This window comes from Candoia aspera, chromosome 3, assembly GCF_035149785.1.
Source record: "Candoia aspera isolate rCanAsp1 chromosome 3, rCanAsp1.hap2, whole genome shotgun sequence".
NCBI lineage: Eukaryota > Metazoa > Chordata > Lepidosauria > Squamata > Boidae > Candoia > Candoia aspera.
In genome coordinates, this window is record NC_086155.1 from 143,381,549 (window position 1) to 143,453,637 (window position 72,089).

General features: G+C 39.6%; 1 protein-coding gene across 1 annotated transcript; it reads right to left on the minus strand.

The window, feature by feature from the left end:
* Positions 1–21,566: 21,566 nt before the first annotated feature.
* On the minus strand, positions 21,567–31,195 carry CD83 (CD83 molecule). The gene is made up of 5 exons (XM_063299951.1): positions 31,150–31,195; positions 30,860–30,990; positions 22,883–23,096; positions 22,682–22,788; positions 21,567–21,638 (listed from the first exon to the last, which is right to left on the minus strand). The coding sequence occupies exons 1-5, from the start codon at positions 31,190–31,192 to the stop codon at positions 21,567–21,569; spliced, it is 567 nt and encodes a 188-aa protein (XP_063156021.1). The 5' UTR covers positions 31,193–31,195.
* Between the last annotated feature and the right edge of the window lie 40,894 nt (positions 31,196–72,089).

Genomic DNA, 72,089 nt, shown 5'->3' on the forward strand with positions numbered 1-72,089 from the left:
TCCTCAAGGTGGCTTCTAAAACAGATCTGTATAAAAGCATAATAAATAAACATTCCAATAGAAACTATAAAAAATTAAACAGCAGCTGAGCATCTCTATAAAAAGAAATAGAAAAATCAATACAAAGAGCTTCTCAAAACCGATGAGAATAAAATTGATTTTGCTTGCATATGAAAGGTAACAATAAAGTGCCAGATAAATATGGCTAACCTGAATGCCACCACAGAAAAGGCCTTCTCTTTGGTAAACATCCCTAGAATATAAAATGTTGTAGTATACAGAAAAGGGACAAGGAAAAACAAACTGGGTGAAGACAGTCTTTTGGCCTAGCCTTTATGGTCAGCAGTAGTATAAATGGGGCTGAGAAAGAAGCCAGTGAAAATTCTGTAACACTGTACTTGGATATGTGCAATGTATATGGAGAAATAGGGGTACCGTCTATTATTTCCCCATTTGCTCCTCCTAGCTTACTGGGCCTTATCATTAAGGGAGATGATCATGCATATGTTCCCCCCTGCCAGGAGGAGATGGTATCCATACAAAATGTATACTGGAGAAGCCCTCTGTTGGCCTGGGAGATCCATGCAATTATAGATCAATCTCCAACATTCACTTTAGGGAATGTGACCTAGAACATCTAGATGATACGGATTACCTGAATTCATTTTGGACTGGGATATATTACTGAGAATGTTTTGGTCAATCTGGCATATACATGTGCCTTTTGGTGGCTTTCAGTACCCTCAGCCATGGTATCCTCTTCAACTTTCTGCCAGAATTGGGCCTTGGAGCTATTGCTTGCATTGGTACTAGTCCTTCCTGTTAGGCTTTTTCTGAAAGATAGTGCTGGAACACTTGTTTAACACCTAGGCTACCACTGACAGAGTTCCATTGTGGACCTTCCCCTGTCAACATCTGCACCACTGGGGGAAGTGAGTTATGAAGCCATTTAGTGGCCAGCTAGGACCACATAATGGAGCAGAGTTTAACACAGCGGAGGAAGCTGCACACCGAAAAAGAGTATTATCTTAAATAGCATCAGGGAGCATGTCAGAGAAACACAGGTTTTTGATCTTACACATTCAGCCCTCCCAAGCATAAAGAATCACACACTTAGACAGAGTAGGTTTAAAGTAAAGTAAAAAAAAAGGTTTACTGACTTTATTCTTTAGTGCAGTTACATTCATCTTTGGTGGAAAATGATGTTCCTTGTTTCTTCTGTTCGTTACCTATGCTTAGTGATCTCTTAGCCTTACAGCTGCACATTTTTTCCATTTTGATTCTTTCTTCAGTTTAGTCTGCCTGAATATCATCGTTAGGCAGTAAAGAGGAGGCAGTACTTTCCATTAATGTTTGGGATATACTTTGTTTCTAGGAAACCATGTTAATTTACATAAACTGTGTTCTTGATGTTGCACTCCTTTCCAATAACACCCATATTATATATTTTAATAGACTTTGGAGTCTATTTTAGCTTTTATAACTATTTAACTCTGAATAGATTTACAACTAATAATAAAACCCAGAGATAAGGGGACATCTGAAATAAAAGTGACTTCTGTAAAATCTTTTATTGAGTGGTAGCAAAAGGACAACATTCTAGATCTATAACAATGCCTTGTGCATTTATCATTTTAATACAGGTACATGAAGTAAGGCAGTACTATCTGGATTCAGATTTGGGGAACTAATCCCACCAGATACACTACTAAACGTATTACAGCTAGTATAGTGAGTATCATCTGGTCATACAGTGTCTGCTGTTGTGTGTATTTTACATGGCAAGACATGCAACATACTCAAGTGGATTATGCTTTAATTCAACAACAAACGTTATTCCTCCAATTGTTTTGCACTTCAGCCTTATCAGTCTCAGCTAGCATGGCCAATAGCAGAGGAAAGTAATACTGACATTCAGAACATTTGGAAGGCAGTAGTTGCCTGTCCCTGCTGTAGTTAGACTTCAAATAATGGAAAGGAAGAAAAAGTGACTCATCTTTTTATGACAATTTCCTGCTTTTCCTGAATTTCTTCGGCTGTATTTCACTGAATCAGTTTATTCATCACGTAATGTTTAGTTTGGGCCTATTCAACAAACCATAGATAAGCAAACTGTGACTCAGTTTGATGTGTGAACCAGATTGCTGTTTTCTTCATTTTATTAACCATGTATTATAACTAAGAACAAGATTACTGCTTTTTAAGACCTAGTACACTTGCTTGAATGAGTACAGTCTTATTTAAATATTTGTTACTATGAGTACTACTAACATAGTACTAGATATGGTTCTATTCCCTCCTGTTTTAGGGAACCATAAATGTTTTGTGTGGCATCAGTCACTATCACACTAATACTCCTAACTATATTCTCTAACCTATTTGCATGTCTAGCAATCAATACACACAGTGTAAGGAAGGGGGCAGAGGCTGTCGTGTTTGTTTAGCTTGGAAGCAAGAGGAGGAGGAATTTGGAAGAGAAATTGGAGCTGACACTAGCTTAAATATACAGACAGTACCCATCTTTAGAGTTTATTTCCATGCACTTCCCACCATCTGGTGGTTTATGTCAGTAGTAATATGGAACAGTCTTAACATGGATGTTGCTGGAGGAGAGTCAGAGGTAAATTCTGTTTCCATTAAGATGGTGTAAAGGCTGCCTTTATCTTCAGGCAAATGGTGGCTGTCCCAAGCAGATCCTGACAGAGCAGCAATGAGATGTTGGAAGACAAAGCTACTGTATTGATCCTACATAGTCTGCTGTGGACCACCTAAGCTGCCTTGCTGACTGTCCTCAGATATTGTAATGGTATGTGGGAATGATCTTGGGAGACAAGGCGAAGAGATGTAGCCAAGGCAATGATCAGATAAAAGGCAACTTAGCCTGCAGCAGGAATGTGAGTGGGGCAAGCAGCTCAGGAGGGACCCTCCCTAGCATCTTGGGCTATAAATGGGACGGGGAAAGAAATGTACGTTTGAATTTTCAAGACTCCGTTAATGTAACCTTACAATAAAGTAGAATTAGCTCATCTGGTCATGCTTCCTGTCTGGTCTACCTTGCAAGGTTAACAGATATGGTGAAGGATGTTGTTCCATCACCACTGTTGAAATAACTAATTGATTACTCAGTGTAGAAGGAGGAAGGATACATTCCATCCCTCCACGCAGGCAAGAAAATGCCTTGAGTTGGTCTTTGTTGTGTTTGGATGAAACCACAGATAATACATATCATACCAGTGGTATGCTTTCATCATACAATGGCTGAAGACGTTATCTCATGTGCCATATGATCTTTGCCCACCTAATTTCTTAAGAAGAAAATCAACAACACATGATACGAAATTAAATGCTATCGCCACATATATTCCATAAAAAACTATGTAATTGAATTATGACCAATATAATGAAGTCCCAAAAGATAACATGTTTCTGCCCATCCTATAAGATCAGACAGAGGTTGTCATGTCGTCGGTGCCATCAATACAGCAATGTCATCTTATGAGACCTAGAAGGATGTACTTTGTGGCTGCCCTTTGGAACAGCATCCTCCCCCCGCCCCAGGTCCATATAGCTCCAACCCTGCTGGCTTTTAGGAGGGCATTAAGGATCTGGCTGTTCTCAAAGGCACTGAATTAGGGATGAAATGTAATCTGCCACATCAGTTGTGATATAGTACAGGCTGTTTTGCCTCCTTTTGTGTAGTTGCTTTGTGTTGTTATTCTTTTTCACTTATATTTACCTGTTTTTAATCCTCTGTAAGCCACCTAGAGCCCTTGGTGTCCTTAGAAATTGATTAAACAAATGAATTGCCACAGAAATCTACCTAGTATTTAACTTAGAACTGTAGTCATTCACAAACTTCAGCATATTGGTGGTGGAAATTGTCATATCTATGAACAGATCCTAAAGCATGTACTAATGCCACATCTCCAGGGTCAAATTTCTGATAATTCAACTCATCTACTTGAGGGGATATTGTGTGTGCAAATGTATAATATCCAAAGGCACATCTGCTGTCATTCTGTTATAATTCTCTTAACTCCATTTCTTCCATTAAGGAACTAATTTTACTCCCAAGTGGATCATTAGCTTTTTACCATTTTTGATTAATTTAATTTGTACAATGAAGAGCTACCTATGAACTGAATATGAACTTTAGATATTCTTTGGAAATCTTGTCAAAGCTAATTGCATTTAAAAGAATTAAAATTCATTCCCAGGGAAATATTTCAAAAGCTATAAGAAGATAGGGACAGGGACAGAGATAGAGATATATACTCTGCACTTGTCATTTATGAAATCTAAGCAGAAGATGTCTCTAGAGTGTCTGAAGAGCTCACAAATTTCTGATATTAAGGGATGCCAACCCTAATCAACATCCAGGTGGGGGGAAAAATGTGAAGTTCTTTTTTGTAACCACATTTTGTGGCAAAAACTTGAAAATTGTTTCCAGTGATTTCATCTGGTATCATTATGGAACTTCTGAAATATTTATCGTAGAATAATACAGCAGCTGGCACTCCAGTTCTTGAATAATACCCTAAAATGCATTTAATTCTTCTAAGATGGGACTAGTGAAAAAAGTTAAGAAATGGCTGCACAATTCTGACCATTTCTGTTGGATATGGCACAATTTCTTTGCACCTATCAGCTGTTTTAACCATTAAAGCAAATGGTGAGAGGTAGATAATGAAAAAGATCTTCATATACTGCACCTGCATCTGTTTCTCATTAGATATATTGTTCATTTAATGAGTCTTTTAGAAAACATGTTTTAAGAAACAAAGGGACTTCCCCTGCCCCCCCTTCAAGGTGTACTTTAGGTAGAAGTGAAAATTTTCTATCTTCATGTATTTCGTAATAAATCTATATTCTAATATAAATATACATTTATGTATGTCTGTGTGTGTATACACACACACACACACACATTCATACATTCATACGTACACAGTATATATATGTTGGTTTTCATTGAGAGCTGGACTATGCCCATACCCTGTATCCAAGACAACTATATTAGAGAAATTTCTAATTTCTTTCTATATTTAAAGAAAAATGGGATGCTCAACTACTTAATTATTCAGTATTTTTTCAGCAAAATGCTTATGTTCTGGAACACATCCTCTAAGAAGGAGTCCCACTGAATTCAAATCTCCAACAATTCCTCCATGATCAACAAGAACAGAACGATGGCATACATGATGTATGGTAGAATTTTTTAATCCTATGTCAAAGGCAGCCTCTCATCTCTCCCTTGATGAAGAGGCTGAGTGAGGCTGGCAGCTTGGTGTGACACTGGCAGTCAATCCTGTCTCAGTACATTCTGCGCTTGGTCTCAGCCAGATTCTGGAAGAGAAAGCAAGAGATGGAGGGAGGGAGGGAGGGAGGGATGGGGTTACAACATGGAACTAGCAAATGGAAGCGAGGGCAGATCAGGAGGCAGACAAATTGAGCCACATAGGAAGATTCAAGCAGACATTCAACAGAGGAGAGAGTGGCCAAGGGAGCTGGGCAAGAAAGACACTTTCTTTGACAAAGAAGCCTATTACAGATTTTCTCCAAGGAGACTTGGTTAAATCCTTATACGGAATCACTTTTGGTAAACTCTTATTTGGGCTAGCTCAGCCTGAAAAGTTTACTAATAGCAAAGTTTGCTGATAGCCAACAATTTGCAAACAATAGAGAGGCCTAGTTAGAGACTGATCTCTGGCACTTCTGAATAAGTGTACAACTTTACAGAGATGATAATGTGCCCTAACATAGAATTATAGCTGTTGTTTATGTCCAACATAGATTTAATGCAAGAAACAAACTTACACAAGAAGAGAGGCTGTTCTCTGTGCTAGAGTGAGCAGGATGACAGGACTTTTTAGGTTCCTTTACCCATGGAGGAGTGTCACTCAGCATATGAACCATCAGGTAAATATTTGTAAATGTTTTCAAGGCAGTGCAACACAAAGTAAGAATTGGAGAATGTGCTGATCCTTGTCTCTGGGGTTTGTCAGAACTCTGCACCAGCTCTGGTTTCTCTTAAGGTCATGTAAATCTTTTTCCTTATACACCATTTGTTTCTAACCTGGGGTCCAAAGAGCCTATTAGACAATTAGGTGCTAAAATAAAATGGAAAAAGATGGTTTTAATGGCCAAAGTAGCTGATGATACTCAGATAAACATCTCTAGGTTAACCAAGTGATATCATCAAGGTTCTTTCTCGGTGTCTGGAGGCTGTGGGGGCCTGGATAGGGAGAAACAAGTTCAGGTTGAACCCCAGCAAGACTGAGTAGCTGTGGGCTTTACAGTCCCCAGACAGAACTGATGCATAACTTGGGGGTCCTTGACTCATGGTTCCTGCTTAAAGATCAGGTGGTAGGAAGGCCTTTGCATAAATATATCTGTACACCAACTGCATCAGTCCTGGACTGGGAGGTACTGCTTACAATCACTCATGCCTTAGTTTGGACTCCAGTTTGGACTATTGCAGTACATTCTAGATAAGGCTGCCATTGAAGATCACTCCGAAGTTACAGCTGATCCAGAATGCAGCCATGCAGGTAGTTATGGGCATATCTTGATTCACCCATGTAATACCACTACTACACACATTTCACTAGCTCCAGTGTGTTTCTTGGGGCAGTTCAAAATGCATGCTACTACCTATAAATCCCTTCATGACCCATGGCCCGCTTACCTTCTCCAGTTATTTCTGCCCACCCCACAAGATCTGACAGTGAAAGTCCCTTCACTGAAACAATGCTATCTGACGGAACCTAGGGCATGTGCCTTCTCTGTCACTGCACCTGCCCTCTGGAACAGCAAATTTCCCCAGATTTGGATGGCCCTGATGTTGATGGCCTTTTGTAAGGCATTAAAAGCTTAGCTTTTCCCCAGGCACTGGGCCAGGAAGCTAAGTGAGTCTGTGTTTAGGGAGTTACTGATGTGGATGTGTGTGCTGCCAGAACTGGTAAGTTTCAGTTTTGTTGATAGTTTTATTGATTTTAACTTGTTCACTGCCCAGAGTTGTATTGTTGAGTGGATGGCCATACAAATCAAAAAAATATTTCAGAGTAAGTTTGTTACTGTTTGCACACCTGTTCTACAAAGAGCAATTATTAAATTAATATGTTTTCTCATTTTCCAGATGCATTCCAAATACTGCCATTTTTTAAAGTTCAATATTAGTACAAAAATTATGGTAGAAAAACAACAAAACGGTGTAGAAAGGTCTTATCTTCCAATATTTTGAGCATTTTTTCATATCTTTTCACAGCCTTTTTCCCCAATGGGCTTCTTTTTGACTCGTAAAAACATTTACTTCAAAATACTTCTTCATTGTCTGATCGCAGACAACTAGGAATCCCATAGATGGGGCAGCATCTGAATTCAGAGTCTTCACATTCTGGTCTAACTAGTCAAGAGTATGCTACTAGATTAAGCCATCAAATTGTTTTATTTACTTTAAAAAGATGTGAAAAATTACTCATAGAAGGAATGTATTTTAGGGATGTGTGCCAGAACTTCCTAAAACGTTTCATTTTGGCTCAGCATGAATTCTGATTCTCCCAATACAGCCAAATATGGAAACACAAAAAGAAATGTTATATCTTGATACTCTCTCAGTATGTGGCAACAGCTAGTAATCAACATAGGCTACAACACACTAATCATCTCAATCTGCCATCAGTTCTCTCATGCTAACTTGGACGGAATTATGGGTTGTAGTTCAATACATCTGGAGGGAACTATGTTGGAAAAGGTAATCTAGACTGTGATGCTTTGATGCAGACTGATCATCCCCAGCAATCTGAAATAACTGTAATTAATAAAAATAAAGTATATATCATATACTGCTATTAAATCATTCAGTGGCAGGGCTTTGATCTTTGAAAAAATATTGTTCCCTCAAGCTCATACCTAGTCTGAGAGAAATTGTCTGATCTTCTAGAATAAGAGATCCCTGGGCACCAATGCCATTATGATTTCCATTCCCTATACCACTATACCATTATAGTTCCGATGTCCTATGTAGTGATTTAAACACACCAATTAGATATCAGTTTATATAGTCTGATTCTGATCTTAATGACCTCCTGTATATTGTTTCCTAAGTCAATATGATATTAAATCAGGTAATTTCCTTAGTCTCTTTATCCTGGCTGGCCATCTCTATATATGGATCTATGAAGATATTTTATCTGGCAGCCTTAAACATATTTTCATTGAAATCCTATTTTATACACCATGAGCGTGCATGCGCGCGCGCACACACACACACACGCATGCACACACACCCTAGTGAATTATTACTATAATGAGATAAAGATCTCCAACCAAGGAATGATTCTTATTATAAAGTCCCCATGTTCCTCCAGAAGATGTCCCCTGGGTGTATATTAAAACCAAAATGGTCCCACACAATCATTTCAATCTACAAAACTCAATTCATTTCTGACTCCCTTCAGGCATTTGTCTTACAATTGACCTAATAAGGACGAGTTGTGACTGTCTCCAAAGGCTACATGAGAACATAATACAACCTTTCCCCAACATTTTCAGAGAGACTAAATTATTGCCACTTTCATGTATTCCATTCTGAGAGAAGGTCTTTCAGATCAGTAAAACTGAGTTAATTTGGGCAAACCCAAGAAGGAGCCTGGTAAAAAATAAATTGCATATTCCATATTTTACTTAAGGGATATCAAGATATTAAAAATATTAAATATATCCTGTATATTTTTCAAAATGGATATATCTTCATTATAATATCCAATTCTTTAATTCCCTCCAGCATATTTGAATGAACTCCTTTATTACTTATTTATTTGACAGTATTTATAACCTGTACCAATTCGTATGGACTCTGACTCTGGTCAGCTAACAAAGTAAAAATAATTTTATAAAATGACAAAAATAGAAACAATGTGTCAAAATTCCTATCATGGTCACTCTCAATCAGCTAGGGCCCAAGGCATCTTGGAATACTTGTATGCCAGTTGTGTCCTTTCCTGGACTGGAATGCCTTTCTCATAGTCATCCGCATGTTAAACATCTCACAGATGGTTTACTACAATGCTGTCTGCATGCAGTTGCCCTTAAAGGCCACTTGGAAGCTACAGCTGGTCCAGAATGCAGCAGCATGAGTAGTTATGGACATGTCTCAGTATACCCATGTAACACCTTTGCTACACAAGCTACACTGGTTATTAGTGAGCTTCTGGGTGCAATTCAAGGTGCTGGTGGTTTTTCATAAAGCTCTGCATGGCACAGGACCTAGATATTAGTGGAATGGCCTCTCTCAATTGTCTCTGCCCATCCCATAGATCTGATGGGATGGGCAAATTTGGATCCCGTCTATTAAGCCATATTATCTTGCAAGACTCAGAGCAGTGCCTTCTCTGTCACTGTGCCTGCCCTTTGCAGCATCCCCCTAATATCTTTTTGACCTAATCCTGCTATCATTCAGGAAAGCCTTAAAAACTGACTTGAAAACCCCACTTTATAAGCCACCCAGAGTTGATGCCAAGTAGATAGCATTAGAAATTGAAATTACAAAGAAAAAAGAAAAATAAAATATTAATTTTGCTTGTTTGCGGAATGGAAAAGGTGTTCCCCTACACTGAAATCTACCACTGAGAAGGCCTGTGGTCTAGTCAGTACCCCATATATCTTGCAAGGAGGAACAGTTCTCAAGAGACCTTTTCTGTATGATTACACCAGACAGCCAGAATCAATTCTGGGAAGGCCGGATATAGCCCAGAACTGTACCATAAAGGGCTTTAAAGGTAATGACCAGCTCTTTGAATTTGAAGTTTCCCAGAGATCAAGCTATTGTTAAAAGTACAAAAGCCTTTTTTTTCTGGTACAACCCTCCAGTTCATGCCCATTTGAACTTCATATTTGCTGCTGAATCCTGGAGTTTATTGAATTATTTGAGGGGATTAATATTACACTCCTTCTCAATTCATTAAAAAAAATTCTAGCAATGAGTATTATGTGGTGACTTTCTGAACCTCTACTTTTCCCCATAATCAATACAGCATCATTTGGATCCTGTTTTATCCCTTGTTGATCATTTTTAGATTCTGGTAATTACTTCCACATGATCCTTGGAAACAGAAAAAGAAATTCAATTGCTATTTCCACTGATAGATTGGTTAATTATCCAAAATATTTTTCAGAGCTCCTAAGGATTGATGGAGGGAATTGTTTTAGCACCAAGACAGTTCATGTGATTGTTTTTTAAAATTCTACAAATTTTCCCACTTGGTGTTAACTTTAAAAGACTAATCTTAAGATGCAACTTTTTAACATTTTCAGTGCTTACCACTGTAAAGATAATAGCTAAATAATTGTATCCAGATGCTGATTCATTGTGTCTCTCCATGTAACATGAAGAATATACCAAATTATATACTTTATTAGACAAATATATTGTTTTTGTCTAATAAAACACACTGTGTAACCATTTGAAAACTTCACACAGTTAATTAAGCACAATTGTCACCAGCAGGAATGAAAAACAGACTATATTCTATATACTAACAGCAAATTAATTCTCCAGGTGCTGATCTCTTTGTAGCCAAAATAGTATTAATGTTACACAAGAGAAAAATATTAGCAGGCTTGCCAAGGTGTGATATAACAACAAAAACCTCTAGTATCAGAGGGTTGGGAAGATATTTATAATAGCATGCTCAAAATGCCTGTTGTGGTAAGGCTGGAGTGGAGTGGAGGGGAATAGAATACTGAAACGATGCAGCCTATACTACAGGACCATTTGTACTATGAAAAATATTAGATTTCTAAATGCCAATCCTTATGTAGCCCAAAGCATCATACAGTATATCCAATTTAATTGCATACCCTTAATTGAGGAAACCCCAAACTATGTTCAAACAGTAAATGGGAGAGTCCTGTGGCAGGCCCATAAGGACAGTGCATCCTCAGTAGCCAAAGATCATTGGCTGATAGCTGTGGGAGAATGGGGTATCTGGTGAGAGAAGAAAGATAAGGGCAGATTGTGGAGAGATATTGGAACATTCGATTTTGGCTTCAGTTGTTGATCCTAAACTCCTATAAAATCCAGTGTTCATAAGCCATTAACTGTATATGTACCCTATTCATTCCAGTGGGACTTAGACAGCTTACCTTAATTTATCTGTTACAGGCAGACCCTTCAGATATGTGGATTTTAATGGCTGGAATTCTCAGCCATGGTGGCTAGGGAATTCTGAGTTGAAGACCACACATCTGGAGGATACAGTACACAGTTTGGGAAGGTCTGCCTATGACTCTCCTCAATAATACTACCGGCAAAATAAGGGCACACAAACTAAGGTGGGCTGTCTAAATCTAGGTTGGAAAAGGCAAAGAGGCCTCTTATTTCAGTAGTTGTTTAAAGGAGGGAATTTTAGAAGGTATAAGGATTGCTGCACTTAATAACATTCCTTTTTGTTTTCAGCTATTAAAACATTCAGTATGACTCAGCCATGATATTTGGCAGCTACAGGTCAACACAATCCAAACTACAATTGTAGCACAGCTGGAAAAAAGACAAGCCTTTCACTTTAGATAACTCAAATACATCTTCAAGGAATTAAGCATTAAGAGACTTTTCAGAAAATTTTCATTTGTGGAAATATAATATTTAAGGATGAGAGATTTAAACAACTGCAAAATTCTTGCTTTTTTTTTTCCTCTTTTGAGACACTCACTTATTATACTATTGTCCTGGCTATTCCTCAGGAATATATGGTTTTCTCCTGGAAACAATTTACACTCCTCAAAGAACCACGTGAGCTGTACTGTATTGTAAGGGAATGAATGCTTTGTGGTTCCCTCATAAGCTTAGCAACTGAGCAAGTATTTGAAGCAAAATCCCAATCCTTGTTTGATACACTACTACATACAGTATTTGGTCAACAGCCAAGTAATTTAGATATTCTCCAGAGACAACATGAGACCTGGTAGTTCAAGGCTGCCATATTAATACACGATGGACAGCTGGGACGTCTTAATTGTCAGCCCTGCGAGGTAGGCCTGGTCAAGGCTTTTCTCACTCCTCAACAATGACAAGGTCTGCTTTATTGATGTATGCTACAGTAACCAAATCTTGAAAGCCTGTGTTTTCCCTTCCCTCTTCTTATACCCCAGGGAATTAAGGTGGAACCAATCTAAGCTTTTGTAAAATGTTTTCTTTGTTTCTCAGGCTTAAAACATATTTTTGTAACTGTGGCCCCATACTTTCTCCAAGGTCATCTTTATAGCTATCTATGCCAACTCCTACATTTTGATTCACAAACATAAAATTGCTCTTTTATGTTGTCTCTTGTTACACAGCCTTTCCAATTATACAAAATAGCAAACATTGTAGAGAAAACAAACTAATTAGCATCCAATACACATCCAGTCTATTCAAATCCCTGCCTTTCAATTGATTTACTCCTCTCCTCATTAATCTACCATCCCGATCTTCCCATCTTTCTACTTATTTATTGCTCAATTAATTCAGGATCTTTTCAAACTTCGTATCCTGAATTCTCCCCACAGGTATGCAAAAAGACTGAAAATTGTCTATTTCCTCTTGAATCACAGCAAAAATTAAAGAGAGGACTAAGATGTACTTTGGGCACATACCTATGGACTAACCCCAGAAGAACCACTGTCCAGCTTACTTATAAAACAGATTTAAACTCTACTATTTGCCACATGCTGGCTTGAATTCATTAAAAATGGAATTTGCATAATGATCTTCAGTATTTTCATTGCTACTTGTAGATTACTGCAGAAGTGACTGCTAATCAAGGTAAGATAGAGTAATAAACTACAAACTGATTGTCTAATATTTGCTACTGTGTTATTCAGAACTCAGAATTTGTATGTAAAAAAATGGAATTGTATACATATTGTAGTTAAAGAAGAAAGTGCATAAAATATGTGTAGACATGTAGCCTCTTTCAGTCATAATAATATGCTCTAGGATTGTTTTCCTTGCATACTGATGAGAAAAATCAATTTTAATCCCCCCAAAAGCAGTGTTATTTCAAGAAGGTCACTAGACCAGCAGCATTCAGGAAATACTATTATTATATCGTGTTTTGTTCTATTAAAACACTTGCCTGTTTTTAGCACTGTGTTCTTAAGGATAAGAGAGAACAGCACTTAAACAGAGATTTTATCAAATTAATTTATAACAATGAACCATGGATAAATACAACTCATACAGCCTATACTCAGGCAATTATTAACAATAGTTTCAGCAGGAAGAATTGACAAATAAGCACTCAGTCTTCGGCATTCTTCCACAGGAATAAGCTCCAATGAATACAATGAGATTTTTGAATTATGATACATAGAATTGCAATATTGTTTTTTATTCAGAAATCTCCTATTTATGTATCTGAAAATATAACCACTCTTTTTACCTTCTGCTGTTTGTTTTGCCTCTTTCACTTTTGTCAGGCAACTAACCAGTGGTGAAGGCTCTCCTAGATGATGAATGGTGCCTCATCAAATCATCACCCTGGGAAAGCTTTACTGCAGTATGGCAATGTTTACAACATAACTCTTTGCATTTCCACTCAAAGATACTTCCCTCCACTTCCAACGGAGGATATTGTCAAGTAAGTGAGTATAAGACTGAAACAGCCTTCCTCAAACAAATGCACTATACAGAGAGGTTAGGCTGCAGCATTGCTCAGCAACCTTGGCCCTACTAAGATTTGAAGTCAAGGTACTAGGTTGGAGTTCAATTAAGCAACAGCCTAATGTTTGACTATGCTTAAAATTGGAAGGGAGGGAGGATTATTTAAGAAGACTCTTTCCTCTTTTCATACACAGGTGATAATGCATGTTTGAAGCATGAAACTCCTTAATTGTCATTTTTATACTGAAGCTGCTGCCATGGAGAAGGGGCTTGAGTTGGCAATAGAAATTTGATGTTCAAGAAGTGGGAATTATTCTTTTTTTTCCCTGCTATAATTACTTATGAAATGAGCCTCCATTCCAGAACTGCTGTTTTTTTCCAAGGAGAATATCTGTAATTAGCACCTATGAAACCTTATCTCTTGGGACTTAAGAATTCTGAATGCCTTAAACCCAATCACCCCATCATGTGGCTGCAGTTTAAACTTCTAAATTGAAACATATTAATTCTATTCATGTAATTATTACAAAACAGTAGTTTAGCCCTAGAATTAAGTCTGCTATGTCAATCAAGCAATGCCGAAAATTTATTTCTTTATCCATATCTTGCTTTCCCCCCCAAATAGCTCAGTGTGCTACCCATATCTTGGAAGTCTCCCCTAATTTTGTCTATGTAGCCACCTTGTGTGGTGAAACAGACTGGCTCCAAGTAGGCAAATGCTGTATACTCTTCTCTTATTTATTCATCCATCCTATATGCAGAATATATACTGAGGGAAGCTGGATTGGAAGAAAATGAGTGTGGTTTTAAAATTAAAGAAACATCAATAATCTGTGCTATGCCAATGACAGTTGAAATTGCAGAGGATCTGCAAGCTCTATTAATGAAAGTAAAGGAGCACAATGAAAAAAGTGGGATTAAAATTAATGGTTTTAAAACTAATGATTACAGATACAGCAAGAGGCCTTAGAACTGACAATGAAGATACTGAAATGGTGGATAGCTTCTGTCTTCTATGATCAACTATGAACATTTAAGGAACCAGTAGTCAAGAAACAGTCCGCAGACCAGCACTTGGTAGAGTATCAATGAAGGCCTCAGAAATGATATTCAGATACTTACAAAGATCAGAATTGTGCAGGAAATGGTTTTCCCTGTGATGTCCTATGGAAGTTAAAGCTGTACTTTGAAGAAGCAGGATAGAGTTTTGATGCTTTTGAACTCAACCCAGAGTTCTCACTTGAGGATCAAATGACCAGGCTCAAATTGTCCTACTTTGGACTCATTATACAAATATCTAGTTCTCTTGAGAAGTTTATAATGCTGGGAAAAGTAGAAGGAAAGAAAGAAGATGACCAACAGCAAGGTGGATGGATTCAATTGCAGCAGCAATGAGTACACCACTGGAAGATCTGAAGAACCAGGTTGAATAGAGATCCCCCTGGAGAAAAATCTATCCATGTGGTCACTAAGAGTCAACACCAACCTAATGGCACATAATTAGTCAATCAAGCAACCATTGTGTGAGGTAGATGGGACTAAGTCCATTTTTCCCTTATAGAATCTTCTAGCATTACCCTGCAATGGTTGAGGCAATATAAAACCTGTCCCCATAACTGTTATTTGGTGCAAAAATGTTTGAGTAAGTCTAGAGGAGTCACCCTGAGAGAGAATAGTTGGCTTATGACTACCTGGGAGCTTCATTATTATGTGATACAGTTTTCATAACATATGAATTTATCTTCCAACATATTAATTCACTTTTTGGGGGGTGCCTTCGAGTCAGTGTCGACTCCTGGAGACTGCCTGGACATGTCCTTGTAGTTTTCTTAGCAAGATTTTGGAAGTAGTTTGCCATTGCCTCCTTCCTTGGTCTGAGAGAGAGTGACTGGCCCAAGGTCACCCAGCTGGCTTTGTGCCTAAGGCAGGACTAGAACTCAGAGTCTCCTGGTTTCTAGCCTGGGGTCTTAACCACTATACCAAACTGGCTCTTGTTTAACTTATATATACAATTCATAATTTCTTCAACTGAGAGGTAGTTACTGTACATACACTAATCTAGCATGAACTGAACCCAATATAACAACTAAAGTTAATTTATTTTTGGGAAACAAAAATATTAAACACAGTATTGCCTGATTCGTTGAGAGACTCTGTTCCAGCTTAGCATCATTACAGGAGAAACATCTTCATTCTTAAAATTCACTCTGAATACCATATATGAGCATTTCCAAGTATTCTCCCAACCCCCCACTCTCCTAATACTTCCCATTTTCTGATTAACACTCATAAAATTCCAGATATTGCTTAAAGGCAAAGTTATAGAAATAGCAAGTAAGATTCATGCCCATTTGAACTTCCTTAACTGAGAAGAGACGAAAAGGTTAACACAGAGAGAAACCCACACAACTCTTAACAATTTACCAATGTTGAATGTGAAAGAAACAAACTACTACAAATCTTGAAACATTAAATAATCTGTAATTTCACTGTTCTAATTTGTCATATCATTGCTAAATCTATCGCTTCACTAAAGCTTTTGTTTACAGATAATCTATTGTCTATCCCAGATCATTATGCTAAAGAAGCTCTTCTTCATTCTCCCTAGGAAGGGGAAGCAAAAGGCATATTTCTTATGTCCGATACCTTATTGATGATTTCCCAAAACCTAAAGTGAGAATTCAGTTTTGATTTCTCTAGGGAAAGTATTAAAATGGCCCTCAATCATCTGGCAAGTTACAGGAAAACATCATAATCCACAACTCTTTTTCTTTCTCTCCCTCTCTTTTGTTTTCCTTCAGAGGAATTTATGCACTACTGAGCAACTCTCACTTTCTCCTCTCTTTTCTTTACCCAAAAGAAATTGAAGCCAGCTTCCAATGCCCACCAGTCATCAAACAAAGGCACGTAACTTGTTTTCATTTGTTTTCTGATGGAGGCACTAAGTAACTTCTCTCTATATCTTTTTCTTTGTAAGTCTGCCTCACCAAAACCCTTCCCCTCCCTTCTTGCAAGCTTGCTTTATCCACTGCCTTCCTACTTTTCCTTCGGCCAATCTAAGGCATTAACCATCATAGCCCAAGATCTCTAGCCAACGTCTAAACTGCTAAGTAGTTGAGATCTATGTTAATCTTTAGGCTGTTAATTGTTGAAGCTCTCTTTGTTATCCAGTAGACTATTAACTTTAAGCCTCTTGCTGTATTTGGTTGATAAGAATCCTCATTCTAGCTCACTCCTCCATGTTTCTCACCAGAATTGGTTGTATCTGAATTCTCCATAAAGCATTAATTGTTCAGATTTCTGGGTTAGCCTATAGTCCTTTAACTGCTTGAGATCACTGTGTTAGCCTCAAAGCTGCTAATTGTAACTATTGAATTATAAGCCAAGTAATTATCTGAATGGCTTATATGCCATTGCCACTAGCCTCAGTTGGTAATTACTTATTAATTATGATTTCATGGCTTGACTTCCTGATTGCCTCAGCCTGTTTAATAACCTACAGCGTTGGAACCCAACAGAACTGGTGCTGTGGGTCTCAGTGCATTGCAATAGGTAAAAGACAAATCAAGTGATTTTCTTCCTATTAGTTTTATTTAAAATTGTGGCAAAATAGGTAAGCAGTATGATTATTTCAGAGACACCTACTATTGGTTAGTCACACAGTTCTGATAATAAATCCTGCAAGTTGTAACTACTATTGTAGTCATGGGAATATTGTAATCTTAAATGTTTTACCAGTATTGAAAAAAATGATTGTACAGTATACAAGAAGATTTTTATTCACAATGAAATATTTCCCTTGGCTAACTAGGATATTTAAACTTTTTTTTCCCAGTGTTTTATTCTTTTTTTTCCATTTTCTCTCTCACTGCTGACTCTGCAATATCAGACTTGTAATTCCTAACAATAGAATCTCTTTTTGCAAAAAAAAAAAAAATTGTCTTCCATAATAATATTTTGTTACATCAGGAATGCAGGTGTAGAAAAAAAAGACAAAAATGCTAAAGAAATCTCTTTAAGGTTACAATCCTATAGGCTCTATTGAATGCTGTAATACTTACTTTTGAGTAGACAAATATAGGATTGCCACCTGAAAGAGGTTTCTTTTGCATTCATGTCTCTTTTTTTAATGAATATAAACTCTGTTGCAGATATTTAATCCCGTTTTCATAAGAGAAGGTTCTTATGAGAAATCATTTCTGTGAACACCACAATTTCAGTAGGTAACAGGTTGACTTGGCAGCCCCAAATAAACACTTTGCCATAGCATACACATGCGTCAAACACTTCAATAACGTTTCCTCCTGTCCTCCAGCTCATGAAAGAAGCATTACAATTTGAAACTATATATTGCAGTTCCTATGATGTTTGGTTATGGAAACTGTTGGTTCAATCAGTTATATACTGTATTTGCTAAGTTAAAGGGCTGAATAACATTACAGCATATTTTTGTAAATTAAAAACACCACACAAGGTCACATACTTAGCAGCACTATGAAAATTATGTATATTCATCTTGTAGGAAATGAAATACAGGTAGTCCTTGCTTAACTACAGTAATTGGGACCAGCAACTCCATCACTAAGTGACATGGTTGTAAAGTGCAATGGCACATGAACATGCCGACTTACAATGGTAGTTGCGGCAATTCCAGTTGCCGTTGTTAAGTGAATCCCGCAGGGTCATTAGGTGCAATGTGACATGATCTCCATTTGCAACCTCCTGCTGGCTTCCCCATTGACTTTGCTTGTCAGAAGCCAGCAGTGAAGGTCACAAGTGGCAATCACATGACCATAGGACGCTGTGACCATCATAATTGCAAGCTGGTCGCCAAGCACCCAAATTGCAATCACATTACCATGGCTATGCTCCAACAGCCGCAACTACAAGGACTGGTCATAAGTCTCCTTGTTCAGCACCATCACAACTTTGAACAGTTGCTGAACGAGTGGTTGTTAAACAAGGACTACCTTTCTGAATTTTTTCCTACCTCTACCAAGTAGGTGATACAATATAGAGGGCCTTACCAGCCATGATTTCAAATCCATACAGGAAGTTAATTGAGGTCCCAGTTGATAAGATTTCAGTCACTGAGCAGTTTCTGAGTCTCAGCTTCTTCCTGCTGTGATAGTTCCTGTTTGCCTTACCTTCACAGTTGGAGGAAGCCAGAACCTGGCTCAGTTGAAAGCTACCAATAATACCACTGACTGATTGGTGGGGAGGAAGTTCATTTGGATTTCTGTTCAGATCTGAAACTATATCTGATAATCCTGATGACTCACAAAATACTCACCAGGCATGAAATATGGAAAGTTGCAGTCCCAACCTAAAGGGTACCAGATTGAGTCAGGCAATCATACAGTCATATCCTCCATCTACAGTATTATGATAATATCCATTTGATGAGATAGCAGTATTGATGAGCTTCTTGTAGCACCACCAAATTAGCAGGGAAGCGCCCTGGTAGCACCACCAAATTAGTTGATAAGATTGTCTTTACCAATGCTGTTCAATGCTGGGTAGCAGAAACCATTCTTTCAACAGGTACTGTAGAGGTGGAGTCTGCCTATGTGTTCCTTTCCTGATCTATGATGATAAGAAGATCTCTCATTTAAGCATGTCTAAAAAAAAAGAAAATATTTGAAGCAAACTGTCTAAGGCTCTTAAGAAAAACATAAATTTAAATAAATCTAGAACCCAGTCATAATTCATTAGCATTTATAATTAGGATCCTTAATCTCTTATGTAAAATTGTATTCTTATGTAGTCTCTTATGTAAAATTTGCCATTCAGAAGCAAAGATGCAAAAAATTTAGCCCAGTTTAAATATCTCAAGCAGTTACTAATTTGGAAGCCTCCCATTTCCTGATTTCACTGAAAAAAACATATTACAAAGGCAAAGAGGGAAGGAAGGTGCAGGAAGTCTTTTGACTAGTAGGGTCAGGCATCCATGTCTAAAAGCTTGCTAAGCTAGTGATCATCACTACATCTTGTATTAACATAGTCCACAAGATAATAATTTGAGTTCTGAAGAGACTTGTCGACTCTGGCCTGATTATACTACCAATTATTCTTAAGGAGTAATCTGAAGACAAATATATATAAAAATTCCCTTCTCACCCCTATGGGTGGTATGTGTCTTGGGTACTCTACCAGAAGCCTGGGAGTTTGAGTGTTCTGCGCAGTAACTTAGCTGTTCTTAGCACTGCACTCTTCTGGACAGAGAGCTCTGACGTTGCTCCTGGGATCTGTTGGAGCCACTCTCCCAGCTTGGGAGTCATAGCCCTGAGTTCTCCTGCCACCACTGAGACCACTTTGGCCTTTACTTTCCACATCTTCTCCAGTTCCTCCTTCAGGCCCTGGTACTTCTCCAGCTTCCCATACTCCTTCTTCCTAATGTTGAGGTCACTTGGTACCGCTACATCTATCACCACTGCTGTCTTCTGGTTTTCCTGTTCTTCCATCATATTGTTTATGGTTTTATAAGCCTGTATACAGTCCCCTCTAGTTGTCTGAAAGGTGACTCAAAATATGCTGATCCTGCATTAGATGTCCCTGTCATCATTTCTGAAACAATATTGATATTTTATTGGATGCAAATGTTGCTATAGACCAGGGTTTCTCAACCTCATTCCCCAGCGTTGCTGGCTGGGGAATTCTAGGAGTTGCAATCCACGCGTCTTAAAGCAGCCCAGATTGAGAAACCCTACTATAGACTATGTTATTAAATGTAAGAAAAAGTCTGCAGGCAGTGCAGATAATAAGTGGATAAAATAAAGGCTTTAAGAGTTCTTTTTGGAGATTTCAGCAGTTGGAAATCAACCTAATGTAAGTTAATTTTGTGTAGGTAAGTCTTTATTAACATAGAAGAAATCTATCAATGGTCATTTCTCAGCTTTTTTCGATTTAAAAATCCCATAAAATTTCTATATCAAATAAAATTTAGTGTTTTTAGACCTGGAGAAATAAAGAGGTCAACCAGGTCAATTATTTTTAGACAAGTGAGCAGAAAAATATTATTTTTTCTGTTTTTCCTGTGTTTTCAGTTAAACAATTTCCTTCAACATTTATCAAGCCAAATCTTATGCTGAATGGCACAAATTAAAACCAAAGATGGATGATATCAAAATACAAACATGTAACTGCTTCTTACAAGATCAGTGAGAGACAGAATTTAGCTAAGATAAATTATCCCCTCAGTAGATAATGTCTGATTTATGTCAATGAACATGATAATAAGGCAAGGGCAGAAATTACATATGAGAGCTAGTTTGGTGTACGGTTAAGGCACCAGGCTAGAAACTGGGAGACTGTGAGTTCTAGACCCACCTTATGCACAAAGCCAGCTGGGTGACCTTGGGCTAGTCACTTTCTCTCAGCCCTAGGAAGAAAGAAATGGCAACCCACTTCTGAAATCTTGGCAAAAAAGACTGCAGAGACTAGTCCAAGCAGTTGCCAGAAGTCAACACTGATTCAAAGGCTAGCAAACAAGCAAGAAACTATGTATATGTATTGTATTTGATATTTCTTTACATTAACTTTAATATGGGTTTATTTCAGACGTGCAGAAAATTCAAACCCATCCCTGATAACACATAATAAATTAGCAATAAGGTGGTTACTATATTTCCTACTTCATTGGGAGCAGTTGTCTATTTGATGTGGTCCCAGTGTACAGTCCTTCATCAATAGGGTGCATAGGACTGCAGTGGCCTCTCAAAACCATTGGGTACAGTCTCAGAATCCCTCTAATAGTTGCCACCAAATTGTCATTTTTAATGTGTCAGAATAAGAAAAGTATTAAATACATTGGGATTAATTTTAATTGTTCTTAACTGATTTAATTAGCTTTAAATATAAACCATCTTTAATCAAATTTAGCATTCTGGCCTTTTCTGTCTCCCTGAGTGTGGTCCCTGGCATGTCATTCAGAGGCCAAACTCTCAGTCTGCAAAAGGTCCAGAGTGCCTAATTTAAAGGGCTTTGTAGTCCACCTCTGGTGAAAGATCAAGAACAACAAGAGAGTACAGGAAGTTGCCCATCAGCACTGAGCATATGGACATCACACTGTGCAGGCACTTGGGTCTCCTGGTTATCATGCCCCATATTTTGACAAAATATCTTACATTAATTATTTCCAAATTAGCACCTATACATATACATTAGCACATATACTTTTTTTGCATGCATGCATCCCTCTTTTTCTTTTTTGGTGATGCATCTCTTCATGTATCTAAGCAACTCTAACAAGCAGCAGGCTGTAACTGGAATTCTGAAAATCTGAAGTTTCAGCTTTCTCCTTTTTCTTCTAAGCGATATTCCATAGTAAGGCAGCACCAGCACTCAGGAACTAGGATTTGCTCCATGACAACAACTTCCAAGGGACTGGAATTTAATAATATGAGGGATCCATAAAAGCTTTCCAGGTTTTTTCTTTTAGTCCATCACCAGAACAGCTTTGTTACTGGCAGCTTTCACTAGGCAGAATCTGTTCCCATAACTCAGTGTATTTCATAACCCAATGTACATTCTTTCTTCTCGCAAGTATTCCCAAAGGTAAGTCTGTCCTGTGAAATTTTAGTGTTGTTGACAGTGCATTGGGAACCTCAGCTGCACTTCACTGTTTATGCAGGTAGTCTGCTTCTTTGGAGGTATTTTTCACCTTGTCTGTGGTTAGCTTGACCATTTCAGTTCCATATAAAACAGACCATTATCTGCAATGATCTCTCTCCCATTGCCCTGCATAGAGGCTTAGCATCTTGGTCAGTGAACTTCCTGCAGCCTTTACTTGTGTATGTCTTGCTTACAACCCATATTTCTTCACCAAACAACATAATCAGGCTTTGCAATCATGCTAGAAACCACCTTCAGAAATTAATCCTCCGACTCACAGAGCAATGGGAATGAAGGAAGATAACAAAGAGGAGATGGTGAAGCTTGCCAATATATCTGCATTTCTTCCTCATGCAGGAAGGAAGAGAACATTGAAAAAGGGCAGTAGATAGAATCTTATGGTAGAAACAAGTAGAAAACACTTACACAAGTAAAGATGATGAGTAACAAATAAAAGCTCCCAATGCAGCACAGCAATACAAGTTCTGTTGTGTATTTTTTGAGTTTCGTATCTTGCCGTTCCTCAGGACAGCCTGTAAGGCAAAAAAGCAATCTTCAGATTAAAGGACTTTGAAGGTTCCAACTGCAAGAAAAAAGAAAAGAAATTGGCAAACAAGTCTACCATACCTATTACTCTGAGTGTAACTGTACTTTGGTTGTATTTTCTGACTGGTGCTGTTAAGATACATTTATATGTTCCACTACTGAAGTGTGTAGCATGTTTAATCTTCAGAAAATGCCAGGTGCCATTAGGAATCTCTAAGGAGTCATTAAGTCCTCTTGAATAATCATGTTCTTTATTATATTCCACATCCTTTAATCCTTTATTGTTTTCATCCATCTATAAAATAATGACAAATTAATGTATAGAGTTGTGGTTGCAACCATAAGAAAGTATTTATACGCCAGTCCTAAAACCATCACAACAGTCTTCCCAGCCTGCTGCCCTTCATAGGTGTTTGGACGGCAACGCACAGAATTCCAGCAAACATCTGGAAGGCTCCAGACTAGAAACACTTAATTACATATTTGATTATACCGCATTTTTAAGATTTGCCTTTAAAATCTCATCTGTCTTGAACTTCAGCAACATTAGTCACATGTGTTAATTCTCAATATTAAACACTGCTAGTTTGTTGTTCCTTCAACAAACCATTTTTTCACATCCTCAGAAAGAGTTCTAAGCTGACCTTGTTTTTCCTCACTGCCACCAGCCTGAACATCTGAAGTACAAGGGGTAGATTCCATTGCCTTTGCTGTCTTCCTCCTTCTGAATATTATTAGCCAGTGGGAAAAACTCCTACCAATCATAATCCCACAGCAGGAATGGGGTGGGTCTGACTGCAAGGTTCTGTGTGCAACTCTATGCTCTTTCCTGTGCCTCTCTTCCTATACCCTATTCTGTCATAACCCAAGCAGAATGAAGTTTAAAAAACAAACCAACAAAAAACAGATGGAAGTCACAATGGAAGCTGAGACTACATCCACATGTCCCCCTTACTTTGGCTTCGTTAATTAAGGATGGATCTATATAACACAGTCTTCCTCTCATCTAAATTTCAGTCTATCAGTCAATCAATTTGCAGCCCGTAGCCAAGGCTGGCTAACTTCAGGTTTTCTTGAGCTGGTATGGAGGAGTTTCCCATCTTCTATATGAATAGCCTTTGTCACTTAGCCAGTGATCATGGTGATGCTGTGCCAGGGCTGGGTTCTGCTGAGCTCCTATTGATACAAGAACATCTTTGTCTTGCCAGTCGTTGCCAACTTCTCTCCATGGCTGTTTTGGTTTGTGCTGCTGGAATGTCATGATACCAGGACAGAAGCAGCACAGCAAGATCAGTAGAGGAAGCTATCACAGGAAAGTTGTTTTAGAAAGGCAGATTTCTTTAAAGAGATCCTGGTGTGTCACTTCCTGTAGCTCTTGTTGCTTTAGTGATTGCAAGTAGACCAGGACCTCTGTACTGCAGAGTTTCTCAACCTTGGCATCTTTAAGATGTCTGGACTTCAATTCCCATTCTGGCTGAGGAATTCTGGGAGTTGACATCTGCTGTACTACAACCTGCCAATCAGATTCCTGTAGAATTCTTCATGGTGTGAAAGGTAAGTCACTGTACAGAGGTCCTGGTCTCCCATTTAAAGAGGTTCTGGTTTACCTGCTATTGTTTGAGAAAGACTCTTTATACAGCATCCAACAGATTGTTGCAGCAGTATTTATAATACAAGTGTGAGCTGGGGGTTAAAAGTAAAATAAAAAGTGTCTCAATTTCATAAGGAACAAGGATGAAGAATTTGACCTTTAAAACATTTTGCATATGCATCAAAAGGGAACAGGGAAGTGACAGCTTATCTATTGTAAAATTGGTGATGGGGCAAGGTAAGATGCCTAAAACAGAGGGGCAAGGTAAAGAAAAACCCCTGAATGTGCCTAAAACAAAAGGGGAAGTATGCCATCGGACCCTGAACTCGTGGGGTGGAGGATATGGGTGTTAGATAAAGTTATTTAGGTTAGAAATTTGTAGTTAATTATGTATAAACTGCTGGCTGGCGCCAGCAAGGATATACTTGAGTAGGATGAGACCCTGAAACAGGTAGGTGATAAGAGTTGCAGGAACATTCTGCTGACATGTAAAATCCAGCAATCAAGGATACTTGTGAAGTAAGATTGTGAGCTGAGCCCCCGGAGAGGGGGAGGATAGATAGGGTATAAAAGTTTTGTGTTAACTTCATTCAGGGTTCCTTTTGCACGGAGGGACCCGCCTTTGCAAACGCGTTACAAATAAACTCTTTTCTCTGCATCATCGAACCTTGTGGATTGGAATTCCTCTGGGAGGTTTTTTCCCGCTGACACAAGGGTTCTGTCAATGGCTAAATCTGCCACCCTAAACTGTCAAAACTTGCTTCCTCCCTCAGCCACGGCCCACACAAGGTGGAATTACTGGTGGACATTTTTCCGGCTAAGAGGGAACTTCACCAATTGCTGCACCTTAACTTTCCTTGTACTAAAACTTCAGGATGATATCACTCACTGGGGTGGATTAGAGACTAGCTACATAAACAGAGCCAGTTTGGAGTAGTGGTTAAGGCATCAGGCTAGAAACCAGGAGACTGTGAGTTCTAGTCCTGCCTTGGGCACAAACCCAGCTGGGTGCCAATCACACTCTCTTGTGCCAATCACACTCTCTCACCCCTAGGAAGCAGGCAATGACAAACCACTTCTGAAAAACCTTGCCAAGAAAACTGCAGGGACTTGTCCAGGCAGTGTCCAAGAATTGGACATGATTGAACAGGTTAAAAAAAAAAAAAACGTAACAGCAAATTATATTGGCATATTGTGCTATCAAAAACAGTTGGAAAAAAGTACACATAAAAAGCAAAATAATGTTGTCAGAACATGTTTTTTTTTTAACCATGGATAGATGCAGGTGTGGGGGGGAGGTTCAAAGTGTTGCAGAAGCCAACAGTAGCGTTGCTGTAGTTTCAGCCGCATCAGAGCTGAGCTGGAAATAAAAGACTCAGCTTCAACCCTGCTGACATTGTAGAATCAGAGAGAGCTGGAGCTGCTTTCAAGCCAGCACAGAATCCTTGTATGGAGCTGCTTATTGCTGTTAGTGCAGCTTTCAGTTGATGCTATTGTTGATTATTAGAATGAACACTAGGCAAGAATGGGAGGCACATGCCTGAAATGCTTTGTGCCTGTGGTGCTATTTGATCTAAGGCTGGCTCCCATCTGATAAATATTTAATACATATTTTAATCTCTTCCTTTCAGATAGACAGAAAGTCCTGGTGGCAGAGTGGGATGGCTCAGATGAAGTAGGGCCAAAAATACCCATGTTAGAACTAGATAAGTAAGACTTTAAGATAAGGAGCCTGCTATAACAATTGAGAGAGCCAGTTTGGTCTAGTGGTTAAGGTGCTGGGCTAGAAACCAGGAGACTGAGAGTTCTAGTCCCACCTTAGTCATGAAAGCTGGCTGGGTGAGCAAGTTAGTCTGTCTCAGCCCTCAGAAGGAGTCAATGGCAAACCACTTCTGAAATCTTGCCAAGAAAACTGCAGGGACTTGTCCAGGCAGTTGCCAAGGATTTGACATGACTGAACCGCAAAAAAATAAAATAAATAATTTGCCTGATTATCCACAAACTCCAGTGTATATTAACAGGGAAACAAGTTACAGAGGTAATATGTGCAAACTGGTACTACTGTACCTTCAAGTGAAAAAATGACAGCAAATAACATAAGGCAATTAGTGCCCTTTCCAGTGACAATTCTTCGAAAACATAACGCAATGCACTCCTTTTCCCTTTAGGACACCTTTCAGAGCTATCTAATAACATTTTGCCTGTGGGGACATCTAGTGGTCATATGTTGGTTTGGCAGGAAAATTCATTTTTGCTTAGATTTTACATGAAAAAAAAAATTTCTACTTTCTTTTTAATGTCCTGAAATTGTTAATTAGATACTGTATTATATCCACTCTTTCTGGATTGTAACTTTTTAGGTATTATTTTCTTACTTCCTCTGATACGTTTTTTAATACAGATTAAAAATTTACAGAGCATAAATATGGCTTTTTAAAAGGGAAAGTTATTTTTATTTTTTTGTATTTTTATTGTCATTTAGGATTTGGAGGGTTTTTATAAAATGGTTTAAATTCTTCTTAGATAAATTGCTGTGGGCTCCCTGGGGAGGAAGATAATCTAAACAGTTTGTATATAAAGTATAATAATAATTACAATCCAGAAACAGGAGAATTAGTTTTAACAAACTGCAAAATTTTACACCACATCCCACTGTAGCTAAAGTATTGATAGTCAACAATTCTGTCATGAAAAATTACAGCCATTAAATGTATATTTATTATCAGTCCTAATATTGTTCAATATCCAGTTCAATAAAATGCACAGAACCATCACTCATCTATCTCATCAATCAATTCTTCAGAAAGCAGCTAGACTGAACACAAATGAAGTATTACTCCTGCTAATCTGGAATGCTTCATTTCAATATGCATTCTGATGCATCCTAATCCTTTGTTTGTTTCAGTCACACAATATAAAATAAGAAACCATTTGGGCACGATATCTATGTCAATCCTACACCCTATGAAGAGCATGGAGCTGCCCTTACTGTACTCTCCCTACTGATTTGCTGCATGTAGTCTGTAACCACTTGCTTATGATGTCATTATGAGATGAATTCACTAGCCTCAACTTCAGACTATTGGCTGTGGTTTACAGAAGTGGGAAAATAGCTATTTTGAAGACTTGGGGGTGAGTTCCATTCTAGGAAATGAGATGATATACGTCACCTTCTCCAACCTGGCACCTTTCAGATGTATTAGATTAGGTTTTTAGAATATATACAGGATCTTCCAATATTATCAGTTCTGGGGAGCTTAACTGATTTATTCTGACTCCCCTTTGGTTATTTGAAATCGCAGGAAAGCTGGCATTTTAATTTGAACTGCAGATCTGCAAATGCTTTCCCATTAGCAAAAACTCTTGCCTCACTCAACTCCCAGCTATTACCTTCTCTCCTCCCCAACCCCAAAACTCCCGGCAAAGGTTCAGTGTCCTGTTCCTGGAAATTGTCTCTCCCTGTATATTGTATTTAGAACTTAACTCACCCTATTGATCCAACCACCATGGCAACATGGAACCATGATACAGCTGTTGGGAAAAGCACCCACATGCAAAATTGCTGCCATATTAGCATTTCACTACACAGCTCAAGGGGCCAATGCAGCTGGAAAGCTTTTGGAAGATTTTGGTGCTTTTGTTTACATTTTTCACAACTGAGCTTCTCTCATATAACTTTCCTTTCTATAGCAACCTCTCAGATTTCTTTGCAAACCATTGGATAAATGCACTCAAATACATGTGCCCAGATTTAAGCTGACTGGGTGCTGGTAGCTGACTGGGTGAGTTCATGTTGGTTTGTTTGATGGGATTTGTGTACTACCCAACATCAAACAGACTTTAGGCAGCTTACAGAATTTACTATAAACCACAATGCAAAATCAATATAGTAAATCCTAATCCAATTGTTGTGGAAGAAATAGGAGGTTGCAGCATTATGTATGTTGCCTTGAATTGTGCAAAATAAAGGTAGGATATACAATCAATCAATCAATCAATGTGATAAACTAAAATGTATGGGGAATGGCACTGCTGATTCTAATTAATCCCCACAGGCCTTCTGGAAGAGCCATGTTTTCACCTGTTTCTGGAAAGTCATGAGGCCATTCTTGCCTCGAGGGCAAGCTATTCCCAAACAGGGGGGCTGCTGCAAAGAATGACCATCAGGGGGCCTCTTCTCACCATATCTTCTGGAAAGTGGGGGCCCACACCAGGCATTCCTGGTGGCTTAGGTAGGACTACTAGGGAAAGGCAGTCCCTAAGATACCCAGGTCCTGAGCCATATAGGGCCAATGACTCTTTCTCAGCCTAACCTACCTCACAGGGTTGTGTTTGTGTGGGAAAAGGGCAGGGGGAGGGAGTACTGTGTATGCCGCCTTGAGCTCTGGAACAAAAGGCAGGATATATATAAACAGGGAGAGTGCAGTACTAGCAATTTATTGCATTTCCTTTTTGTGTGCGTTGGGCTTAGGTGAGTTTTTTTACTCCATGCACCAAATTCTGCTCTTCCATTGGTCCACTGGAAGGAAAAAGGATTAGCAGTGTTTCAATGTCACTACGAAGGATGATTGTGGGTCAGGTTCAAACCATTTATGAGGGACTGAGGGTGTATCCAGGGTCTGGAAGAAAACAAGAAGATGCCACTTTCCGCATCTACTGTGGGTCATATCCCAATTTAGTCTGAAAACATTATTTTAAGTGCAATGAACTAATTATCTCCTGAAGCAACTACAATGAAAATAAATATGACAACATACTGGGGCATTTCAGATGTCTTAGACCAACTTCCATAATTACCAAGCTAACATGAGTACCAGACTGGGGAAGGCTGATAGATGTAACACCAAAGACCAGCACACACTGAGCAGATGGATTTCTAGATACTGGTCTCCATCTATCATGATGTAACAGTTGAACATCCACTTTAGTTTGCTATAGTTGGGGAAATGGAAGTTTAAAAAACCACAGACCATTTGATGGCAGATTGAATATATGATGAATTTCATACAGTGGTACTGCAAAACAAGCAGAGCTCTTTTTCACATGTGAAAATTGCCAAGGTTTATGCTTGGGAGTATTTTCGTTTGCTGAAGGAGATTTCAACAACAACAACAACAAAAATCCAGATTCTTTGACTGTAAGAAGTATTTTCCTAACATGTTTTTAAGCATAACAGATGAACAATAAATGTAAACAATGAATATCTGGGGGGTACCTAAAAGACAATTGCATTTATTACACCATGAAAGTTCACAGATACAGTCTGGCTTCATCAGATGCTGTAACACAGTGTTGTTTTAGTTGTAACTGTTAATATGGTTACTGTTCTGAAAATTAGCCTGGATCGCTGTGATTGAGTTACACATTAAGGTAAATTGAAGTCTCTTGTTAAAAAATTTAACACAATATCCTGTTCTAAGCCTTTTCTAGGCATAATTGCATATACAATATACATTTATTATTTATGAAAGAAAAATTGTAGATTTTTCATTCATTTGGATTTTGTATCCTTTGCTATTTGATTAGATAAATTCAAACTATTTTTTACACTTAGCTTTCGGATCAGCCTTTAACACATGATTTTAATTCAGTGGGTTGTTGTTGTTTTAGATGGGAGAGGATCTTTTTAATGATGTCTCATACAATAAGCTGGAAAATCCTGTTTTTGTTACGGTCTGATCATTAATTCAACACAAAGAGCAGCACACCCTGCAGAGTCACATCATTCTCGTAATTCTTCAGCAGCAAAGTCAAAGGTTAATTGTTTGTATTTACTACATGGTTCAGAATTATCCTGTACTTGTGGCTTAACCTGAGAGCTGTTTGAACTTTACAGTGCAAAATGTCATACGATTTGTTGGAATTATTATTTAATAATCCCCTAGAGGGCTTAAATACACTGTTTATTGATTAGGACCTCAATAGGGTTTTTTTAAGTGATTAATTCTACAATTTGCCTGTTGCTCAATGCTGCCTGCTCTTGAAGTGATTTCACTGATTTAAAAAAAATGAAGAGGAGGAGGAGGAGGAACATAAAGCACTGAAACTTGAATGATTATAAATTATTCCAGCTGCTATGAACTAGTATAGAGAATAAAGAAGCAATACATTCCCTGTCTAGAATGTTAGGAACTCATGACATAAAGGTGCTTTCATCAGCAAAAGCATCATTCTCCAACCTAGAGCCCCCAGATGTGGGGAACTACAGCCAGCAAACTAGGAGTACTAGAAGTTGTCACTTCCCAATATGCATGCACACACACTTATCAGGGTACTTTTAGCCATTTTCAAATAAACACGTAGATAATAATTCAATATATGAACTGAAACAACTGCAGCAATCCATATGATTAAGGCAACCTATTTTTCACCCTCTCAGCATGGCATCTTATATCCATTTAGGCATGAAACAGAAAGTGGGCAGGTGTAGGAAATGAGGAAAAAAGCAAATCGCAGCAGATTTTTACCTTATACCAGGAGACTGCTCCAGTTTTGAGCTGTAGATCCTGGCAAACCTTACAAGGGAGAAAAGCATCTTCATTACATGTTGCCTCAACTTCTTCTGTGACATCAGCTACTGCATGAAGCCCACGCCAGACTGCAAAACAAAACATACCAAAAAAAAAAAAAGACAGTAAAAATGAACAACTGTAGAATGATCTTCCAAAAGAAAGGTATTTTTAAAATAAAGATCCTGAAGGCATAGAGAAAATGAAGAGGCAAGAAGTAATAAAACATAGAAAGAAAAACTCTTTACTTTGACTTAGGAAGACAAGCTGGTAGCAATGTATTGATGCCATGAATGCTCAGTAGAAGGGGAGATCCTTGTTCTTTTCAGAAGAAGACAAGTGGGCAGAAGTGAGAGAGATGCTGTCTAGCAGCCTGTAAAGATCACAAGAAGCAGAAGATTGGGGATTCCCCCTCCTCTCCCACCCCCAAGTTAAGGAAGTCTTAAAGGCCAAAGGCTGGAGGGGGAAAGTCCCACAGAGTACTCTTCATTCTCTTTTAACCATAGTCAGAGATACAGTATTGTAATAGTCTTATCAACAGCAATGAACAAAGAACATTTCCACATGAACCTTTTTATTCTCTGCTGCCATCATTGGAAAAATATTCCACATGTTTGTGTCCCAATGCCTTTTCTCCCTCTATCCTAGAAAGTCCAATTTAACTCAGTACAGTAACTCACCCCAGCCCCTCACTTGGAACATTTTGCAATATTTTATATGGCATTGTTCTAGAGAAGGTTTTTCTACCTCTCACATTTTTTATTTTTCCACAGTTCCATGCAATATTATTTTCAAGCCTGAAATATCATTAGGACAACAAAAAAATACAAGAATCTCTCACTCTATTATGGCAACTCCATTTTCCCCTGAATTTTCAGGGTTGTAGATTCAAAAGGAAAAAGGTACTTCATAGCATGGGAGCAGGGATGGTGAACGCTTACATAGCCGCTATCATCAACCGCCGAAAATAGCTGCATCTTTTTTTCCCAGAATCATGCAGCTGCCCTCCAAATATTTAAACTTATCAATAAAACACTGGGGGGGGGGGAAGTCTCCATCTAAAAGTAGGAAACAGAAACTATGCACAACAAACATCCACATCACTTGATATATATCCATTCATTTGTAAGCTTAAAGAGAAAAACAAACTTTTTGACATATTCAATATATCTGTCCAAAAAGACATTGGAAAGATGATGATACTCTATCAATTTTGTTGCTATAATTAAAAATGGAGACTAACAATGTAAACAGAATTAATTTCTTGAGTTCCGTCATTGGCAAAATTATAGGTACATTGGGTAGATGAACTGAGTAACAACTGTGGGAAAAATTCACATTATAAGTTTCCAGCCAGTGACATAATGTGGGGGAGTCATTAATTTTAGGTAATTGAGGTGACAAATTGTGAAAGAAGAAGCAGAGACTTCATGGTTTTAATACAGAGTATAGAGAGTGGGAAATTAGCATGTTTTTTAAAAGAGGAAGCGAAAACTGAGGATTTTTTTAGTTACCCAAACTTGTTTTCAAAATTAGACATAATGAACTAGCAACGTTTATGTAAACTATAAATAGGAGAGCAGATTTCATTGGAATATTTAATGGAACTTTTCATACATTTCATAAATCTATTGATATATTGAGACCGACTGCAGGAGAGGGAAGCAAAACTCTTCTGTTTCAGTAAACATTTGAAGTGAGGAACTTTTAAAATGTGCTGGTTAACACAAAAATTATTTTAACAAAATGTTATTTCTATTTCCTGAAACCAGCCCTAGGTGGCAACAATACATCATATGCAATTGCCCTAATATGATATAAGTGCCTTTGAAAAGCTGGAGTTGTAAAGAACATTTCACGTAAATATATTTGTGATTCAGGGCACCATGGCAGGCTACAATTCCAGAAGCTTCTATAAGATTTCAGTAGATTCACTTGTTCAGTAGTGAAAAGAGATTCAGGTTTCACATCCCTGTACTGTACCATTCCTGCACATTCATCATATAAATGGCCGTCTACACAAGAGATGTTTGAAAATGTATGGTTACAAGAGCTAAAATACATGGAATATTTGGATATCCAGTCTCTGCAGCCCTGCAACCCTGAATGGTTAGCAGGTGATCTTCAGCTCAGCTTTGGAAAATGTTACAGCCAAGTCCAGCAGTGACCCAGAATCAATACAGAGGCTGGAAGGCCAATGTGAATAAGCTGACAGAGTCCGAGCATCACCTCTGAAGCAGAAACTCAGGAGGTCCAAATGCTGGTGAAAGTTGAGCCTGAACTAAGACCTCCAAGGCCTGGTCCTGAAGCAAGGGCACAAGAAAGTCATTTTCAAGCATAGCATGTACTTGATAGAGTCAGTGTCACAACTCAGACAGCATGTTCAACCTGAGCTACTTGGAGAGATGAGAGGGTTAAGTCACAGGCTTTCTTCTAAAAGTCTGCATTTCTTGGGGGGGGGGGCACCTGAGAATATAATCATGCCCATAAGTTTCAAGGGCTACCTAGTCAAGTGGCCTGGGTTCTTGGTAGGTTATTTATTTATTTTACACTTTTTGTATATCACCCCAATCACCATAAGCAAACACAGAAAATATTACAGAAAGAACATAGTATCTTTATTAAGCTGATTGACTGACTGACTGACTGACTGATTTATTATGTGCCATCAAGTTGGTATAGACTCTTAGCACCCACAGAAATATATTCTTTCCATGACAATCTGTCCCTGACCTAGTCCTTCAGGTCTTCCAGCAGTGTACTCAGCTGTAACTGACTCCATCCACCTTGATGGTGGTTGTCCTCTTCTTCCCTTTCCTTCTGGCTTTGCCAGCATTAGAGCCTTCTCCAGAGAGCTGGGTCTTTGCATAATATGTCCAGAATAATTTAAGCTTGGTAATTTGTGCCTTGATTGAGAACTCTGGGTTGATTAGTTCAATAATCCATTTGTTTGTTTTCTTGCCTGTCCATGGTATTCTCAAGAGTCTTCTCCAACACCAAATTTCAAAAGCATCAATACTCTTCCTATCCTGCTTCTGCAAAGTCCAACTTTGCTTCCATGGAGTGCCACAGGGAATACTACTGCTTGCACTATTCTGATCTTTGTACTATAGATATAGACACATCACAGAATCTGAATATCTTTTCCAAGGCCTTCATGGCTGCACTACCAAATGCTAGTCTACACCATATTTCCTGACTGCTTGTTCATTTACTGTTGATGGTTGATCCTAAGAGACAGAAGCTATCTAACACTTGGATATAATCACTGTCAGTTCTAGGGCTAGTCATTGTACCTGTTGTCATTAGTATGCTCTTCGTTATATTTAATTTTAGTCACATTTTTTCACTGTTCTCCTTTTTTATTACTAGGGCTTGCAGATCCTTTGCATTTTTGGCTATCAGAGTAATGTCATCAGCATAGTGTAGGTTATTGATGTTTCTTCCTCCAAGTTTAAAACCACACTCAACTTCTTCCAGTCTAGCTTCCCTTAATACTGTACATATTCAGCATATAGATTGCATAAAAAAGGAGAGAGTATACAGCTTTGTCTCACTCTTTTGCCAACCTGAAGCCAGTCTGTTTCATTATTTTCTATCCGTATTGCAAAACCTATATGCCATATAGGTTTTGCATGAGGACAATGAGATGTTCTGGGATTCCTATTCTTCTAAATACATGCCACAGCTTGATGTGATCAACACAGTCAAAGGCCTTTCCTTAATCAGTGATGCACACACTGACTTCTTTTTGGTATTCTTCGTCTTTCTTAATTATCCAGCACGTGACAGCAATAATTAGATCTTAGATTGGCGCCAGCCCTCCCGGCGTTTAGGAAGCCCCTGAAGACAAGGCTCTGCCGCTGTGCCTGGGGTCTGGCAATGGTGGGGAGCTCTTACAATGGTGGTGTTGAGCTGATGTAGAATGAATTGTTGATTGTGATTTCCTGTTTTTTAAATTGATTATGGACATTTTTTATATGTTTGTATATTGGGCTTTAACATGTTGTTATTGGATTATTTTTACCTGTTGTGAGATGCCCAGAGTTGCTTAGATGAGATGGGTAGACATAAAAGTAGAAATAATAACAGTAGTAGTAGTAGTAGTAGTAGTAATAATAATAATAATAATAATAATGTCTTGTGTTCCGCAGCCTTTTTTAATGCTATATTGAATATTTGGCATCTTTTTTCCATGTAGGGCTTTAATTTGAATTGGATGATCCTAAGCATTATTTTGCTAGCATGTGAAATTAAGGATATTGTACAATAGTTTGCACACTCTGTTAGGTCTCCTTTTTTGGTATTGGAATAAAGATTGTTCTCCAGATTAGCTGGCATAGCTGATTAGATCATTTACAGATTCTTCTTCTGTTGCTTATCATAATTCTGTGGGATGCTTCTATGAATTCTACGTTCCTGTCACAAATAAAGAGGATCATGTCCTTGAAAAGTTTTGGAGGATATTTCTTTTTCTTTGAGAATTCTCTGAACAGAAATACACAGTATCTGTCCACAAATCTGGTGGAAATTTGAAAAACCATTTCTGCTCAGCTCCAGCAAAAAAAGACAGACAGCAGACAGAAAAGATTCCTTTGCTTGTGCATGCAAAAGATCTATCTACACATTTGAGTGAACATAAAATTTTGAATTAGGATGATACCTTAATTCTGATTTGACTTCCTTTTAATGCAATTAGGAAATAATCGTATTTTAAGCTATGCTTACTATTTCCTGTGAATTCTTTCTATATACCATGCTAAATGAACTAATCATGTATTTACCCAAAGGGCTCAATTTAACTCAAGTTAAGCACTTGTCTCATTGATTTCACTGGTAGAGAGTTAATAATATATTTAATTTTCCCACAGAAATCAATGAGACTTAAATATGTTAAACACTGCCTGCTTTATGTCAACTTGCCTAGACAGATCAATTTAAATACAATGGATTTTTTTAGCAATTGTTTCTGTCATAAATCTACTTGTTGCTTAACAAGTTTCATTGATTTTAAGTAAAATATTTGTATCTTCAAGATTTTAAAACAAGCTTGATAAATTTTAAAAGGTGTGGAAATGAGAATAGACTTGATAAAACGGAAGATGTAGTAGTAAATAGTAGTAAATGATCAATTATAACAGAATATATCATACTGAAGTGATTTTTTTGGTTGTTGTTGACCAAATATGAAAAGAATCTGATAGTTTTAAATTTATATGAATTTTTTATTTTAGTCTAAGCTAGTTGGAGGCAGATTGGAGAAAAGGGTCAAAAATTCAGACTTGACCTCCATTCAATGAATCTATAATGTCACTGCGATGCTTCTTGAAGCATTAGACCAATAAATAAACACACACACACAGAAACAGCCTGGTCATATACTGATTGCCTACCTCTCATTTAGACAATTTTCCTTTCTGTTGTTTTGTCTCTGCCAACATTCTTTTTCTAAGCCACCATGTTCCTTTCGTTTGGAGGGCATGTGGAAGATTCCTTCCTATAATGGCCACATGCTCCAAAGGAATACATTATCTGCAGTCCACGAGCAGCTTTTGGCAAAGACTCAATTACTCTATGGTGACTTGAAAAGCTCCTACTTAATAGTCTCCACCAGTAGCTGAGCACAGTGACAGCAACTAAAATTTATAATGCAGCCTGAGAGTTGTGTTTTAGCTGTTTGTCTCTTTCCCATCCTCATCTGTACAATACTAAGAGATTATTATCAACTTCATTTCAAGAATGAAGAAGCATGAAAGAAGGAAATCAAGCAGTCTAGCTTGTGATATATTGCTGCCAACATTAAATTAAATAACACAGTGAGGAGAAAAGTGGAGAAGACTTAGAAAACTTGTTTCTACTACACATACAAATGGGGCTGGGGATAGGGTAAGACAGTAAAATGAGGTAAAAAGAAGAATAAATGAACAGATTGTTTTAGTTTAGTTTATTATTTTAAGATGTACTGAGTTATTAAAAGACTCCAGTCTTCTGCAGAATTAGAATGAGGCTTGAATAATTTGATGCAAATTTCATACATCTATTCTACAGATAGATTGTCCTATGATGGCAATACTCTGCTACCATACCTCTAGATATATCTTTGAAAATGTACATGAGTCAATGATGACATCATGATAGCCACCCACATGTATCAGCTCCTGGACATAGTGTTAGAACTTCCAAGGCTTCTGATCATGGGTGACTTCAATCTCCATGCTCTGGGAGAGGAATCCCATGTAACTTGACTTCATAGCTCCAATACAAATGGTGGGCATATGCTAACCTGACCTATACTTTGGAGATGAGACATGATATGAACATCGGTGTCATGTTCATCGTTTCAATGTTCTGTATACATCGTAATGTTTCGCATGTCACTGTTCTAACCCGTGTTTGCAGGTTGTAAATTTCCAGCCGTGCTGGGCTGTAATCTTACTGCAACTGTGGAATGTATGTTTGGGTTAGTGACTCTGTTCAAGGTTACTTTCTCAGGCCGATGTGAGTAACGGTTGCTAACACCTGGGAGGTGGTGGTTGCTAGGAGGGAAGAAGGGCAGGGTTGGTTTTGAAGCAAGGGTTTTTAGTTTGTATTTGGTGCGCTTTTGCTCATTCTCAGCTTTCTTCGTATTTGCATACTATCCTTTCAATAAATCAGTTTTATTCACTAAACACTGGTGAGACTGACTTCGTTGGGATAAGGCAATCATTACATAAAGCTGAGAATCATCAAAGAAACTTATCCCGCTAGCCCCTAGCCAGATTACCTGTGTCGGGGAGCGCTAGTGATGTCTCTACTACGGGAAGCTGAGTGGATTGAGGAGGAACTGGACACCATGGTGCGGGTAGCCTGGAGTGCCCGCGCGGAGAGGGCGGCCCGCTGGGAACAGCTGGGGCTACTACCCGGTGAGCAGATGGTAACGTCAGAAATGACGGGCACGTCAGGGGCCAAATATAGAACAGGGGACGAGGACTCCACTGTAGGGGATGCCCAAAAGGTCCAGAAACCAGGACCTCCGTTGTCACCTACAGTGGTAGTGGTAACTGGTGCAGCCGAAGAATCGGTCACCCTCGCACGAATGAAGGCTCTGGAGGAGAAGTTGGAGTCTTTGGCGGTGATGCTAAGGGAAAGCCGTGGGAAGTCGGGGTCGGCTGAGGGGAGACGAAAGGATGCTAGGGATCAGAGCGTTCACCCGGAGTCACCACCCCCATCTCCGCGGAGAAGAGGTCGGACTCGGTTCCGACAGTCAGCGACAGGGAGGAGGACCCTAGACGTGACTGGAAAAACTGAACGGTTGGAGGCGGCGAGACCCCCCCCCTTTCCTGTGAAGTTTGACGGCGATCCTACGAAGCTGTCTTTCTTCATTACCAATGCTAATAGCTACATGGAGGATTGGGAGCAGAGTTTCCGTTCCGAGAGGGGGAAAATCAATGCCATTGCAAATAGGCTGAAGGGGAGGGCGGCGGATTGGTACGTCCAGCTGTGTCAAGCAGAGGCCCCAGAGCTAGAGGACTTTGAGGAGTTCCTGTGGGCGCTAAAGCAACATTTCGAGGACCCTCTAGCACAAGAAAGGGCAAAACGGGCTCTAAAGAACCTGGCACAAGGATCGCTGTCAGTGGCAGACTACGCGTTAAAGTTCAAAGCACTGGCCGGAAAAGTTGAGGATTGGTCCCAGTCCACCTTAGTAGAGATGTTTAAAGATGGACTGGAAACTGAGGTCCTGCGGTGGGCTCTGGGGCGGGATGACCCAAAGACGTTGTATGGGTGGATTCAACTGGCGGGCAGCGCCGAAAACGCCCTGGAAACCTTCGCACATCGTAAGGCGGTGAAGCAAGGCAAAACCGTCAAAAGCACCTGTGCTCCGATCTCTTCGGGACGACCCAGCCATCGTGCGTGGGAAGAGGAGAGGGAGCATCGCTTTGCAAAGGGGCAATGTCTGCGCTGTGGGAAGGAAGGGCACCGGGCGGCGGCGTGCCCAAAAAGACGAGCCGAGGATCGTCCAGCTAAACCGGCTGGGAAATCGCCGTCCCTACCAAGGAAGATGAAAGCCGCTCTGGCGGAGGAACCTGAGGGCATCCCTTTCTTTGGAGATGAGGGGGAACGGGAGACCGATGAGCCGGCGGGAAACGCCAGCCACCTGCTTTAAAGGGCGCCGTGGGGCAGGTGGAAGATGCAGAAGATGGGCGCGACCATGTTTCGGTGAGTGGGGATTTCCCTACCCTGACCGTTAGAGTGAAGTTGGGGTCCAGCATCCGAACCATTGAGCTGTCGGCCATGGTTGATTCGGGGTGCTCACGGTCCCTGATGCACCCTGATGTGGTTACTGCATTGGGGTTACCTACGTTCCCTTTAAAATGGCCGATGATCTTTACCCAGTTGGACGGGACCATGGCAGGGGGGAAACCAGTCACCCATTCTACCGGGATGGTCGCCTTGCAAATGGGCAGCCATTGGGAAAAATTACCGTTTATTGTGGCACCAGTAGGGGGACCTTTGGTCATCTTGGGGATGCCCTGGTTTGTACGGCAAAATCCCTCCATAAACTGGGTGCATCGAACGGTGACGTTCGCAGATGGATTTTATAAAGCCCCTGCGAAAGACCAGCTGGACAACAACGAGGTGGGACAGGCAGCAACCACTTCTCTGCAAGTCCTCCAGCCGCTGGAAGGGCTGCCAGAGCAATTCCAGGACTTTGCAGATGTGTTTGGTGAAAAAGAGGCGGATCGGCTACCGCCTCATCGCAAAACTGACTGTGCAATAGAATTTGTTCCAAATGTGAAATTGCCTAGTCCGAAAATTTATTCTATGACCCAGAAGGAGCTGGCAGCACTACGAGAGTTCATTGACAAAAATCTAGCTAGGGGTTTCATTGAACCCGCCAGCTCTCCAGTAGGCGCACCTGTGCTGTTTCGACCAAAGAAGGACGGCACTTTGAGACTTTGTACAGATTTCCATGGGCTCAATGCAGTATCAATATTAAATAAATATCCTTTGCCCCTGATAAAGGACATGCTAACACATCTGGCAAAGGGGAAAATATTCTCTAAGCTGGACTTGAGGGAGGCATATTTCCGTATTCGCATACGGGAGGGGGATGAATGGAAAACTGTGTTTAATTGTCCTTTGGGTGCTTTTCAATACAAAGTCTTGCCATTTGGGTTGGCAGGGGCACCAGGGGTTTTTATGCAACTTATCAATGAGGTCTTGCATGACCACCTATTCAAAGGGATGTTGGTGTATTTAGATGATGTTTTAATATATACTGAAACGATGGAGGAGCATATATATCTAGTCAGACAGGTGCTAAGCAAACTAAGAAAGGCAGAATTGTATGCTAAACTGTCAAAATGTGCATTTCATAAGTTGCAAATTGATTACCTGGGCTATAGGATTTCCGATAAAGGAATTGAAATGGATCCCGCTAAAATTGAAGCCATTTTGGCATGGGAACCACCATGCACCCGTAAGCAGCTGCAAAGTCTCCTTGGATTCGCGAATTTTTATCGGCCCTTCATCCAGGGGTTCACGGAAATTGCGCTGCCCCTCACTGAGTTGCTCAAAACTAAAGGTTTGGGGGACACACGGAGGGTGAAAAATCCAGGAGCACTGCTAAAGTGGACACCTGCATGCCAGAGGGCTTTTCACACCCTTAAACAGCTGTTTACGTCCAAACCCATCCTGCAGCATCCTGATTCTGACAAACCGTTTGTGGTGCAGGTGGACGCTTCTGATTTCTCAATTGGAGCTCTCTTAATGCAAAGGGACAATCTCGGACAGTTAAAACCATGTGCTTACCTCTCCCGAAAATTTTCAGAGACAGAAAGGAGATGGCATGTTTGGGAGAAAGAGGCTTTTGCTGTTAAAGCTGCTTTAGAAAGCTGGCGTCACTTATTGGAGGGGGCTACCCACCCGTTCGAAGTTTGGACTGATCATAAAAACCTGGAGGCACTGACTGCCTCTCATAAACTGAGCCCAAAACAAATTAGTTGGGCTCATTTTTTTAGTCGTTTTGACTTTAAACTGAAATTTATACCTGGAAAAACCAACTTCCTAGCTGATGCGCTTTCGCGCCAACCTCAGGATGCTAGTACGGTGCCAGATCTCGTGGCCACTCTCTGGACAGAGCCCCAAATGAGTCTAGCAGCTGTGACTCGCAGCCAAACCCGAGCACAACGCACAGACGCTTCAGTTTCACCTCGTCTGCCTGTTCCCTCAGACTTGCAACAACAGTTTCTTTCCGAACTAAAAACTGATACTTGGTTGCAAGCAAACCTCAACGAGGTTACTTTTAAGCAAGATTTTGCATGGAAGCATGATCATCTCTATGTACCTGAGACGTTGCGAAAAACCATTCTGTCACGATCCCATGATGACAGAACGGCTGGGCATTTGGGGTTTGGAAAGACCCTTCATCTGGTTAGACGCCAATTCTGGTGGCCAACGCTCTGGCGCAACATTAAAGAATATGTCAATTCCTGCCCAGTGTGTGCTGCGTCCAAACGGAAAGTGGGAAAGCCCCAGGGCTTGTTACAACCAGTGGCTAATCCTTCCCGCCCTTGGGAGGAAATCTCTATGGACTTCATTGTTGATTTACCTCCTAGCCAAAGAAAGACTGTCATTTGGGTGGTCAAAGATTTTTTCTCTAAACAAGCCCATTTCATCCCATGTACCTCCATCCCATCTGCACAACAGCTGGCCTGCCTTTTCATTGTGCACGTGTACAAAATTCATAGATGCCCCGCCCGCTTGGTGACGGACAGAGGAACACAATTCACGTCCAAATTTTGGTGGGAATTTATGAAATTACTGGGTACTAACCAAGCATTATCAACTGCGTCGCATCTGGAGACTGACGGAAATACGGAGGCAGTCAATTCTACCCTGGAACAATATCTCCGTGCTTTTGTCAATTATCAGCAAGATGATTGGGTCGACCTCCTCCCATTCGCAGAGGTTGCCTACAACAATGCTGTTCATCAAAGCACTGGCCAAGTGCCATTCCATACCGTTTTTGGCCGTGACTTTGTCCTGATCCCAGAACTGCCTCAGCCAGCCTCCCCCCTGTCTTCACCTGCTGATTGGGCTACATGTCTGGCAGCTGCCTGGCCAACAATACAGCAGGTGCTTGCTGATGCTAAAGCCACTTACAAACGACATGCAGATTCCAAACGATCCAACTCGCCACCTTTCCAAGTGGGTGATAAGGTGTATCTTTCCACCAAATTCATCAAGTCTACACAACCTTCAAAAAAGTTGGCACCTAAGTTTATTGGTCCTTTTCCTATTGTTGCTCAAATTAACCCTGTTACTTTTAAATTAGATTTGCCTGCAAATCTTAAATGCTTACACCCTGTCTTTCATTGCAGCCTCCTTAAGTCTTTCCACGAATCAGCCCGCTGGCATCCACAGCCTCCACCCCCTGCACCTATCATGATTGATGGTCAACAACACTTTGAAGTCCGAGAAATCCTCGATTCCCGACGGTGTCGTTCTGTCTTGCAATATCTGATTTGCTGGAAACATTTCCCTCATCCTGAGTGGGTTGCTGCCCACGATGTTCACTCTCCTATTCTAGTCACCCATTTCCACGCCGCTTATCCCTGAGCTTTAGTTTTTAACAGTTCAGTAAGGGGGAGGGCAATTTCTGCAAAATTTTGGGCAAATGCCCTGTAGAAATTGGCGAATCCAAGGAAACTTTGTAATTGCCTCCTGGTACGGGGAAGCTCCCATGCCAAAATAGCTTCAACTTTGGTAGGGTCCATCTCAATACCCTTTGCAGAAATTCTATATCCCAGATAATCGATTTGTGATTGATGGAAGGCACACTTGGACAGTTTAGCATACAACTCAGCTTTTCTCAATTTAGTAAGCACTTGACGCACCAAGTGAATATGTTCTGACATGGTTTCAGTATAAATCAATACATCATCCAAATACACCAGTACCCCTTTAAACAGGTGGTTGTGCAAGACCTCATTGATAAGTTGCATAAAAACCCCAGGTGCCCCCGATAGACCAAAGGGCAAGACATTGTATTGGAAAGCCCCAAGAGGACAGTTAAACGCTGTTTTCCACTCATCCCCTTCTCTTATGCGAATGCGAAAATAGGCTTCTCTTAAATCCAATTTTGAGAAGATTTTGCCTCTGGCCAGATGTGATAACATATCTTTGATAAGGGGCAAAGGATATTTATTTAATATTGAGACTGCATTGAGCCTGCAGAAATCGGTACACAGCCTCAAAGAGCCATCCTTTTTTGGTCTAAAGAGAACAGGTGCCCCCACCGGGGAGTTTGCAGGCTCAATGAAACCCCTAGCCAGGTTTTTGTCAATGAATTCCCTCAGCGTCGCTAGCTCTTTAGGAGACATGGGATAGATTTTTGGGTGAGGTAATTTTACATTGGGGAGAAATTCAATGGCACAGTCTGTTTTTCGGTGAGGTGGCAAGCGATCTGCTTCCTTTTCCCCAAACACATCAGCCAGATCCTGGTATTGGTTAGGCAGTCCTTCTAGAGGCTGAAGTGTTTGTACAGTAGTGTTAGCCACCCGTCCTCCCTCCATGTCCTCTAACAAGTCCTTTTCTGGTACTTTATAAAATCCATCAGCAAACGTTACAGTTCTATGCAGCCAGTTGATAAAAGGGTTTTGTTGAACGAACCAAGGCATTCCTAAAATAACCAAAGGCCCCCCCACTGGAGCTATGACAAAAGGCAATTTCTCCCAGTGGGTGCCCATCTGTAAAGCAACCAGTCCTGTGGAGTGGGTAACTGCTTTCCCCCCAGCCATAGTTCCATCCAATTGCGTGAAGATCATGGGCCGTGGCAAAGGGAACGTGGGCAGTTCTAGGGCAGCTACAACATCAGGATGCATCAGTGAACGGGAACAACCCGAGTCTAGCATGGCCCAGACTTCAACAGTTTTGGTTCTAGAACCCAATTTTACTTTGACAGTCAGTGTAGGAAAATTCCCACTCACCGAATCGTGGTCGCGCCCAGTTTCTTCCACCTGCCCAACGGCGCCCTTCAGGGCAGGTGGAAGCCTTTTCCCGCCGGCTGGTCGAACTGTAATTCCTCTTCCTCTTCCCCGAATGGAAGGTCTGGAGGGTTGTGTTCAGCGCAGGCAGCCTTCATCTTGCGCGGCAGGGATGGCGATTTTCCTGACACTTTCCCTGGCCGTTCCTCTGGTCGGCGTCCTGGGCACGAAGTGGCACGATGCCTGTCCTTTCTGCATCTCAAGCACTGACCTTTTGCAAATCGTCGTTCTCTTTCTTCCTCCCAACTTTTTGGTTTAGGGCGGCTCGAAAATCCAGTGGCACGAGCCCCCTTAGCGACTCGGGTTTGTCTCAGTTCCTTGCTATGGGCATACATTTGTAGAGCGTTTTCCGCGCTGCCCGCCAACTGAATCCACCCGTATAACGTTTTAGGATCGTCCCTACACAAAGCCCAATGGAGGGTTTCCGTCTCCAGCCCTTGCTTGAACATTTCCACTAAAGTCGACTGGGACCAATCCTCCACCTTTCCCACCAGGGCTTTAAATTCTAAAGCGTAGTCTGCGACAGAGAGGGTTCCTTGAAAAAGTTTTCTCAGGGCGCTTTTCGCTCTCTCTTGAGCCAATGGGTCTTCAAAGTGCTGTTTTAGTGACCACAGAAACTCATCAAAGTCCTCTAACTCCGTGGCCTCTGCTTGGCATAGCTGTACGTACCAATCAGCTGCCCTCCCCTTCAGCTTGTTGGCAATAAAATTAATTTTGCCCTGTTCCGAACGAAAACTTCGGCCCCAATCTTCCATATAATGTCTAGCATTCGTAATGAAAAAAGAGAGCATGGTAGGGTCCCCATCAAACTTCATCCCAAACGGTGGGAAGGTTCTTACCGGCTCCACCGGCTGTGGTGGCTCTGCAAACGTCAACGCACGTCGAGCCCCCAGCGGTGGCCGATCTCTGGTTGCCCTCGACTCCTTCCCTCCCAATTGTCGGGAAGCCCGAGTCTTACTTCTTCCCCTGAGTGACAGGGACCTCTCTCTTGGGTAAGCCAGCTGGGAGGGGTCTTCTTCCCAATCTTCCTGTAGTGACCCCGGGCCCCTGGGGATATCCTTTAAGAGGGTCACTATCATATCCATTTTGTCCTCTATTGCTTTCATGCGGGCAGGGGTGACAGGCTCTTCTAAGGGTCTATTGGTTACCACCACCCTCGGTGATAAGGGGATTTCATGTTCCCAGGATGACTGTGGAGATCCCCTCCCCGGTCCTGCTTCCACTTCGGGTTGGGGTTCACCCCTTGTGGCGCCCTGCACCGCCAACAATAGCTCATCCAATTGAACTCCCGCCTCTCTCGACGTGCTGCCCTTTGCGCTCTCGAAGTTGGAGCTACCAGAGTCTTCGTCGAGTCCAGCTCTTCTTCGCTCCCTTCACTCTCGCGAAGCTGAGGTTCGATCATCGCTAGCGCTCCTCTTTACCCAAACTTTGGATGGGGCTAGCGGAAGATGATATAAATGATTCTCAGCTTTATGTAATGGTTGCCTAATCCCAAATACTCAGTCTCACAAGCTCGAGCTTAAAGATAACTGATTTATTAAAGGAATAGTATGCAAATACAGAGAAAGCTGGGAATGAGCAAAAGCGCGCCAAATACAAACTTAAAAGCCTTGCCTTCAATCCAGTTCCGCCCCAAGCACCCGTCAGCAACCACCCCCTCCCAGGTGCTAGCAACCGTTACACGCGCCTGGGAAAGTAACCTTGAATATGGTTGCAAACCCAAACATACATTCCAGAGTTCCAAAACAAAGAAGAGAGCACGAATGGAAAATACCAGCAAAGAGCAAACTGAGTATACACGGAGAAACGGTTTGACATGTGAAACGTTACGATGTTAACAGAACATTGAAACGGGGAACATGACATTCTCCTTACTGATTGTGACTGCAGATTTCTTCCTAGTAACCCTATATAAAATGCTCCAGACCCTTTTAACAAAGGATAGATGGAACAAGGTACCTGCAAACTTGCCAGATGAATTTGCAAGTTTCTCAGAGGATAAAGCTGCTTGTATCCACTATGGTGAGCAAGGAATCCAGAATTCAAAGGTTGTAGAACCTGAGGAAATGGATATAGTTCTCAGCAGTATGAATTCTGTCACCTGCAGATTAGACCATGTCCCACCTAGTTTCTTCAGGCAGGGCATGAGTGGCTGGATCCAGGAGATATTCAGTGCCTTCTTGAGGGAGAAGATAATGCTACTATGCTCTCTCTTGAACAGGTCCTCTTTGCATCTGGCAGTCTTTAACAACTTCTCCCTATTCTCCAACCTTCCTTTTTCAAGAAGGTTGTTCAGAAGGTAATGAGATTCAGTCACAGGGAATCTCTGAGTTGGAGATGCCATAGAAAGCCTAGACTGGTGTGCTTGGAGGTTGTCAGGGACTAGATGTGGCAAACCAGCTCAGATTAAATCCCATCAAAATGGAACTATTATTGCTTATGAGACCTAAACCATCACTGGGGGGTTTAAAACCCTACCTGAAAATAGCCCATGCCTTGATCACAGTTTATTTGGATTACTGTGTTAGTATGTTGTACATGCATTTGCCTTTAGAAATGACTTGGAAGCTCCAGGTCCAGGTGATACAAAATGTAGTAGTTAAGCTGTTGACAAGTCAACCCCACCACTGTAGAATACTACCAGTCCCAAAGCATTAGGTATCAGAAGACTTCTGGCTCCAATTCAGAATGCAGGTGGTTACCTATAAAGCCCCACATGGCACAGCACCAGAATACATCAAGTACCACCTTGCCAGAATTAATTGGCACATTTGACTGAAACATCTAGAAAGGGACTACAGAGAGTCCCTTCTGTATTAGTTAAACATGGGATGTGGACCTGAGGGCAGGCATTCTCTGTAGTAGCCCCCACATTCTAGAACATGCTCCTTCTGGAGATATTTTTTATTTATTTATTTATTTCAAATTTCTGTCACTGCCCATCTCCCCCAAAAGGGGGGACCCTGGGCAGTTTACAATAAAATTAACAATTAAAACCATAAAACATATAAAATACAGTACAAACAGCCAAATAGAAATAGAAATAAAATAAGTATAAAATCCAAGTAGCGATAAAATCTGGTTCAGTGGGGAGGGCTCTACAGTGCCAGCCACCCCCCAGGAAGAACTATTGCCCTTCCCATCCCAGGCAAGGCAGCAGAGCCAGGTCTTCAAATTCTTCCGCAAGGCCAGGAGCGAAGGGGCCTGCCTCAACTGTGAGGGCAGAATGTTCCAGAGGATGGGCATCACTGCAGAGAAGGCCCACCTCCTGGATCCTGCCAAGTGGAATTCCCTTACCGACAGGGTCCGTAGCATGCCCTCTCTGAATGACCAATATGCTTAGCCCCTTCTACCCCTGCATTTCTCTAGGTAGTATAATCTGTTTTATTCCAATGTACCTTTAGCCTGAATTGACTGTGAGCATTTTTTCTTCAGTTGTATGTATTAGTATGATTTTCTTTTTTAACTTCGGTTGTTTTCTGTTTTATACCTGCCTTGTTGTTCACTGTCCCAAGCCTGAAGGAATTGTGGCATTTTACAAATATTGCAAAAATAATTAATTAATATGTTGCTATGCCACCTCTCCTTCCTTCTATCTCTGGATAAAAATATATTGTCTATTAGTTGCTCTCAATCACGCCATTTCATCTCTCTATTCCATTTTTCAAATTGTTTAAGGCAGAACTGGGCATTAGTGTTAAGCTTCTCCCTGACAAGGCTGGGCTGAATCCAGTTAATTGGCACATAAGAGTCCAGAAACATCTGGTAAGTAATTTATTTATTTATCATATTTTTATCACCACCCATCTCCCCCACAATTTACTATAGAAAAGCTAAGAATCTATTAAACAAGAACTCCAGGAACTGCACTAGTATATCAAAAGTGAGCCCTATTTATCATGAAATGTTCACAGTTCACAGTTCACAGCTCACAGTTCATAGTTCATAGTTCATAGTTCATAGTTAGTTCAAAGTTCATAATTTGGTGCCTCTTTCTCCTATCAAGCTACTGTATGCAGTGGGCTAGACAGCCTTCTCTGCTCAGTAGGACACCCAGTTTCTCTCCATCTCTTATGCTGATGAGAAATTGTGTTCCTCTAATTGGGTAAGAACTAGTTTTCACTATTAGATAAATATACACCTATAAACAGGCCATGGTTTATTTTTAATAGCTCAGAAAGGGTTCCTGATTCCCGATTGTTTAATAATAGCAACAAAAGTATTCTTATTCCCTAGCCTAAATTGTAGTGCCAACAGGGTTTGGAATCCACAAAGATAGCAGCATAGACTACCTTGAATACATCTCAAACTTAATTCTTGATAGTACTTTTATAGATCAGTTCAAGGATCACTTTCATTTTATTCTCAGTGATGGATCTTATGGCTCTGTTTTTTTAAAAAAAATACAGGTTTGAAGTCTGCTCACATCTACCCCTTCTAAGAAATTCCAATTTTAATCATTGTAATTATTATTGTTAAACATTACTGAAAGGGCATAAAAATTCTGTAGAAATATACTTCAACCAGTATAATAGTCCAATCTATTAATTTATTGTAAAGTGGGAGGTGTGGTTCTATTCAACTGTGTCCAATTCTCGGAGACTCCCCGGACAAATCCCTGAAGTTTTCTTGGCGAGGTTTTTCAGAAGTGGTTTGCTATTGCCTGCTTCCTAGGGCTGAGAGAAAATGACTGGCCCAAGGTCACCCATCTGGTTTTGTGCCTAAGACAGGACTAGAACTCATGGTCCCCTGGTTTCTAGTCTGATGCCTTTAACTATTACATCAAACTGGATCTCATTAAAGTAGGTATATAATAAATTACAATTTATATATGGCATTGAATGAATACTTTGATTCCATAAATAATAATAGATATATATCTGTGAGTGTAAAAAACAGAGGTTATGGGAACACTGTATAGATCTGATTAATTTATCTCCTTAGGTAAACAAAAATGCCTGCTCACCAAAAACAGTTCCTAGAAATTTTGTTGTTGGTATAAGAGAGCAATGACAAATCTCGATAAAATAGTTAAGAGCAGAGACATCACACTGACAACAAAGGTCCGCATAGTTAAAGCAATGGTGTTCCCCGTAGTAACATATGGCTGCAAGAGCTGGGCCATAGGAAAAGCTGAGAGAAGGAAGATAGATGCTTTTGAACTGTGGTGTTGGAGGAAAATTCTGAGAGTGCCTTGGACTGCAAGAAGATCAAACCAGTCCATACTCCAGGTAATAAAGCCAGACTGCTCACTTGAGGGAATGGTATTAAAAGGCAAAACTGAAGTACTTTGGCCACATAATGGGAAGACAGGACACCCTGGAGAAGATGCTGATGCTAGGGAGAGTGGAAGGCAAAAGGAAGAGGGACCAACCAAGGGCAATATGGATGGATGATATTCTAGAGGTGACGGACTCGTCCCTGGGGGAGCTGGGATGGCGACGACCGACAGGAAGCTCTGGCATGGGCTGGTCCATGAAGTCACGAAGAGTTATAAGTGACTGAACAAATAAACGACAACAAAAATAAGAGACCAACACCTAAGTTTAGGACAATTTAATTTTTACTAAGGATATCATTATTTATTACAAATACTCATACAGCAGACAAGGTCCTCCGTAAAAATATGGTAGATTACCTAAGAGGTCAGAGCAGCCTTGAAAGATTTTCCTGGTTGCTCAGCTTAGCATTTCTTGGGATTTATCCAGCTGCTTTATGTAGCACAAGTCTTTTGTAACTCTTAGCACATTCTTTAACTACAAACAAGACATTCTCCGCTTATCTCCATGACCGCCTGGAGTTTTCCCTATTAGTTATTTTTTCAGTTTTCCAGCTGACCCCATTTCTGCATTCCTTTGCTTGCAACTTCATGAACTCAGTCGTGCCCATCCTTCTGTAAATTTTGTCATTCCTTCTTCATTCATGCTCTAGGAGGCTTACACTACATTTAAGGTGTAATCAATAAGTGTAGAAGTTATGGTAATAATGATTAAGTTCTTTTAAACTAAACCAGATAGCAACCCAAACACTAATCACTATTGTACGGATGAATCACCACAAGGCCAGTTTGAAATCACAAGAGCTGTGGGCTAATTTTTCCTTAAACAAATAAAGAGAATATTTACTCTTCATTTAATAACAAATAAACGAAGAGAATGTTAAGCTGCAACTGGGTTGTTTGAACTAAATAGTCTAACTGCTGATGCTGATTGAATTTTTCAGTGATGATGAAGATGATGATATGGGATTATATTGTATAAGATCTTCAGCAGGCTTTGCTTTTAAATATGGCCTATAAATACTTCAGTAAAATAGATGAAATGCACACAATCTGGCTCCTCACATGAGAAGGAAGTTCAGATAATTATGTTTACTTATATAAAAACACGCAAAGCAGAACGGGAACAACTAAAGGGATACATCCTTTCATCTAATCTTGAATCAGAGAAAGGAGTAGCTGGTTTTCACTATGTCCCCTGGCAGCCTTCTAAAGGTTCCCCTCCCCCCCAATCTTTTCACAGAGGCTCCTTATTCCTGTAGAAGTCAAAATCAAAATGGATCATCCCTCCGTGTGTCTATCTCTTGGCTGGTTCCCTTAAAATAGTAGTGGGGAGGGGTGAGGAGGCTGTATTGAGGGGGGCAGCAGCCTTTACTCCCGCTATCTGCCTGACGGGGCTACCTCAGGTGGAAGGGCGGGAAGCAGAAGCCCTAATAGTCCTCAATGAAAGACTGAAAGCGCTCGCCCCCCCCCCCCGCACGCCCCGGCGTCGCTGGCGGCGGGAGCAGCCAGTTTCTATAGCGACGGGACTGATCCAGGCTGCTCTCCTCTCGGTAGTAACAAAACGAAGGAGCCCTGCTGCTCTGTCCAACATTCACCGTGGCTGCTGCGGCAGAACGAGGCGAGCCAGGAGGAACGCGCCGTCTCTGGCAGAAACCCCCGCCTGCACATAGCATCCAAGCCAGGTAGGGTACGAAGCGCGCCGGGCTGTGCCTTCGCCTGAGTCCCACCGGTTCCCATCTCCAGCCGCGTTGGTCCTGCTGTGGGTTTCCTGACTGCACCAGTCCAGGCTGGCTTGTGAAGGGCTGGGGCTGGGAGGTTGCAGGGAGATGTATGGCGCTCTCCGCCTGAGAAGGAGGCTCTCCTCCCGAGAACAACGGGGTCCAGCTGCCTCTGAGCTTCTCACCACGGGGCGCTGTGGGTTGCTGTGGAGGGGGAGGGAAGGACGGCGCGGCAGGCAGGTCTTCAGCTCCGTGGACCTGCGGAGCAATTCAGTGGAGCGAAGTGACGTGAAGTGCGGCGAAACAAGATAAATAAACTACAGTCTCAGAAGTGAGGAAAGTTTGGCTGCCTGGGTTCGGTCAAAAGTGCACAGGTCTGCAGGGCTTCGTGTGGATGATTTGATGTGAGTGATAGCTGGCAAGGCTCTCATTGCTTTTAACTGATGGAAGTGTATCGAAATCATACCGGTAGTTTTGGACTGTCCTCGTTTGAGACCAGATTCACTGAAATCTGTGGGACTGTAACTGAATGTATGCAACAGAGAATTGAAGCCCCTTCGATTTCTGTGGGTCCACTCAGGGCCGCAACTAGGGGGGGGGGGGCAACCGGGGCATGTGCCCCGGGCGCCGCGCTGGTGGGGCGCCAAAATGAGCGCGGGGGGGGGCGTCCACTTTAACCCTGACTAAGTCAGGGATCCATCCTACCCATTACAATGGGCCATTTCAGGATTGTTGGAAACGATGGATCAGCCAGGCTGGATGGAAATGTAGGAGCTGCTGTTGTTATGATATTGCCTCTCAGAAATGTGAAAAAGATGGAAATTTATTTTTTTTTTATTTTATTTATTTTCTATCCTGCCTTTATTATTTTTCCTCCTCCTATTTTCCCCACAACAACAACCCTGTGAGGGGAGTTGGGCTGAGAGAGAGAGGGACTGGCCCAAGGTCACCCAGCCAGCTTTTCCCTGTCTTCACCCCTGTTCTTGTAGCACTTCACTGCTTGCTTGATGAGGGTCATTTTCTTGCTTGGTGAAGTGAACAGGCTCTTTAATTAGCAATGAATATAGAGATAACTTTACAAGGAACTGATGCTTACATTTGTTCCATTTTCTTTCCCTGGATTACATGTAATAGGCACAGCATTTCTTGGTTCTCTTGAATGCATGTTGATGCATTTTAACATTTGTGCCATAAATGTTGGTGTTTTACTGTAAAGGAATGGTAAGGATCCTCTTTAGAACATCTGTCTGATGTTTTGATCATATGAGTAGTATAGTGTGTTTAACAATGAATTATAATTGGAAAACAGTTTAAACAATATGGGTATTATTGTTCTGATGAGTCCTCAAATTAACTTGAAAATGTTTATGTGAAATGTTGTATTTACATTTAGTTATTATTCTAACATGCGCACTTGTCTTAAATATCTTTTAATACTCTGACAAACTAAGATGGAAGAACTTTGCTACTTCAAAGTAAAATAGTTTGATTCAGTGACAGAGAATAACAAAGGAGTAATTTATAGGCTTGTACATGCTTGCAATACAAATTGAATCTTATTTAATAGAACTGTTAATGTTAACTTCTAGCATTGCTACTGTTTATTCCTATGAACAAGTAGTGTTTGGTGGAAACCAAGGAAAATAATATAATAATTAGTCCTTCTCTGGATCAGATTTTTTAAATTTATGAGGTAGTTCATTATGATAGTTCAGCTGCCCAGAGTCATGTTTGAGATGGGTGGTGGAAAAATGTGCCAAATAAATAAATAAATTTACAAAAGGGGAAGAATGTTCTGCCCCAAATAATTGTATGAAAATTTTCAAGCTTAACAGATATAAAAAAGAGAGAGAACACTGGATCAAAAGGATTACAAATAACAAAGATCAATATAAGACTCAAAGGTCTGGATACAATCATATGTTAACAATAAGCAGTTTAATCGCATGTGCTAAACTTTTTTTCTGACAGAATTTCTTTATATCTATCTGTTCTTTATCAACAGCTATAGGTAAATTTTTAGTATTCAATTATTTCTAGTATAAAGGTGCTGTTACAAGTAAATATTTCATCTGCCATGTTCCTGTTTATTACTACTCCTAAACCCAACTTTCTTTAGCAAGGTAGCATAGGCGTGAAAAAAAAAAGGATGGATGGATGGATAGGGCTGCTGTGTGCAGTAGAATTTCAGGGTAACTGTATTGGATTGCAGCCCAAGATACTATGGGTGCTTTCACACATGGCATTTGCATCACTCCCAGATCAGCTGAACTCTTGTGATTGCATGCCACAGTCTCTGTTAGATAGAAGAACTGATTAACTTCTAACTCTGCTTGATGCAAAAGGAATACGTGCCAACACAGTTTCACAGATAAAGTGCTGAAACTGGAGTGGGCAGTTTCCCATTGGTTGAACTCCCACCATCCCATGTTTCATGTCCTGGTTCCTGTCTTTCCTTTCCTCTGTGGCCAAGCAATCCAATGTCAACTATTCTTGCACCAGTTTTTTTTTAAATTGAGAAGTAGGATCATGACATCTTACTTTCATGTCAGTCTTTTTTTAAAAAAATTGCTGAGGAAAAAAAGAAAATATGAATGAGTGATGGTGCAGTAGTCGGTTGATTCTACTTTAAGAATTACCTTGTAAGTCAGCTGGGGAGAGCACTGGTTGGATCATCCAGAATTCTCTGAATTTCTAGTATGACAGTGATAATTGTGATATTAATCATTCAGAAAATGATTCTAAGAGTTTGCAAATAGTGGCTATGTGGAAGTGGCCTTTTGTTTCAATGACTGTTGAGTCCAAGTAGGTGTGCATGTCACTGTAGACTGTTTCCATTGTAAGGAATAATTATTGGTATTTCTATCAGAGATACAATCAATTTAATATTGCAATATCCTTCCATTAAATTTATGGTGAGCCAGTTTGGTGTAGTGGTTAAGTCATCAGGCTAGAAAGCAGGAAACCATGAGTTCTAGTCCCATCTTAGCCACAAAGCCAGCTGGATGATCTTGAGCCAGTCACTCTCTCTCAGCCCTAGGAAGGAGGCAATGGCAAACTACTTCTGAAAAACCTTGCCAAGAAAACTGCAGGGACTTGTCCAGGCAGTCTCTGAGAAACAGACACAATTGAACGGCTAAAAAAAAATTATAGTAAATGAATGCTGAAATACTGAGAAAAACAGAACAAAACAATCTTGACAGGACTGGGTTTGTGCAATGGCATATATACTATGTCAAACAATATTTTTCTTTCATTACTTCTCTTGGTTTATAGTTTGTTGAAAAAGCTACAGTATTTCCTTCTGTTTGCTCTATATTATTATGTAATACTGTGACACCTTTTTTATTTGTGAATCTCATAGAAACCTGTATTAGTAGCCTAGCACAAAAGCTTATGATTTACTAGGATTTTTTCCCCTTAGAGAAAAATTACAAATATATATCTGACAGCAAGAGGTGATATATTGGTGCAAAGAAGCCATGGATCTCACAGTGTGTATGGCACACATAAAAAAAGCATGGAACCTTAAACACATTTAATGTTAAAAACACTAAAGAAAATCCACACCTTTCTTAAAAACATTAATAATTAATAATCAAACTCATTTACTCAGACACGTATTGCTAAATTAAATTATGTTATACTCTGTATTTTATTTTAGTTTAATGCTACATATGTAAAAATATAATATGTAATAAAAGTGAACAATCTAAGTGTATACAGATATAGCAGTGCTTAATTGCTGTCTTGCTATATGGAACCATACTGTATTTTTACAAGCTCAAATGCTTACAATGTGCTTTTTCTTGGTGGGGGGCATAAAATGTACACCGTGTAATCTCTTTGAAGGCATAAGCAGAACAGCCAGCATTATTTAGTATCTTTTGAAAGACCATTCTATATCCTCTTGACCGAACTTTACAGACCATCAGGATGAAGTAAAGGAAGCACAGAAATCAGAAAGAAAAATGTGAGGCAGTTGGCAGAAATAAAATGTAATATTTTACATGCATACTCCTGAAGATTTGGATCCCTGCCAAAAACAACTTCAAGCTCATGTAGACACTTGCCAATGACCCCTAGAGTCTGTGATTTTACTGTTGCTATGGTACACTAATGGGACCTAGTTGTAGGCTTTGCAGGAAAATCTCCTGTGGCCATTACAGACATTCTGAAGTGTATCTACTCCTGCCTATTTATTAAGTTAATCATGCAGCGTTAACAAGCTATTGCCATACACCTGCATCTTAAGGTGCTTTCCTCAATTAGTCCAAGTGTTGCTATCTTAAAACACTCAGCTGTTTGGATTTCATCTCTAATCACTTGTTCCTTGCTGAACACCAGTGGCATGTCTTATTTTGATAAGAAGCCTGTATTTCAGAACATCACAGAGAAAGGTGGAGCTTCTGCACAAAAGTATGCCTTCTCATTCTTTAAATAATTACATCAAGGTGTGTTATAGGCTACACATACGATTGTGCAAGATGGACATAACAAGAAAAAGGGATAATTGGTGGATCATCCATAGGGTAGATGGGGGCTTCCCAATAACATAGATGCCCCCACCTACCACATGGTTCAGATATTCAGGGTGAGTGAGGGCTTCCTGGAAAAGCAGAAGAGGTGAAAATCCCCCCCCCCCTAAACTTAGCAGATCAATTTTGACAGATGGCTTAAGCCTTTGGGTTTAGTAATCTATCAAAACTCACCTTTTCTATCCTCATTCCAAACCTATGGCTAGGAAGAACAACTGCTTGATGTTATTTACCACCAGCAGAAAATTTACCAATGGTTTTTCTTAATTTGTTTCACATAAAAATTATAAGGACAGCCCCACTTGCTGGTCTTTTTCTAAGGCAGATTAGAACTTGCCTATGAGGATAGAACAAATTATGAAAGCAGACTTCTGTGCTGCCTTCAGATTGGAGCATAACATGCTAAAGCAGCTGTTTGGAAGAGCCCTAAGACTACGTATTTAATTGCTCTTCTACTAGTATTCTACCAAGAGTGATTAAGATCTTTCCATACATGGTATTTAACGGACATAACATTGGTGCCACACTGCTATATTTTAGAGCTTTTGCAGATCAAGGCAGCAAAAATCCAGATGATGGCAGAGAGATTTTAAAAAAACCTTCTTAACTTTTTGGTTCCATCTAGTAGTAACTTGGATTTCTAGAGCCCAGATATGGTAACTTTACTGTCTTCTCATAATGTCCTCCTACCTGAGCAGCCAGACCAATTTTCTTTTGGCTTGGCTATGGTGGAGCTCAAACTGCAATACTTGTATTCTGGAGCTACATGCCATCATTACAGTTTTACATGGGATTTATATCTAGAAGAATGGCATCTTGATGGGTAGGCATTATCCTCCTCAGACCATCACTTGTTTGCAAAATGGTCAGAGAAGACACACATAATATTTGGTGAAAACTTTGCCCCCTTTCTCTCTGTAGGCAACATGAGGGGATTTTTCTTACTGTAGGACAGCCTTTCTCAACCTTCTGACCCTGGAGGAACCCTTGAAATATTTTTCAGGCCTCGGGGAACCCCTGCACATTCAGGCTCAAATATACACCAAAAGTTAAAGTATTCTATTCGTTTCATGGGTAGGCCTGTATATATGCATTATCAGTGTTCTTAAACTGAAAATAAAGAATGAAACTTTCCTCTTTTATGTGAAGTTCTCCGAATTTGAAATAATTTTTTAAATAAATCATGATCTCCCAGGGAACCCTTAGTGACCTCTCACAGAACCCCAGGGTTCAATGGTTGGGAAACCCTGCTGTAGCAGCTTCCATAGCTTATGGGGTGAGACATTGACTGGATATTTGCATTTTCCTATTAGTTGGCTGGAGGAAGCACTGATTGGGTTATAGTGTTCCCTGCCTAATCTCAGTGATTCAAGGTTGACAGGAGTGAAGATAATCATACAGCCAGTTTCAAACTACTTTACAGGGACTGGGCAGTGAAAACGGTGCCATGTTGAAATGTCCAGAGAGTACAGTTTAGATCCTGTGAAAATGGATAAACATCTGTGGGAAAATCCATTTCAAGTTGCAGAGATCTCTTCAGAATGGAATGACTAAAGCACTACTGTATGTAAAATGTCCTAGTAGGCAATGCATGGGATTTGCAGCAGTATTTGCAAAAGGGATACATTTGTGTTAGGCGTACCATATTGGGGCTACAAAAATTTGAACAAATATTAAATAACAAAAAGATATGGAAACTCTAGCTCATTGCTGCCATCTAGTAGTTGTAATGATTTTTGCTACCCTTTAAATCATTGCAAAGCCCTGCCATAATCTGTGCTTTCCCTTTAGGCCTCTAATATTGAATAGATATTTGGGGTTATGCCCAGGTAATTAGTTGCTAGTTAAGAAAGCTGATATTTGTCAGAAAACTGTTTGGAAGCCCAGTCTTTTTTGTGAAAATTTACTGTAAAAAAAAGGCAACAGATTGGCAATTAGAAGTCCAAGCAGCGAATTATACTGAGTGCAAGTAAAAAGCCAGTTTGCTAAGATTCTGTGGAAAACATTTTACAGTAGTACAATCATCCCACAGATCCTGGCAGTCTGTAGGTTTTATGTTTACATGAACTATTCAGTGTTGTTATTTTATAGGCATAGGCTGATCTCTGAAGAGGTGATATATGTTAATAAACCTGCCTTTGAGAGCACTACCATCATTTTTCAACACCTATTTAATAATAGTATGAAAAACTTAAATGTAATTGGTGAAGCTTTTCCCATCATTGTAATCACATGCCAGGAAAACCTAATTTCAGTAAAATAATAATAATAATAATAATAATAATAATAATAATAATAATAATATCTTACACAGGACCTTTGCCAAACCAAAAATTTATAAGGCATTCTTGAGGACTTGTTAGATTGTAATATGTTTTTTCTCAGTGTAGTTTGATACTACTTGGTTCATAAGTATACACAAATAGTATTTAGACTATATATAGACAATTTGGGTTCTAAATTTAGGCTTGCTTTACAACACTGTCATGCATAAAAAGGCTATTGTGTCTGGATGACTGAGTCACTGCAGTATTGTTATTAAAAGGCTATTTAAAAAGGACTGCAGATTTCCTAGATATTTCATCTAGTGTTTGAAATTATGCTTTTCATGAATTTTTACAGAAAATAAACTATTATAGGACCTGATGTAGACTTTTACATACAGTATACGTCATTATAAAAAGTATTCAGGAAGAAGACATGGGGTAAAAGGAGGAAGAGTGTAGAATTTCACAGATAAATCATAGCAGTTTAATGCAAAATGTATGTATACAGGAGAAATGCAGTTTGAGACTAAAATTTGCACAGATATCTGTCAGTATATTTAATATCTCTCAGGTTTTTTTACTTCGATAATATTTCAGAGTAGACATACAGTTTCACACAATGAGATATACTGGTATAGAATAGTACGTATGCATATACATACTGCCAGAAGAAAACACACACGCACAAACATGATTATAAAATAATGATCTAAAGTAGAAAAACTGTTTAATAGTATTTTCACCACCTTCTTTTCCTCCCTAAGTTCTTTCTTGTTTATTTATTCTTAATTATTCTCTTTTCGGAGCATTCACTTTTATATTTTGGGGTAAAATACCATAAAACAATATACTGATTTGAAAAAAAAATATCCCTGTAAAAGCAAAATCTCTATGTTTTTTTCTCTAGTTCATGTTTACAGTAATCAGACCACAAATAAATTAAAATCCCATAAATGCAGAGTAGTTCTATTTGCTTGTGAGATAAGTGGGAGGGTATTACATACTGTTCAGACATAACATTCAAAGTAATTGACACTGTTCCTTCAATTGAAATGTTTAAAAGGAATTATAAAATGGATGTAGTACTCAAGCAGCCCTTACGTTCCCAATGTCCCTCATGATGACAAGCAGAGGGAAAAAATGTCATAAATAGATCCAAAGATGAATAATATATTACTTCCTTGCCTGCAGTGTTGAAACTAGTTTTCAAAGTGTTTTAAAAAAAAGTTTTAGTACTGATTTTTATTATATATAAAGCAACACATTCTTATTAACATACATGATTGTGGAGTCTATAAAATAATGCAACACTATTGACTTGTTAACATAGTCGGCAAGAGTCAAAGTTGACTGGAAGGAACACACACAGAAAATATTTGCTAGAGCTGTGCACCACCATTTAACCTTTTTTCTAAAATTTTATTTTTCTTTAAACATGTATGCCCTATTTCAAGTACTCTTTGTTTCCATTTGCCTCTGCCTCCACCACCACCACCGTTTTTGTTTTTTGTTTTTTTACTGTCTTGGATGACTCTTCTGTGTTTGATTGGTTTATATGGAGCAACTAGGGTTTATTTTATTTTATTTATTTATTATTCAAATTTTGCTACCGCCCATCTCCCCCAAAAGAGGGACTCTGGGCAATAGTTTATAAAACTATCAAGCAACAAAAGTTGTTATCAAGCCACTAGGTTGGTCTGATTAAAGACTCCTTTTTGTTTTGCAGAAATACTTGCATGTATTTCACTTTATAAATAAGTGCTTCAAGAGAAAAAAATGCCATATTTAGTTTCCTTGTTACTGTCATTGAAGAATGCTTCCTGCATCATTTAACTGTGTAAGTCTAAGGTTAGCTTCGTATACAAAGGTCACTTCAAAACAAATTGTTGTGGAATCATAGAACTGGAAAAGGCCATTTAAGCCATGAACTCCAACCTCCTGCCTGGTGCAAGAATCCAAATTAAAGCATTCCAGACAGATGCTTACCTCATTTCTGCTGAACACATACCATAAAGGGGAGTCCACCATCTGGTTCTGATGTTAAGCTGACAAAAGGAGGGAGTGGCAACCCAAGGCAAGTAACGATATGGTTAGGGAGTGCCTGGCCAGCATGAACAAGTTTAAATCTCCAGGACCAGACCGATTACAGGTACTCCTTGTTTAGCAACCTCAGTTGGGACTTGGTCATTCAGCAAAGTGGCCACTAAGTGAAAAATCATGCGGCCATGACTGTGCTTACAATTTTACTTCAGCTTTCCTTTGCTTTACAGCATCAGAAGGATATGACCCCAAACAGTCAGGTGAGCCCAAATGGCAGAGTAGGTTTCTGGAACTTGACTCACAAGGAAACTGGGTAGAAAGGCAAATTTTATAGACCTTTTTCCCCTACTTCCCCACCCTTGGGAATGTGCACTCTGGTGCTGGGATAATTAGCAAGAAGAGAATTAATGTTTGTATTTACATTCATTGGAGAGGAAGAGATTACAAGAGAGTAACAGGCATACACTTGGGAATATGCATTGAAAGGAATGTGCTAATGTGGGCTGTTTGCATAGTGCACTCAGGGAGCAGCTTAGGAGACCAAAGAAAGCCTTTAGTGTGAAACTGATTAGTGTCTTGTCAATTTCAGATAGGGAAGGCAGCCAAGGGTGCTAATCAACAATTAAGGTCACAGACCTGAGCTTGCAGCTAGCACTTTTTAGGGACCTGTTGCGCTGCAGAGAAAAGCAGCTCAGGAAGAGATAGCTTGTTTGAGCAATCTCTCTGTTCTGCAAGGGAGCAAAAAAAGGGAATAAAATGGGTCAGGCACAGGACAACACATACTAACCGACTGTAATGGCGAGCACATGACTAAGAGAGAGAGAGACACTGAGAAGGTCATAAATGCAGGCATTGGTCACAAAGTTATTTTTTCATCACTGTCGTAACTGAATGGTCACTGTCCAAGGCATTTGCTAAACAAGGACTACCTGTACATCCAAAGCTCTTGAAGGCGTTCGCAATTGTCATCACAGAGCTCCTTTCTTTGAGAAATCATGGAGGACAGGCATAGTGCTAGAGGAGGGAAAGAGGGCAAATATATTCCTTTCTTCAAAGAGGGGAAAAAAGAAGACCAATTGCAGGCAGAACTTTGCAACAGATTAAGTAGTTAGCTTGGGAGCAGTTAGAAAAAACTGTCTTGCTTCGCAAGAGGTAGCATGGATTTATCAAGAATAAATCATGCAAACCAACCTGATAGACTTGAACAGGAATGTAGTGGATCTACTGTACCTTGACTTTCAGCAAAGCATTTCACAAAGTTTGCCCCAAGATTCTAGTAGAGAAAACAACAAAAAATAGTTCATAAAATGGATACAGAACTGATTGAACAATTATACTCAACAAGGATACATCGGTGGCTCCATGTCACTCTGGAGGGAACAGTTGAGTGGCATCCTGCAGGACTCTATTCTAAGCCTTGTATTGTTCAACATTTATAAATGACTTGGATGAGGAGTTAGAAAGTATGATTATAAAAATTACAGATGACTTAGATACGGGGGAGGGGAGGGAGAATAGTTCCTTTTTGAGGACTGGTCAAGATTCGGAGGACCTTGATAAGCTAGAATATTGGGTAGAAACCAGCAAGATGAATTTTAAAAGGGACAAATGCAAAGTCCTATATTTGTGTAGGAAAAATCAATGGCATGAATATAGAATGGAGGAACATGCTTGGCAGCAATACACGTAAAAAGGAACTGAGTGTTTTGGTGAACATGAATCAATAGTGTACAGAAGCTGCACAAAAGGCAATGAAATTATATTGACAAGATCAAGAACGCTGTTCCTCTCTATTCTGTGTAGGTCAGGCTGCACCTAGAATATTGCATCTATCTGGGAAGGACATTGTCAGATTGGAGCATGTCCAGTAGAGAGTAATGAAGATGGCAGGAGGACTAGAAGAAAAAATGTATGAGGAACAATTGGAGGCATTAATTATGTTCAGCCTAGAGAAAAGTAGACTACAGGGAGACCGCTGTCTTCAAGTATATGAAAGATGGTCAGGTAGAAAGGACAGAATTGCACAGAACTGTCCCAGAAGACAGGATTAAAGGGAAGTAGATTTTGTCTGACATCAGGAAAAACTTACTGAGCCATTGAACAACAGAACAGATTGCCTCAGAAAGCAGTAGATTCTCCTTCCACCTATGGAGGATGTATTCCCACTCTGGGCGGATGGTTGGACTAGATGATCTCCAAGATCTCTTCCAATTCTTATATTCTATGCTAATTACATTTTTTTCCTAACATTCAGTCAGAATAATATATTATTGCATGTTCTACACTCTGGAATGGAAGGTAACAGATTTTTATCACTCATGAGGCTGCAGCTTTAAAAAGTATAGTATATATTAATTAAATCAGTGGGTACATTTTTGGTAGCAGGGTCTTTGCTGAACCTTTGTCAGAGACCTCAGTGGAGAAAACGATGATACAGAGTGAGTGGGAACATGGAATCTTTATAGGTGGGGCCCTGTTTTGGCAGGGAGGGTTGTATAGGAGTTTTGGTTAGTCTGGGTTTTTTTTAAAGATATCTTAAATCAATGTTGAAATTTGTAGTAAAATTAATGGGCTTCCTGCCTCAAAATGGCAGAGAACCCTTCCATTGATTCTTAGTAATTGGGGTCAAAGGAGCTTCCAGGAGCTGCCAAAAATGACTGGGGCTGCAGCCTTCTGTCCCAGATTGCCCATTCCTGAATTAAATAGTAAATTAGGTTTTCTCTGGAAATTAATCACTATTGCCATTTTTTAAAAAATGATTGGAATTTAATACACAGTGATCAGAACAGTTCTCAGCCTTTTCATTTAGTTTCTTTTGAGTTTTCCTAATATAGCTATGTTAAAATAATATTCCATATTCAGCTCTTTAAATTGTTATTTTAGAAGCTGCAAAAAGAACTCTAATACGCTGTAATCAACTGTTGGTTGGATGCCTTTCAGATTCCATAGAGCAATAGAAAAATTGTGGGTTTTACACAATAATTAATTAATGGATTTGGAGAAATAGCATTTCTTTAATGGATTTGCAGGAATAGCATTTTGTATTCAGATGGTCCATGTCCAATAGGCCCATTATTCTTTTAATGATGGGTCTTTAGGATATGACTATCACTACTGCCTACCAGCAGTAAATACCAAAAAATGTTCAGCTAAAAGCCAGGGAGAATAGATGTGTTTTTAAAACCCTTCTAAACAAGTCACATATAGTGTCGGGCTATAAGCTACTGCTCTATATTAAGAAATCTCCTAATATCATGCTAACTAATACAGTAGCTTACTAGGTATTGGACAGATTTATAGTGAAGTACACCAAACGTCCCTGGAATATATGCCTTCTGAGCCTTAGATACACAGTATTTCTTTAGCTCGCTCTCTGAAACCAGTTGCATCTTTCTTTTTTACTACACTGTAAATCTATTGCATATTACTGTAATGGTAGAATGTAAGTCCATTACAGATTTCAGGCTAAAATAATATTAAAAACTTACAGAGACAGGATATAATGGCATCTGTGGGGCAGAAGAGAGTCAGACCAGCAAAAGTAATGTTGTGATGAAAGCCCTGCTCCTTTATAAGTGTATCATGACATCACATGTACACTCCAAATAGGTAGAGCTTTGACACTGTACTGCACAGCTGCTTTCATTCATAATTCTGCAGAAAATGGCAGAACCTTGTGGACACCATTGGTGTACAGTATTAGCATAATAGAGCATTGCATAATCAAATCAACACATTTCTACTTTAAGACTTAAAGAAATATGAAGTCCTTGGTGCTCTCTGAGCTTGGTTGTTTGCTTGCAGATGTTTCATTACCGAACTAGGTAACATTGATGATTCCACAGTTCAACCCTGAGCTACAGTACATATATTCTTTTCTATCGGAGCTTGTAGAAATAACTTACTAGGGTTATCTGAACTGCACAACGGAACTGAAGTGTCCTTTAGTAATAGCTGAAATGGCTCCTCCATAGGTTTCCTTTTATACTTTTTCTACTCTTAATTATATACTTAACAATTTATATCTGGTGTTTAAGAGATATGGACAGATAGTCTAAGATAAAACTAACTTGTTTCTCAAATCATAAACTTCTACTCTTTTCAGTGGATTCACTGAAGTAGATTAATGTGGGTAGAATTAGAGAGGCACTCCTGAATTTTGAGAATTGCGTACATTGGTCTCTTCCATATTTTTTTTACAACTTAATAAATCTGCTAAGAAGCACACAGCGAATTAATAAGTTTTAAACCTTACATTTTAATGCCTTTCCTCTATGTTCACTACATGCCATTATCAGATTTTAAGCAAAGGAATATAGGATGCCTTCTGCACATGTTCATTCTTGTATTTTGCTAGAAGACTTTCCTGCACTTCATTTGGCCTGTATGATCACATACTATTTCCTTGGAAATAAAGTATATTTTATTCACTGATATTCCCAGATACTGTTTCTTCTATCACACATTCATGTACCTCTTGGAAGGGAATTCCTCCCAAGGAATACTAATTCCCCTTGGTAAGGAATTCCTCCTAATCTTTGTGGAAGTTGGTGATTTAATAAATATGATTGTGACTGTGTGTTTCTTTAAATCATCCAGCTCATTTAAAATTTTCAAAACTGACTGAGGCCATAAATGCACTTGACATTATATTGGTGTAATACCAACCCACATTAGGTCCCAAAAGAACTGAAGTGACAGCATTCTATAGGAGCCAAACTTTCCAAAACATCTTCAAAATCAGCCCCACATAGACCACATTATAGTAATATAATCTGGTGCAACTGAAATGTGCATAACCAAAGCCAGGTCTCCCTAGATAAGGTCACAACGAATTTATAATCCAATATTGATAGAAAGTACTTCCATCTATTGTTAGTGCCTATGTTTCCATGGATAGTAGTAAATTGAGAAGATCTCCAAGTAACAAATGTAAATCTTCAAGTAAAATGCAACCAGGCACTATACCAATTGAAATACTCAAGTCAGCTTTCAGAGTATTTCATTTCTTTCTACCTCAGGCTTATGCTGATGTAGGATCTTCTTGCCTAAACTGATGGTGCTTTGTTGTAAGGAAAGTTTGATTTGTGGTAGAGTCACTTGTATGCAAGTATTGTGATTTATTCTTTTTTCTCTAAGCCTTTTGCATACAAAAATAAAAATAAATTATGAGGGAGATGCAAATTGGCCATGTATTTTAAAACAATTCTTAATTCGTTATTTGAATTTTTTAGTACTTTTATTCCTATCTGTTAGTTATTAATGGTGTAGTTCAGGTAGTTTTAAGTTTTGATTATCTATAATAACAAAAAAACTTCACCATTTTAGCATTTTAGTAGCTTAGAAGCAAAATATATTAGAATCAAACATACTTTGTGTATGTGTGTGTGCCTTGGAGTCAGTGTTGATTCCTAGCAACTGCCTGGACTAGTCCCTGCAGTTTTCTTGGCAAGATTTTAGAAGTGGTTTGCCATTTCCTGCTTTCTAGGGCTGACAGAGAGTGACTGGCCCAAGGTCACCAGCTGGCTTTGTGCCTAAGGCAGGACTAGAACTCAGGGTCTCCCAGATTCTAGCCTTATGCATTAACCATGACACCAAACTGGCTCTCATCCAACATACAGTAGTTAGCAGTCTAATAATTAGGTAATTTAGCTTTTAAGTGTTTCAGACTCTCTTCAGTATTTTACCACCTTTATGTATATTCTATAGTAGCTTTTCTCTATCTTTATATGTGTAATTTGTGTAGCAACTTTTCTTTTCATCTTCAAATAAATTCTGTAACTCTTCACAAAATTATGCAATTTAATACAATTCTTTGAAAACATAGATGCTAACTTACTTACAAATAAATATTTATATATTTATTTATAAATAAATAAATATACATTTGCTGTTGCACTTTTAACATTTTTTAAAGTTAGATTTATATCCCACCTTTTCTTTAGGACTTCAAGGCAAGCTTACATGGGAATCTCCCTTTATGCTATTCCTACAGTAACAAGGAGAGAGTGTGTGACTGGTCTAAGTTACCTACAGCCTAGATCTCTCTGTTCCTTATCCAGCACTTAACACTGGCTCTAGTAATAATGCAGGCAACACTTGCACATTCCCGTTGTTTTTTCTGTCGATCGGAAGGTCGGCGGTTCGAAACCGCGCGGCGGGGTGAGCTCCCGTTGCTCGTCCCAGCTTCTGCACACCAAGCAGTTCGAAAACATGCAAATGTGAGTAGATTAATTGGTACCACTTCGGCGGGAAGGTAACGGCGTTCCGTGAGTCATGCTAGCCACATGACCCGGAAGTGTCTATGACAACGCCGGCTCCAAGGCTTTGAAACGGAGATGAGCACCGCCCCCTAGAGTCGGACACGACTGGACTTTACGTCAAGGGAAAGCTTTACCTTTACCTACCCTTATAAGCAGTCTGAAGGCACTCTCTGGTTGTCTTTTTTTTTCTGTTAACCTCTTCATGCTGAGAACAATAAAAAAGAAACTTTACCCTAACCCACCCCTCCCTGGTGTGCTGGGTCCTGGAGAAACAAAATTTCCCTCACTCTCATGCCAAGTAGAAAGGAAATAAATAAATTGCTTGCATCCCCTCTTCCCACTTTCGATTTTGTGACTATCAGTTCTACTTTCTGATTACAATACATGGTTTTAAAAAGGGCTCAAATAATAGTTTGGAGGGTATGATTCTGAAATAATATGTTGAGTTCAGTGTTTTTGCTTTTCAGGAGTGGAAACATAAAAAGAGGTTTGGTGAGATTGGAGACTTGAGAACTGTGAGACTTTGAAGGATTTAGCATTGGCTGCTTTCTTGGAAAGTGTTGAATGTTAAAGCATTTGTGTCCCTTTCTACTACTCCACAAACATCATCTACTGCTATTATAATTCACCATCTGACTTTGGACTGTTGAGCAGAACACAAAAAGCCTTAAATTATTTTTCATTGATCATAATTCCCTAACTCCTGCAGCTAGTCTTCTGAAATTTTACAGATTTCTTACTCAGGGAACATCTGTATTATATATGCTCAGAAATAATTTCCTCCACATTTACAGATCTACCTTTGCGTGAAATCCATTGCATGTATCCATTTGAATATTTATTTATTTTCTTAGATTGAGATCCTGCCTTCAGGAATTTAAAGCAGCATATATAGCATACCTCATCCACTTTTCCCCACAGCAATAATCTATGAAGTAGGTTGGGTTGAGAGAGAGCAACTGGCCCCAAACCACTCAATTAGCTTCCATGACTGAGGGTCTCTATGGTGCCGATCCAAAAACGTAACCACTACATCATGCTGGCTCAATTTGTATAACTTTCTTAGCTAAAGCTACCCCTATGTCCATAGCAATGGAGCACAGAAAGATAGAAGGATTAAATTACCTTTTCGGGAAATCTCCAAACAGGAAAAACAGTTCTTACACAAAAATCTCTGAAATTATTGAAATAAAAATTGACAGGCATTAAAGAAGGATCATTGGTGCTAGGATATTTCATTCAATTCTGACAAGAAATTTTAAATGTATTTTATTTAAAAATGCATTTATTTAAAATATTTTTAAAATCTACAGTTTAAAAATGTAGCATTTATTTCTTAATCATTTGGATATTCCAGTCCCTCCTAAGGAAGCACTATTACTGAAAATGCCATCCAATCCTGTTGTTGGCTATGTTTAGCAAGCTTTAAATTGTTCTTTTATATTTGTACATGGTCTAAAGTTGTGTCAGCAAGTGAAGCAGCCAATAAATTGAGTAAATAAATAAAATAGTTATAATTATTTGCTAATTTCTAATTCTTGTCATTACATAGATTAGGATCTGGAATCAAGGCTCAATTGATCAAGGTAAGGTTCCCCAAGAAACGTTTATTGCAAACCAAAATAGAATCTTATTCATGATATATCTGTTTGATATCACAGTACAGTTTTATATATTAGACCAGGGTTTCTCAACCACGGCCCCATGGAACCCTAGGGCTCCACAGGAGGTCACTAGGGGTTCCCTGGGAGATCACAATTTATTTAAAAAATTATCTCATTCAGGCAACTTCACATTAAAGAGACAAATTTCATTCTTTATTTTTAGTTTAAGAATACGGTTAATGCATATATACAGGCCTACCCATGAAACGAATTTTATAACTTGTGGCCTATATTTGAGCCTGAATGTGCAGGGGTTCCCCGAGTCCTGAAAAATATTTCAAGGGTTCTTCGAGGGTCAAAAGGTTGAGAAAGGCTGTATTAGACAATAATCTTGTACTGATTTACCAGATAAATCTGTTCAATTTCATTGGACATTTCTTGTCCTAACAGCCAGGAACCACTCTGAGACAAGGAACAGGTCTCTAGTACTTTATTACTGCTACATTAGACAGAAAATCCTAACAAACTGAAGAAGCGTGGGAAAAACCCAGACAGATAAACCCCAAAGGTTAAGGCGGGTCTGATCTGTGTCTCTTTGAATGGCTGCTTAACTCCTCAATACTACGCATGCGTTTTCCCCCCTGGATAGAGGCCCCCTCCTGCTCACCATCAGTACTCACGACATTTCTAAACTAAAATAAGTCTCAGAATAAGTTCAGCTCCTCGTGTAGTAAGTAAACAATATATTCACACAACTACAAGTTTAATTACATTATCTGGAAGTAAATTCTACCGATGCTAATGAAGGCAATGTGTTTGCAATTGCTGTTTTAATGTAATAAGTGAACCTATGCTTGTCTTGGTCACCTACCATTCATTTCTGTGTCACTAGGAAATAAAAAACTTCACAAGCCCAGTGAAGCTTGTGCATGTACTGTTGTATGAAACCCCTATACATTTTATGTTGTCTTCATATTTCTGTGAATAAACAGACTCTTTGTGCTGTGCAGGGCTTCAGTTCAACTGTTTGTATCCCAATGGCTTCAGAGGACCTTCTGGGGATTGAATCCAAAATGCTGTACCACCCTACTGTTTTGTTTTAAAATCTCTGATTTGAGACACTATCCTTAATTCACATAGATTATTTTGTTACACAGATAAGAGTCTTGTTATCTATACTGGATAATGGTTTGTTTTTGAGTAAGGGAGGATACCTAATTAATTCATAATAAATTGGTTGCAGGCCTAGTACAAGCTTTTCTAATTTTGTAAAGAAATAAGAGAACGAAGTCTATGGTGTGTGTTTTCTCTACCTCTTTCATCAATAAGTCCCTTTTCTCAATTTGTCCATCTTAACCATGATGCAACAGTTCATGTATATACTATCCTTAATACAGATAAAGGGAGGGAGAAATATTGTTAACAGAAATCATTTTAAAAAAACTTATGTAATTTTTCAGTAAGAACAGATCAATATAAAATTGTGCTGCATCAGACCAAAGGCCTACTTTTTTAGACTTTTTTTTATCCTGCCCTTATTTAATCCTGACTTTTTCCATAGGGTCAATCAGAAGGCCATGGAAATTCCACAAACTAGATAAGAGGGCAATGAGCCATGCAGTTCTGCTGGATTCTGTTTACAGGGAGAGTCAAAAGGGGATTTCGTTGAATCTCTTTCATAGCTCAGTGGCTTTTGATAGCACTGATTACAGCAGGGTTTCTCAACCAGGGTTCTGCAAGAGGTCACTAGGGGTTCCCTGGGAGATCACAATTTATTTTAAAAAATTATTTCAAATTTGGGCAACTTCACATTAAAGAGGTAAGTTTCATTCTGTGTTTTTAATTTAATAACACCATTGGTGCATATATACAGGCCTACACATTAAATGAATATAATAATTTTGTAACTTCTGGCCTATATTTGAGGCTGAATGTGCAGGGGTTCCCCAAGGCCTGAAATATATTTCAAGGGTTCCTCCAGGGTCAAAAGGTTGAGAAAGGCTGGATTACAGTATCTTTCTGGACCAATAATGTAGGTCTGGGAGTTGAGAGCAGAGCTGTATAGTAGTTCCACTCTAGTAGAAAGGTGGGTATACCTTTGGCTGACAATACCTCAGCCCAACAGCATTGGATTGTAGTGATCACAAGGCTCCATTCTGTTCCCAATGCTGTCTGTGAGTCAGGAATTATTTGTACCAGAAGCTGGGAGACCTTGTCCCAGAAAGGGACAAAACTTTATTTACTATATCTATATCCCATCTTTCCTTCAGGAGCTCAAGTTGATGTATAGAGTATCCCCTCCTCCATTTTTCCCCACAACAATAAACCAGTGAGGTTAGTTGGGCTGAGAAAGAGTGATTGGTTCAAGATCATCCAGTACGCTTCTGTGGCTGAGGGTGGACTCAAATTGGGTCTCCCTGGTGCCAGTTCAACACCTTAAGCACAACACTGCCTGGACATTAATGAAATTTAGCAATAGGGGAAATAATAAAGGGGAAACTGATGCTAGATTAAATGAACTCAAAATCAAAGTAGGGAGGAAAGGCCCTTATCTTCAGGCTGACAAGGAATTTTTAAAGAGCAATTCCAAGGCCATCAGCACCTTGCTTGGGTATGCTGGAAGAGATGCCCACTTTGGCAGTCTTTCCCCACTGAGTGTGCCATTGCCAACCTGTTTTTTTGAAATGAGGTTTCTTTATTGCTCATTCAATGCAGCATCTTAGTGCTCCTTGGTAGCACCCCCCACCCCGTGAACACTGAAGGCTTTTATTCTGTCCCTCTGTTTAACCACAGCTGCAGCATTCCATTCATTTGTTCATCAGCACTGCAGCAGTTTAAGAATTCAGTGTTTCCCCACCAGATAAATTCCTTCTGTATGCTCATAGTGCGATGAGTATGGTTCAGGGAGCAGATCACCTGCATCCATCCCTGATACAATTATCTACATGAAACTGTTGGGGCAATATTTGAAATGAAGTGTCATTAATATGTTGGTGACATATTTCTGTGTATTATCTGAGTCAGAAGAAGTCAGTAAGGTGAATCTGAATCCCAACTAAATTTAGTCACTGTGAATAGGTGGTTATCTGGGAATTAGAGGGATTAACTGCTGTAGCTGGGTTTGCACACTCCCTGAAGAAGCAAATTAATCTGGTCCTGGTCCTGTAGCCATCATTTTGAAGCAAAATGGCTTCTGTTACAAGGGGTGCATGCTTTCTACACCACTTGATACACTACCTACAGCTGTTCCTGGAGGGGGATAACTTGGCCAAGTGATCAATGCACTGATAATTTACTGTTGTGTCTTGTGTGGGGGACTTCCCTTAAGAAACTTGCAGTTTCTTTGGTTAAGGAATTGAAGTAATGCCGAATACCACAAATAGGCAGCTGAATGGGACAACCTATTTTGATCCTGTTATACCTGTTCTGAAGGCACCACTGTGGCTGCCAGTTAGTTACTGAGTTAAGTTCAAAATAAATGTAATGACGTATCACACACATTATTGCTTAGGGCATTTCCTTTCTGAGCAGGTTTACCAGTTGGATGCCAAAGTATGCTAAATGCAAAGCAATGCGAAGGTTCTAGAGGGATGTATGAAACCAGTGTTAGTTAGTTAGTTAGTTATATACATAGGCACAGCGCGCATGCATGCGCACACACACAGCATTTACCTTTCAACCCTTTTATGGTTGATTGGAGGAGTAATCATGCCTGGAGGGTATGAGGCTTTTATGCAAACTGCTGACCATTTGACCTGATGCTCCATCAGCAGAGAGAATCACAATGAAATAGAAGGAAGAAAGGGCCAGGGCAGGGATTGTTATCTCAACCTGATTACCCTGGGAGAGAGAATGCCATAAGCAATTTACAGGCTGCCACTGTTTTGCAAACTGCAGCAATTTAAGAGCAGTTTCTTTTCTTTTTTCAGACTTTGGTGAATGAGAGCAGCTGTCTTTGAAATAAAACCCAGATTTCTGGAATTATGCAAAAGTTAGCAAGACCATTCTCCCCATTAAAAATGTATGTATGTATCTATGTATTTCCAGTGAAATAGCTTTATTTGATAAAGTTGTATGGACATTTACATATTAAAAGTAAGCAGCAGATTTATTTTTTCATTAACCCAATGAAATCATTACATGGATAGATACGCAAATACATTATCTCATTTTAGGGAGTCATAACATCACAAAGTTATGAACTCTTTACTTGGATATCTGACAAAGCAACTTCTCCCTTAGATATCTGCCTGCAACCAACATCTTGTGGCCATGCTCTCTCTCTCTTTTTTAATCCATTCAATCGTGTCTGATTCTCAAGACTGCCTGGACAAGTCCCTGCAGTTTTCTTGGCAAGGTTTTTCAGAAGTGGTTTGCCATTGCCTCCTTCCAAGGGCTGAGCAAAATGACTGGCAAGCTGGCTTTGTGCCTAAGGCGGGACTAGAACTC

Excerpts from the sequence above, each read along its gene's own strand:
- CD83 (XM_063299951.1), bottom strand. The coding sequence starts at position 31,192 with ATGGCATCAATACATTGCTACCAGCTTGTCTTCCTAAGTCAAA. Across the intron at positions 22,789-22,882 it reads AGTTACACTCAGAGTAATAG|GCTGTCCTGAGGAACGGCAA; the intron begins GTATGGTAGACT and ends TTTGCCTTACAG. Across the intron at positions 21,639-22,681 it reads TACTCATCATCTTTACTTGT|AGGTGGACTACAAAGCCCTT; the intron begins GTAAGTGTTTTC and ends ATCTTTCACCAG.